The 52,698-nt window shown below is 38.5% G+C and overlaps 1 protein-coding gene and 2 long non-coding RNA genes across 5 annotated transcripts; 1 reads left to right on the top strand and 2 right to left on the bottom strand.

The window, feature by feature from the left end:
* Nucleotides 1–2,785: 2,785 nt before the first annotated feature.
* LOC131235199 (uncharacterized) lies at nt 2,786–32,614 on the bottom strand. 3 transcript variants are annotated; one of them, XR_009165979.1, is made up of 5 exons: nt 32,107–32,614; nt 31,585–31,901; nt 30,559–31,471; nt 30,423–30,461; nt 28,597–30,332 (listed from the first exon to the last, which is right to left on the bottom strand). It is a non-coding gene; the product is annotated as an uncharacterized LOC131235199 (long non-coding RNA). The 3 variants fall into 3 exon arrangements; XR_009165978.1 differs by having other exon boundaries at nt 30,559–31,901; XR_009165980.1 differs by lacking the exons at nt 28,597–30,332; nt 30,423–30,461 and adding an exon at nt 2,786–4,020 and having other exon boundaries at nt 30,559–31,901.
* On the bottom strand, nt 12,506–14,150 carry LOC131235200 (uncharacterized). Its single transcript, XR_009165981.1, has 3 exons — nt 13,893–14,150; nt 13,201–13,307; nt 12,506–12,990 (listed from the first exon to the last, which is right to left on the bottom strand). It is a non-coding gene; the product is annotated as an uncharacterized LOC131235200 (long non-coding RNA).
* Nucleotides 32,615–42,184: 9,570 nt separating the features above from the next.
* On the top strand, nt 42,185–43,730 carry LOC131235336 (uncharacterized). Its single transcript, XM_058232472.1, has 3 exons — nt 42,185–42,987; nt 43,312–43,389; nt 43,486–43,730. The coding sequence occupies exons 1-3, from the start codon at nt 42,298–42,300 to the stop codon at nt 43,489–43,491; spliced, it is 774 nt and encodes a 257-aa protein (XP_058088455.1). The 5' UTR covers nt 42,185–42,297; the 3' UTR covers nt 43,492–43,730.
* Nucleotides 43,731–52,698: the final 8,968 nt, after the last annotated feature.

Here is a 52,698-nt window from a genome sequence, read left to right as displayed (position 1 = left end):
ACGAACTTCCCTTTTGAGGGTGTGTCCAAATGGGCCTAAAATCGTGCATTATTAAAGGACATTGTAAGGGTTTTAAACCAAATTAAATCACATTTAGGTATTTTACCTATGGCAAAACTGTCCACTAAGCATGGCCCTGTCAAGGACTAGCTTTCTAGGACGACTTCTCTCCTCTCTTCCACATCTTGCAAACCACTTTCACTCTTTCAATGTGCTTTGCACTTGCTATATCTCTTACTGAAGATAATAGCTAATGATCCTGTATGAATTCTTTATACCTCATTATGGTGCCAATTCCTATGTGGGGCACAAGTGGACCCACCTAATAATCAACAAAAATTGTTTGTTAAGAGCAATCCACCTAGACTATGACCTTAAAATAACCATGATTTGATAATCAAAGCCATACAAAATTGTTGGTGAGAGTAAAATAATCTTACTATCCATTTTTGCAAGGCCTTTGAATGGCTGTAAATTGTAATAATGTTTTTGAGGTGATATAGGGGCCATGTGCAATTCATAGTGGTTCCCTTCCATCTAATGATCCACTCTAATCTTAAGTAGCCCTCTTGGGTCCACGTATAAATTCTCACAATAATAAGATATGAAGAATTCACACTGGATCATAGCTCATGAAAATAGCATGTTTTTATCTAAGTATATATGGCTGAGTGTGATGGTTCATATGCATGCAGTCAGAAGAAGTGCGCTTGGGCATGCATGGAAATCAAATTAAATGGTCCGATTATCAGCCCACTTACGGAATGTGAAAAAGAGAATTTATATTGAATTGATAGCCTGAATGGCTGATTGTTGGGCATCTAATGAACACTCACATGTTGCTAAAGAAAAAAAAAAAAAAAAAAAGAAGAAGATCAACTATCTGAATTCAATCAACAAATGTCCATTAACCAGACGCCTAGACCTTTCCAAAAGGACTAATTTGTGCTATATAAAGCCACATGTTGCTTTTTGAGTGATGGTTCAAAATGGGTTTCAAAAAGATGTGGAAGTTTCTAGGAATGGCTTTGAATTCTGTTTTCCATTTGCTGCATTTTTCACTTGGTTCTCAATGGATTCAAGAGTTTGGAGCTTTTCCATTGATATGAGTTCAGCCAAATTCTCAGTGTAGAATTGGTAAAGGATGGTGCAACTGTTTGCCTCCTTGACATTAACATGCCTCATATAACAAAAACGAGATTCCAAAAGGCAGTACTTCTAGTATATAATTCAATAATGGCCCGCCATTGGACTTACATCACGGCCCCCATAATGGTTGTTATTTATTTTTTTAGAATAAAAAATGTGAAAAAATATTAGAAATTTTCAGAAAATGAAAGGATTCCAAACATGTATTCATTTGTGATTTTAAAAATATTTATGATGCTATAAGAGGCCATTCTTTAGTAAGAATGTTGTCTCCAACTCCCTAGCCCTAATGATATTGTTAACTTGGGAAGCTTAGTTGGACTTCAAAACTCCTATATCTAATATGCTAAATATCTGATATTAATTATTCAATATAAACTTTAAAAAAAAATTAAGAATTAATATTGGATTAATTATGTTAGGCTAATTCAGGTATACTTTAATTGCAATATTCTATGGAACTCATTTCACTAATGCAATTCTGGATCATTTAACACAATCTTCTTCAAAAAATAGAAACAAAAATAGAATTAAAATTGAATGGTATCAGGCACATTTGGGACAATTTGAATGCCCCCTAAAACAGCCAAAATTAATGGAATATGGGAGGTTCATCCCACTAATGGATGTCCCTTAGCATTTAACATCATCTCTCAAGAAAACCACCACCACTACCCAAAAAACAGGTCAACGCCCAAGGCTAAAAATGTCGGCATTTACCTTCCCTGACAGCCGACGCCCACTTTTCCGATGGTATATGCAGCTGCTAGAGAGGCATTCGCCGACGGTTTTTAGCTGTCAGCGTTTCTCATTAATTTAAAAAAAAAAAAAGAAAAAATAAATTTTAATGGAAATGGATTGCCTAATCAGTGCACACATCCAAAACTAGCTTAAATACAAACTCATTTCAGAAACATGTTCTCCAAAGCCCCAAACCAACCAAACTATTTTAAAAGACGAGAAAATGAAGAAATCAAAATTGAAATCAAAATCAGATCTACCATCCAAATCCCAAACATATAAAATCTACATTTCCATCGAAAATTGATTGTATATATGATACCCAATCCCAGGTTGTCACCTGGACATATTGGATCATGACAACCCCATCTAGAAGCAATCATAGGAAGAACGTTGATACAACAATTAAATCTATGCTAACAAAAAATATTTATCCCACATCTCACAAATCATATGAGGTAAATCTTTCAAACTATAAGTTAATTCTCACTTTCTTGGTGAAGATAATGATTACATTCAAACTAACATATAAACCAAAGTTTGAATCTGCATTGTTATGCCTTGGGAAGCAACCATTGGAATGAGACTACAATTCGAACAATTAACCTATTGGTATGCCCTGGAAAGCAACCATTGGAATATGAGAAAATGGTCTCTTGAGTGCCGAAATATATTGAGCACCGCCTAATGCTGAGATTGGATAAACCTGGCAAAAAGAAATTTTGGGAAAAAAAAAATTAGTGGAGATTTTTGTTAAACTGTGAAAAATTACTTTCAAAATCAATGACAAAGTAAACTAGAGTTACTATTACCACCTTCATGAAAGTTAGTGTAGCATATAGGAGAAGGAGAAGACCTATGAAGAACTGAAGCTTACAAAGAGGCTTTTCAAAAAAAAAAATTTACAATGATATGCATTAATAGCATGCTGTCTTCACAATTGAAAAGAGAGGAAAAGAGGGAGTAAGAAATAAGTAATCAAGCAAAGCTTTGATGTTATTTTAGTTTATTTATATTTTATTTTTAGAGCTGGTTTGGACACAACTTCCGTGAAAGGGAGTTTCCAAAAAAGCAGGTCCGTAACATCAATTCGCCAAAACCAATCTGGTTGGTTTTTGGCAGGTGGTCTTTTTAGCACCTGTTTTGTCAAGAGGAGCAATCAAATGGGAGTTGAGGGCATCCAAAAACACATCTCAAAAATGGCATTGCGTCTCAAAATCCCTTTTTGAAGGTGTGTCCAGAACATGCCCTAAAGGAGCTAAACACAATAGAAAAGGCCAAAAGCTCCAATTCTCTCCTAAATCAATTGAAAGTTTGTTGTCACAATGCACAACATACCTGAACTACCGCTAATGAGATTCATACTTCCAAACAACTCATACAATTCCAAAATCTGCATTAGGTTAAAGCAAAATACTAATTGCACACACTTCTGCACATGAGTTCCCACTGCAGCACATGGCAGACAGATACAAAATCCAGACTACACTTCTAGTGGGTCACACGATATACTCGCCACAGCAGAAAATTCAGGACAATCAGATGATCGGATCGGAAGGCATGATTAGTTTACCGTGACTTGTTCATCAAGCAAAGGTCATGCATAGGGAAAAACCATCCATCATGCGACGGATTGTGTGCATGAAATCAGAAGGCAACATGCATGCTCTGCTGTTATTACAGTCTATACAATATATCCATTTTACAAATAAAAAACAAGAGATTTTTTATGATGCTTTATCAAAAGAACTGACCTATTCTGTTCAACCCGACAACGGTAAGGTGGACTCCACATTTCACCAATATAAGCCATTGATATGGTGGGCCTCATCATGGGAAGGCACGGCCCCAATATCTCCCTTATCTGATGATCCTATCCATCCTGACAAATGGTCCAAATTTAATGGAAACCGAGTTGAACAATTAGGATCATCAGATGGGGGAGAACTTCATGGTATCTCACACCCACCAGGGACGAACAATCTGGATCGCTGAAAAAGTGGACCCACGTGTACATTTAGAGGGCGCGAGCAAATGCTGGATAGAATATTGTATATTTCCTTAAAAAAAACATATAGTGATGAAGCTGACCTTGACCATTCTTGCACCAGCATTATATGCATTCAAAACCTGTATAAGCATTAAAAGAGTGGACTGAGCTCAAAAACCCAATTTACATTACAAAAGCTTAAAAAGAAGTGAAGAAGGAAAAAAATAAAATCCATCCTTCTGTTGGAGTCATCACTCCAGGGATGTACAGAACATTGCTACCATGGAAATCATCTGAGATTTCCTGATGATATAAAAGCATTAGAATTCATGAACAACCACAACCATATATCTTCAACAGCAATCTGATCAAGGGGCCTTTCCATAAATTAAGACCGATGCTTCTTGAGAAGATAGTTAATTTGTTATTTTGGTTGCTCCAAATATCATGATTAATCAGTCTAATTTGATGTAAAATATCAACATCAAATTAGACCGATCAATCATCAATGTCACAAAAGCCCTCTAGAGAGAAGATGATTCATGTTTTAATAGAATGTGAGGCCCATCACAACTACATGCCTGGGCTGGTTCCCACCGTTGGGTAACATGCATGTCAGCTAGCCAAGCCATTCATTAGGTTGTGTGCACAGAAAACAGGCCAAAACATGCCGTATACAAAAAAGTGAGGCAGTACAATAATCAATTGAGCTAGCTTGGCTACATAAAAGGGTCTCAGTTGAAGAAGGAAACACTAATCTTTGTTTGGGTGGTGTGAGGCCCCTTCACCATCTCATTCATGCATGTACCCAGTCGCAGAGCACAAGTTCTGCCTCCAGCAGGAAGTCAAGTGCACCACAACACTCTTTGAAAAGCAAGAGGAAAAGAACCAGCAAGTGATGTTTGCAATGGCAGAATCAGCTGTTATTTGACGTTAAGCAGCAATCTTGCTTGCAACTAAATCTGGCCACGAGGTCCCGCTTGCTAAAGCTGTAAATGCTATGACATAAGCATTTATTCCTACAAGAAAAGAAAATCGTAAAACCATATCAAATGTCAATTACATGCACCGATGCAATAACAGTCTCATGACGAAACTATCTTTGGCATTTTTTTGTATAGCAAGAGAAGGGGAAAAACCTGTGACACAGCTTATCAGATCGGTATGCTTTGTAACAATGTAAGCGATTCCTCTAATGAAAATGAGAGAGCATATGAAGGCAATCCATCTGTGAACAATATGATAAGGAGGCACAAATGCGAAGAGAAGTCTCCATGGAGCAAGGATTGATTGCCAGGATATTCTTGCAATCCTTAAATAGATACTGTTCATTTTCTTTGACTCAGTGCTCCAACTGCTCGAGACAGAAAGCAATTAGACCATTGGTTTCACACCATTATTGATTTTACAGGTATTTTTAGGATTTAATTTTTCTAGTTATTGATGTCTTGCATTTCACACTTGAATGTCTTCCAGAAACTATCATCAATATTTCAGGTGTCAGCAGGAAAAAATGACACATATTGCTTTAGAGAAGGTATGTTGCCTTCGGTCAGATAAGTCACTTTTACTGGTATAAACATTTATAAAGTGCATGTAATTATTTGCTTGTATAGAAGCACCTACTATGGTTACAATAGTTTCTTATTTTCTTTTTTGTTGCACTTGCTATACCCATTAGCATTTGGCACCACTATGCTAATTCGATTTGTTAATGCGATTCTGTAGTCTCTTTGTTTGTTAGATTTTTTATATGGCTTAGGGATGGATTTGAGATGGGTTTTCTGAAAATTTTCATATGAATTGAATTTGTTGTAAATGCATGCGGTGGAAGCATGCATTTACAACAAATTTGATTTAGATGAAAATCAGAAACCAGAACCTCTAATGTGTAATAGATGAAGTTTTAGGGGCACAAGCTCCTAGTAAATAAGAAATTGATTTGCCACATATAGCTTTATAAAAATGGAGAGCAAATGGACTAGTTTCACATAACATAGATGATAAATTTGGGAGGCGGCCTAAAACAACAATTTCAAGTGAACTGTAAATGTAGCACTCCCATAGAGTGCATTATTAATTTCTTGTGATGGAAATGCGTCAAAAGTAATTTAAAAGATTGCGTATCGAATTGTTCAGCACCGATACAGGGATGTGTTGCCCCTGTATCTGGCCAATATGGGCCAGTACATCAGTATCGTTTATGGACGACACTGATACAGTATCGGGCAACACATACTGGTATCGGGTGATATATTCAACTTTGTTTCAATTAAGATCAATAGATTTGCACCTCAGTCATAGTATTGATGGTAGATACCTGAGGAAAGCCATTTATCAGTATTAGTATCTGTCGATTCATAGAGATTGTCCCAGAGCTTAATCATCTCTCGATTGAGCATGCTATGCAAACCCTGCAGTAATCAAGAAACCTGAATTATTCTACTCGATCCAACTGTCATAGCGTAAAAGAAACATGATCAGGTCCAAGAGGGCAATGCAGGTCAGGATTAGAACAAAACAGGCCTGAACTAAAGATTCTGAATCACAAGAACAGATGTTCTATTATGGTTCAGCATCTTTAACCAATTTCAAATAGAAAAGCTCCGTCCCCAGCTCATATGGAAATTGTTGAAAGAAATAGAAGGGGGAAGCTAATGGTCAGCAGTATGGTTGTATGTGGGTGTTAGCTTTCTAACCAGAGCAATTTTCTGTTTTACTTTATGAATCTCTGCTCTAGGAATAGGACCTCAACTGGGTCACAAAACCAGTCCCAAAAAATTCACAGATGGCAAGTTAATCGGAAGGTCACAAAGAAAAATATCAATCATCCAAATTCAACAAATAAAAGCAGATGTTGGGATAGTCTAATTAGTGGCACTTTTGGGCCATGATCCATCCATGATGGGGCTGGGCAGTCCGATTTTTATGCATGTACGTCACACCTACAGGGAATGAGTTATGATACTGTACGAGTTATAAGATGCGAATGCCATCCAGCAGGGGAAGATGGGCCCTGACTAAATTGAACAAGAGTAGGTACCTTTTTCGTTGACGGTGCCTGTCATTCGCTTTCTGATTGAACTCTCTTGATTTATCAACAATTTTCCTTGCTATGTCCCAGGGCAGGATTCATGGGCTGTGGCCGCGAGCATGTTGTAAAGTTCAAGTGGTCTAGTATGGAAGTTCTTCATCAGACTGATGCCCATGCCTCTGTGAAAGATTTGGATTTTAGGTACATGGAAAATGTTTGTATGTGTTTGGACACTGATAGCATAGTAGTTAGAATTTACAAACCAAGTCAGTTTGCTTTGCCCCCAAACTTTGTAATGCCATTTTGTTAAATCTATCTTACAGGCGAAAACTATGAAAACGATTGTGCTGGGGCTACAATGCCAGAGCTGCAAACATGTCTCCCAACACCCAATTAAGGTTGGTTTCTCAGATTATTATTATTATTATTATTATTTATTTTTTATTTTTTATTTTTATTTTTGGTTTCAGGCAAGCATTCAACATTCCATGCTAGGCGTCACTTTAGGTGGTCCCCACATTGTAAGGATTTTATTAGACTTTTGGCGTGCAAATGGATGATTAAAAGGGCATATAGCCAACTGGAAAACATTTCGTTCCATTGCCCATACATGGTGGGATTCATTTTTTCCTTCTGTTTATTCTGTTATGAGAAATAGGGCTGGATTTTGGAGTGTGATGACTTTGATTTGTGGCCTTCACTAAATTTAATGTGATCAGTTAGACACTTTTTGGCTGGTTGATCGGATTAGATTGAAATATACAACTTCGGATATCATATGTTAATGAAGCATGCTTAGTACATTTTAAATTAAATTTCGTATTTCAAATAGATGTTGCTACGGCTGAAGGGTTTTACATACCACTGACAGTTGCATTACTGGGGTGCATACTATATCTATTTTGATAAGTTGCATTACTGGGGTGCATACTATATCTATTTTGATAAGTTGCATTACTGGGGTGTTGTAATTTTACATTTCATTTGATTTCTCATAGTTTACTGCTGGGACCATCTATAACAGGAAAGAAAAACATGGATACACAGTGGTCAATATTGACTTTTAGGCTGCATTCAAATGTTGGAGTGAATTAAGTTGTGAACATTCATGCTTTTCAAAAAAAGAACATTCAGTTTAATAAAAAAAAGTTAATGGGTGCTTCCAGGTCATTCATAATGATGAAGTTGCATTGAAATTGCAGCGTGTTGCTTTTGAGTGGGTCATGACATATGCCCAGTTGTAGGTTGATCATTTCTCTTGTCAAAATACCTTGAACTAGAAGAAAAGTACAAGTGTTAAATGCTTTACAGATTCAATGTAGTGAGAACTTGGAAGGAAATTAGTAAAATATGGGCCAGATACATAATAATTGGTAGGTATAATTTTGAACTTCTACATGCACTTGGATACTCTCGTATCTGGCTTTTTGGAAATTGGGTATTGCTGGTATTCTCAATTGGGTCTTGCATTTTGAATGTCTACATGCACTTGAACTCTCCTATATCTGGTTTTTCGGGTATTGCTGGTTTTCTCAACTGGTTGTTGCATTTTATTTTATTTTTATATCGAGTATGAATGTTCTTCTCATTATAAACAGGAGAAACGGTTTTGAATGCTTAAATGATGTATGAGTCTTCTCCTTGTGGTTTCTTTTCCTGTTTTGTCAGATATATGAACTTGTGGTAAATCCACAGGTTCTGCAAATCTTGACTATAAAACAAGTTGAGGAGATTTGAAATCTGTGGATTTCACAAATCCATGATCCAGATCCCTCACCCAAAACAGCTTAATATGCATAATCAACCTTCATATTCTTCCTTGTTTTGTTTGCAAATTAGATTAGGCTTTTAGGCCCATGACATGGAGATGCAGCTTTTGCATCCCCAGTCCATGACTTGGAGATACCAGTTTCTCCAGATGGTTAAACAGCAACAATTTGCATTCTACAACTAGAATCTTCCAATCCATGGGAACTTTTGGTTCATTGTCTAACCATGACCAGGCCCATCATATTAATGGATTGGATCACTAAACAATGGCCCCACTTGCTTAAACTAAAAACCCAAATGTGCTATATTTAAAAACCAAGTTGAAAAATTGGTGGGAACACATCACACTAAAAGTCCTTTAAAGAAGAAGAACATGCATGTTTTCCTCATTAGCGAATTAAAACTACAAAATCCACAACATGTAGGTTGTTGATGTTCTTCTTGTCACCATACATACTCTAGTTTCCCGAGCATCGATTGTAGCTCTTGGAGTGAAAATGGGCATAGTCCTGTTTGAAACATTTTACTATATAAACAGATTTGAAATCATAAAGGATTGAACTGTGCATCCTTCAACATGTTCCTTCCAGGAAGAGAAATCCTCGCAGGCTTGGCAGGTCTTCAACGTGATCAGTCACCAAGTCACGCTTATGGGCCCATCAAGAGAGGGCCCCATCAAGGTTGCATAGGAAAACAGAAGAACATAAGCCAAGGTATTAAAAAGAAGACCAGACCATGAAAATCATGTGGTCAGAAGATGAAAGGATTCCTACTTTTATACGTTGTTTTTGTATGATGACAAGGGAAATTTCCATTTTCATACCAAAGTTTCAAATATCATAACTGGGTTTTCTGGAAAATTCAGAAGGATTCAAACTTGTACAAGGGACCACAATGAAACAACTATACAAGTGATGTTTATAAACTAGAAAAAAAAAAAAAAAAAAACTCTGATATCAACCTTATAGAAGCAAAATCCTTTCAAATTTGGAAGAAATCACATGGATGACATGAAACAATCTGTTCATGATCTTAGAGAGAGAGAGAGTACCCTTCTTCCTCTATTGGGTTCTTGCAATGAGGTCATCAGAGACTCAAATGTCAAGAATATTCTTCAAATGTCTGCAAGTGGGTGATGATTATTTTATTTTAGAAACACTATTCTATTCTGCTGTATTTTTATTTTTATTTTCCTTTCATGGCTTGATCGGCAGCGTGAATTTTAAATCCAGTGGAATCCATTGGATTTTGCATATCTGTTTTGAGGTTGAATGCAAAAATTATTGATTCCCTTTGAATCCAAATCCCTTCAAAACCCTTGTTACCAAATGGCCCAAAAATGAAATCCCCACCAATACTTCCAATTTGTCAAACGACCCCAAATGTTATTTCAGTCCAATCTTTCTCATAATCATTTAGTTTGATATCAAGGAAGATTCTCTTTTATATATTAGTCTTTGATCCCTCTGGATTTGCAAACGGCGAACCTGGCTTCTTTTGTCAAATCTCAAGAGTGGGTTCCTATCTTAATTTTTCATCTTTTTGAAATGATTTTCAATCTTCTCCATTTTCATGTGATATAAGAATTACATTTTTAGTTGGAATTAAGCTTGCTTCCTTTTTTCAATGGAGACGTTGACTAGTTAGCGAATGTTAAGCAGACCAGCGCACAAGTTGCAATGGGAATGCGATTTCAAATTAAGTTCTAATGTTAAAACAAAAGGTTTTAATTGATTACAGATGATTCAGATTAGTGGTAAATTCTTTTTAGATTTATGAAAAAGTGATTCTTCAGGGGTCTTAACTTAGTTTTTGTTTGTGACTAAAGAGAAGTGGAGGCCGGACTGATGGAGTAAAAGCCGGACATTATCACAAGTGTTCATCCTCTCATGCAAAATGTTCCTTTATGGGTGCTTAAATGGCAGGGCCTTCAAAAGAAATTGGTGTTTGTCATAGTATTTTTCTTTTTTTTTCTTTTTTTTTTCTTTCTTTTTCTTTTTTTTTTTTTTTTTTGCAGCTTCCAAATGATAGAAAGTTCAATTTGCTTCAGGTTTCACAAAAACGTCAATATATGCTATTGTCCCTGATCATAGGAGGTATCAAAGAGGGCTTTGTTGGATGTCCTAGTGCCTGCTCATATTTGGGTGTTCGGCTTGCCATCATACCATCTTTTTGTCATGTAGTCCTTGTTAAGGTTGATTTTGTGATTTTGTCTGGCTAAAATCTGAAATCCTATTTACCTCTTTGGACGAGATTTTTTTAACTTTGTTTTGTTTTCAACTATTTTCTACGATATGCAGGATGAACTAAGGGGAGCTGGAGATGGACCATCAATTGCCTGCGGTTTTGTTGATGGGAGGTGGTGAGGGAATGGATCCAATTAAGAAAACTACATAGGCCAAGCAAGGAGTGGATCACATGGAAAAAAATTTACCTATTTTTCATGTATTCGGACCATTGTAAACTTATTGTTGTAAATATTATATATATTTTTATTATAAAGTTGTACAATATTTGTTTAATATTAATTTGTAATTGTACTTAATTCTGAGTTTCAAATATAAATAATAATAATAATAATACAGGTTCTAATGGGGAAAAAAATTACTGACTTTTGCTAGTGGTTGGACGATTTTTACCGGTGCTTCCTAAACAAGGGTTCAAAATCGTGCTAAAATTGATGTTTTCTAAACTTTACGGCGGTTTTCAACTGTTCCTATTTTTTAATTTGTGACGATTTTGATTCGTTCCTAATTTTCTGTTTACTAAAATTTGTGACGATTTGCAACCGTTCCTAATTTTTTGCGACGCGCTTTTAGGAATGGTTGAAAACTGTTCCTAAATGGTTCTAGAACAATTTTCAATCGTTCCTAAACAGGGATTTTGGTGTAGAGAAGTGCTTGGAAAAAGCTTTTACAGTGTCAATAATCCATTTGCAACCTAAAAATTAATTTCATCATACAATCAATGTAGTCATGAAAAAGCTATGCCTCGAAACTAAACTGAATTATAGAGAAGACGACGAGATGACATAAAAAAAATAAAGACAATAGTCGGGAGCATGCACTGCTCTTCTCAATTTTGAACAAAGCGAAAGCTACAACAAGCAAAGATGAAATAAACATCCAGCTATTCAAAATACCAACTAATATGGGTATAGCAATACCAACTGAATTTGTGGAAACAGAATAAATCAAGCATTTCAGATAAATTCAGATTTGACTCAACCTATGATTTGTCAGTTCACTTGATGGATCAAAGTTCAACAGAATTTCAACACAGATATGCAAACTTGACACTCTGATGAGGTATGAAATGCATGCACAGAGATGATTGACACATTGACCTAAGTAAAACCAAATTGCCCTATATTGTTCATCAAGCACAATAAAACACTTTTAACGGTTAAAATGGGTATCTTATTAGAACCAACAACCCATTACCTCTTGAAATGCAGCCAAAGCTTATAAGCCCAACACCTCCTCTCCTTAGTCCTTCCCTATCTCAAACCATTTACATAGTCAACAAAGGAAGAAACACGCATCCAATTACGACAAAAAAGAACATTTCCAATCAAAATCGTTAGTCAGTCCAAAAAACCTCAAAATTGATAGAAATTGGTCATGATTTTTCCATTCAAGAGAAAATTAAAAATAAAACCAGCCCATTAACCAACATTGAAGGCACATTTGGTTGCTCCAAATATCAAGAAATTTCATGATTAAACAGTCTAATTTGGTGTAAATTTTCATGATATTCTTTGCAATCAGATGTAATGTAACCAAAAAAAAAAGAAACCAAGCAACCATGAAATTGAACTGAAAATGCAGATTACTTTTATTGATTAACATTAAGGATGGGGCTAAGGTAGACGCAGCCTAACATCCAACCGAAAGCCTAACCATTTTGAGCTGTATAAAAAGTAGAGCTGTGCCCATGTTCTCTTCTGATGATTTTTGGGCACATTATCTAATCCTAACTGATTTTTTCTGTTTTGGTATGAAAGGCTTGTACAGAAATCACCCTTTGAGTTGTTGATGACTACTAGTAAATGTTCTTTTGCATATTTTTTCCACGAAGTTTCTTCTCCACAATCCTATTATAATACAAAAATCACCCTCCACAAATAGCTTTTGTTATCATGGGAAGGCAATGAATAGTTGGTGCTATTTGAATGAGTTGGTTACCTGTACTTGGTGGTTAGGTGACGGAGAAGGACCAGCATCTCCAGCTTTGCTAGCTCATTCCTTGGCCAGGAGTGGATTCCATTGCCAAATGGAATGAATGTGTTGGCCTTTGGAGCTACCTGTATGTATGTAGTTTAATTGATTAAAACCCACTATCCTATTATAATAATTATTATTAGCCATAAACACCAAAGGAAATTTTAAAAGCTAAAGAGGTTGGTTGGAATTTAGTGGTCTTTATGGGGGAAGGGAGAACTAGTGGCGTTAAACTTAAAAAATAAAAATACAAAAAAAGGAGGTGGTAGCCTATTCTAATTTTGAAACGGTACCTCAAATCTGGTGGGATCAAACTTGTCAGGATCAGTAAAGATGTTGGGGTTGTGGTGAATGTTCTTGAACAGTGGTAAAACTTTCCATCCTTTTGGGATAAGGTACCCTGAAGAAGAGAAAGAGTCATAGTCATTAAAGAATAATAAAACAGTAATAAGAACAGGCAATCAAGGTACCCTGAAGAAGAGAAAGAGTCATAGTCATTAAAGAATAATAAAACAGTAATAAGAACAGGCAATCTCTTGACAGCTATAATCCTCCCATCAGGGAGAATCCCCTGCCCATCAAATATCAAATTTTCAGTATCTCAACTCTCTGATTCGCATGACAGAAACAGGCAACCACAGAAAGGAAGAAGAACAAATATACAATTCTTGGCCCGAGTTATCGGTGTCTTCATTTGGGACATCATACCCTACAGGTGGGGCCCATCTTTCAGTAATCTAGATCATTCATCTGGTAGGCCCCACTGTGGATGGGTGATGCTACTTGGCATTCATTAATTGGCTGGCAAATAACTCTTGAAAATAAAATTTAGACAGTGGTTTACATGCAATGGGAAGTACACGAGTGTGATGGCTGGGAATGTTCAGTGGAGGAGATTTCTGTCCATCACACATCCATTGCCTGAAAGAAGTGCCCCACCTTTTTGGAATGGTAGCCCAAATGAAAAACCGTCGAAGAAGATTACCTTGTACACAGAACCAGCTCCCCCTTGGCCCAGTTTCCTCGAGGGGTCAAAGAAGTTTGTTGCTTTTTCAAGCAATTCATATTTGAAATTCAAATTAGACCTGCTAACAACAACAGAAAGTTGGCCGGGACGCTTTCATGTTAGAAAAAAATATGAAGAGGAACGTATTAGAAACATCAATAAACAAATGAGAAGTTTTAAAGAAAAGCTCTTCCACTTTGGACTTAAAAGTTTTATGCTTCTTGTTTTTTACTTTTTCTCCTCTTTGATAATCCTCCATAGCCAATAAAAACACCCAAGATAGAGAGCAAAGCTACAATGGCAACTAAAGAAGATATTGCTTCTGTGATTCCCATTCGAGGTTGTCCTGAAAAAACATGAATTAAGAAAAAAGAAAAATATAAAATCAAACATATATGAACTAACTGATTGTTTGTTCCCAAAATACAAAAGGCGCACACACCACCACCCCAAAGAAAAAAAGAAAGAGAGAAAAAAAGTATTACAGAAAAATCACTTACTAAAAAAAATCAAACCAGAAAAAAAGATGACAACTCTTCTCATGTGAAGCAGAATCCAGCCTTCTCAAAAAATATAAATAAATAAATAAATCCTAAAGAAACACAAATCCAATCCACAACATGAAAAATAGGCACAGATGAGTTTAGTTGGTGCATTAAAATAATAAAAAAACAAGATCCACACATTAATACCAAGTTGTAGAGGCCATCAGACAGATAAACACATGATTTCAAAGAATAACTTTAAAGAACTCCTTTTTTTCATTGACATGTGTAAAACTAATAATATGCCCACAAATAACATAAGAATGATAAATATAATTAAAGATCTACATGGATCAAATTATTCTTTCCATATGATCAGCGAACGGCTGAAAACAAGATGGCCACATTTTGGAGAGGATCAATAACTATTTCGGGTTGGCTATCAACAAGTTTACATTTTGTGGAGGATCAATAACTTTGAGGTTGCATTGCATGTCATCAAAATAAGTGCAATGACACACCCTGCTCGCTTAAATATTTTTGCGGCCTGCATTTGGTTTCTTTGGGAACAGGTACATGCCATCCCATCTCTTTTCAGGAAAATTATATTTAAGAACAATGTTATGTATATGAGGGTGTGTCATTGCAACTTACGTTCCATGATCATCTGAAATATGAGAGATTTTTTCCAACTTAAGCACTGAACAAAAAGTAATACACCATTCTCAACAAGAGAGTGAGAGAGAGAGGGAGAGCAATGCAATATTTGCAGCTAGAGAAACCAGCGGAAAAATGGAACGTAACAACAGAATTTAAATGAACGCTCATCTACCAATAAGTGCTAATCAAGATGCATAATACTCAAGTGTAGAAGCAATATCCACAAATGGCTATAAGATAGGAAATTACTCCTTTCTTTTGTCAGACAATATATTTAAAGAAACACAAAGGCATTTGTAAGACCCGTATCCCAACCCGTATCATTCCGTAGGCTTCCGCAATCCTCCCGGTCGAACACCTGTTGCGTGTTTTGAGGCCCAGGTGCAGGGCCCACCTGTTATGTATTTGAGGCCCGTGTGATGAAGCCCATTGTGATGTAATATGGCCCATGAGTTGAGGCCCATTGTGATATATTTCCAGCCCATTTGGTAAAGCCCATTGTAGTGTATTTAGGGCCCATGGGTTGAGGCCCATTGTGATGTATTAGGGCACATGGGTTGAGACCCATTGTGATGTATTGCGGCCCGTGAGTTGAGGCCCATTGTAATGTATTTGGAACCCGTGAGCAGAATCCACCTCATATGTTCCATCCTAACCGTCCAGGTCATATAGGGCCAGCCTCGATGTATGTTTTATTCACAACGTCCGTGGGATGTGTGACCCACTAGATGTGTCTTCTATATCCACACTAACCATCTGGTGGGGCCCATCTGTTGCATGTGAAGGGCGTACCTATTGTGCATTTGTGCGGCCCATTGATGTAACCCACTTGATGTGTGTGAGGCCCATTAGTACGGCCCATTGATGCAACTCACTTGATGTGTAGGAGGTAAATTAGTGCGGCTCATTGATGTAACCCACTTGATGTGTGTGAGGCCCATTAGTGCGACCCATTGCTATATATTGAGTTCCACGAGTCGTAGCCCATTATGGTGTATTTATGGCCAGGTGGTAAGGCCCATGCAATGTATTATGGCCCTTTACGATGTATATTAGGCCTTTGTGTGAAGCCATGGGCCCACTATATATTTGGCTTTATGTGGGCCATTCCTTGGGAGTAATGATGGTTAAATGTCCACATTGTTGAGTAGTGATGGTTAGATTCTACATTGTGACTTTTCCTTAGGCCTGATAAGGCCCATCCTCATCATTCTCTAGTGGGTTAACCCAAATGAATGGGCCCCATTGATATTGCTTGGTCCATCATCGGTCGTCCACATATGGACCCCGCCTTGCGATCGAGGCTGATTATCGTGACCGATTGTCGATTCTGAGTATCGAGGCAGATTACCGATCGATGCCGTTTATCATGACCGATTGTTGATTTCGATTGACGTGACCGATTTGCCGATTCCGATTATCGATCGATTCCGATTATCGTGGCTAATTATCGATTCCGATTGACGTGACCGATTTGCCGATTATGAATATTGATCGATTCCCATTGTCGTGGTCGATTGCCAATTCCGATTGACTTGGCCAATTTGTCAATTCCGATTGTCGAGGCCGAGTATCGAGGCCAATTCCGAATGTCCATTCCGACTGTTGAGGCCGACCTCTATTGTCGAGGTCGATTTTGATTGCCAAGACCGATTGTCGAGACCTATATGATGTACAAGCGACCCGTAGTTGAGGCCCATTGTGACATGTAATAGGCCCGTGATGCATGGCCCATGGGTAAGGCCCACTATGGTGTATTCATGGCCCATAGGTAAGGCTCATTGTGATGTATTCATGGCCTATGGGCAAGGCCCATTGTGATATGTATTAGGCCCATGAGCAGGGTCCACCTATTGTGTATATGTGGCCCTTGAGTAGGGCCTATTGTTTTGTATATTAGGCCTTTGTGTGAGGCCGTGGACTCATTATATGTTTGGCTTTATGTGGCCATTCCTTGGGGGCAATGTTGGTTAAATGTCCACATTGTCAAGGCTGATTGTTGATGCCGGTTATTGATATCGATTATGAGTATGTGACAGCATAGCATTATAATACATGCTCATACGCATCATCTGCATGTTTGTTATGAGATGTGATTGACCATTGCATGTGCCATAGGGCAGGTTGTTCATGGGGCTCCCTGATAGGCGGAGTTGCCCCACATGAAAGCACGGCATGCACAGGATTGATGCATGACTGGATTGTATGACTCACGCATCTTGCATTGTGTGTTGTGATTACTATACGCCCTAGCGACATCAGGGTCTAGCCTCCATAGGTATTTCGTGGATGGCCAGATGGGACACCGAAAATCTATTCTACATGGGGTGTTGTAGATATCCCGGGGTGAAAGTCCCTAAACCTTCTTGGTTCTAGAGGTTACTCCAACGTTTAGACCGAGTGGATGCATGAGCGCATGAGGGCCATATATCGTTAGGCCGCGTCTCCCACTGTGTCGTGGTCGGCTGGAAGGGGGTACGACCTTACCTCCCCGAGAGGAGGGGGCAATGCTAGGCTGAGTTTGACCAGCTCGAGAAATAAGTCCACTATCGACGAGCCAAGCCCGATATTGGCAGGCGGATAGTGAGTTCTCTTCCACTCACCTTGTTGCGCGCGATGAGGCGACAACCTGGTTTGGACTGTAATAGACCCCAGTGATTTCCCAGAGAGGAACCGTACTGATATGTGGACTTATTGAGTAGGAGTTGCATGCTCATTCATTCATTCATTCACTATCCACTCGGGCTGATGGTGCGCAACTAATTGTTGTATACCTTCGTTATGGCAAGGATTTCGGTTGGGCGCGCGACTAACCTGAGATCAGGAGTTTACCACATCGAGTCTGACTATCCAAATTTAGGTATGGGACTGGTTTGGATAGAAGATTCTTGTGATGGAACCCATAGCCTGCGATACTCCGTACTATCATCCCGATTTCACGCTCTAGCATGGTCATTCCATTCGCACCGCATATTGCATTACATCCGCGGCATATGGCATTTTGGGTTACTGTGTTTCTGCATTTATATGGTCTAGATATGGCTGACGCTATTCATGAACTCGTAAGGAATTGCGTACTGCATCGCATCCTCGGCATCTGATATTTGGCTCTTTATGACTCCTCATTTGCATAGCTGTTTTATAATGCGTATTCTTATATTGATTGACCCATGGGCTTGTCCATATTTTTGCTTACTCTGTTATCGTATGATTTATGATCTTGTCAATATTCTGTTTATTATGATAATTCATGCTCTTGTCAGTATCTCTGCTTATTCCGACATTATACAATTTATGGATTACCAGTACTTCCGGTATTGTATAATTATGGCATTGTATTGAATACTTGGCACTTACCTTGTGTACACACTTACACCACCCTCTAAGTTTTCTATAAGCTAATGCATGATAGATGCGTGCAGGTGATGTTAGGTTGCAACAGTGTTGAGCTTGGAGCGTGCAGCGGTCTTCTGGTGCTTGATTTTTTATTTATGTATTTCCCTTTCAGCATTGTACTCAAATGATTATATTAGTGGATATGTGATGATGATGATGTTGCCTTTGTCAATTGGGTAATCTTGTGGTTATGCTTATTACGAGTTAAATGTACAAATAAAAAATCCTCCTTGTAGGCAGTGTTTGAATTGTCGACTAGAAATCAATAATATCGGCGATATTATCGGTGTCGCTGAACCGGTGATACCGAAACCCCAAGTTTTCGTTTCTCTTCCAAATATCGATGAAATATCGGCGATATTTTCGATTTTATTGAAAAAATAGCTATCGTTCTCCTTATTATTGAAAAAAAAATGAAATAAATACAAAAAATATATACAAAAAAGATCTCTTACCTTCTTTTTCTCCCGATCTACCCGCGGAAGTGGATTTCGGCTAGATTTAGTGGCAAATCGCTGTTGATAGCTCTGAATTATCCGAGATAAGAAAACCCTTAAAAAAACCCTTTTCTTTTCTTCAAAGAAAGAGATTTGAAAGCGAACTTGATTTCACCGAGATTTACGGAGATTTCGGTTCGGATTTGAAAAAGAAAAAGATAAATTTCTGGAAAGTTTTTTACGGAAGATGAGATTGATTGCGATTTTCCGGAGAAGAGGAGAGAAAAACGAAATTTCTCTCGTGTCCGGGAGGGGATTAGCTACTGACGGGTTGACTATACTCACAGGTTGAGTCGCGAGACTAGCTACTGAAGTGACGTCGGCAAGTTCCGTGGGCCCTACCATGATGTATGTTTTGCATCCACACCTTCCATCCATTTGGAGAGATCATTTTAGGGCAATATCCAAAGAACGAGTTAAATCCAAAGATCCAGTGGACCCCAGCACAGAAAACAGTGGGTCAGTGACACCTACCGTTAAAAACTTCTAAAGGCCACAAAAGTTTTAGATCAAGCTGATATTTGTGTTTTCCCTCATTTAATGTCTTTTTTAACTTTTAAACAGGTTGGATTTCAAATAAACATTATAATGGGCCTTAGAATAGTTTCAACGGTGGGAATCACTCTCCCCGTTGTTTTCTTTGGTGGGGTCCACAACAGATTTTTATTTGATTCATTCTTTGGTTCATACCCTAAAATGATATCTAAAAATGGATGGACGGTGTGGATATAACATATACATCATAGTGGGGCCACATAACTTGGTGACGTCAGGTCAGTAGCCAACTGGCTACTCAACTTGATAGTACCCATCTAATCCGCGTCCTCTCACACCCGCTGTATAACTGCTGTATACGTAAGCAAGTTCTGTGGGTCTGATCACAAGGTATTTGTTATATCAAAATCGTCCATCAAGTTGGCGAGCTCTCTTAAGGCTTGAGACGAAAAATAAAACAGATCTAACTATCAAGTGGACCACACTGCAAAAAGTGGTGGGAGATTGAACGTCTACCATTGAAACCCTTTTTGGGGTCACAAAAGTTTTAGATCAATATGAAATTTGTTTTTATTCTTCATTCAGGTCTTTGTGCCCTTATGAACAGATTGGAAGGAAAATAAACGTTATGGTGGGCCCTACGTATTTTTTAACGGTGAAAATCATTACCTCTGCTACTATTTGTGGTGTGGTCCAAATGATCTTTGGACATGAGTCATTTTTTGGATAATGCTCTTAAATGATCTCTAAAAATAGATGAACGATGTAGATATAATAAATACATCACTGTGGGGCCCATGTAACTTTGATCTCCTTTGAACCGTTCGTACAACTTGGAGCTCTAGCAGCGTCAGTGCACGTCTTCGCACTACACGAACCTGCAGCAGCTATATAGCTGGTGTGTGGTACACCAGCCAATCTGCTTCCAATTTTAAGGGAATGGAATGTGCTTCCAATTTAATGGTGGGATTTAATAGCGGTTGTTCCCTTTGATGTGGTCCACTTGAGATTTGGAACTACCTCATTTTTTGGACCATGTACTAAAATGATATGCTGAAATAGATTAATGGAGTTGATTTCTCGCATATATCATGGTGGGCCCACGGAATACTCTCCAATAGCCACCTCGTTATTCACAGCAGCATAAAACACATGGGATACGGTGGGTACCACAAAGTCCTTACACCACCTAGAGGACTTGATTTGGCTAGTGACGTTGCCACTGTTAAGATGGCTAATGGTTGGTGCTATGTGGGCCTAATCATGATGTATTTATTTGATCCATGCTGTCCATCTATTTTTTCAGATCATTTTAGATCTTGATCCAAAACATTAGGCATGTATAACTCTCAAGTGGACCACACCACAAGAAATAGTAGCAATTGAATGTCCACCATTAAAAACCTCCCAGGGTTCAATGTAATGTTTATTTGACATCCAACTTGTTAATTAGGTTATACAAACTAGTTTGATACAAAATTTGTGGCCCTTGAGAAGTTTTTAATGGTGTGCATTCAATCAACACTGTCCTGTGATGTGGTTCACTTAAGATTTGGATCTATCTATTTTTTGGGCTTATACCATAAAATGATCTGAAAAATTGAATGGATGCGTCAATATGTCAAACAAGTGCCATATCCAAGCCATCAATCACCAAGTACACCAATATATAGATTCCATGTCCCAAAAAAGGTGTACTTTTTTAGTTCATTAACTTTTACATGTCCTAATTATTATATGTTAACTGCATTTGTATTATATGAACTCATTTTGATTACAATTGGAGCGATGTTTTATGGCAGCATATGCTTTTTGGGTCCCATTAAATAAAAACTTATTATTTAATTTATTTTTTTTGTAATTTTTTTATTCCTAAATATGCAAATATGTGTATTTAGGCATGCCCTGAAGTTTTACTAAAAAATTTCATCATTTTCTCCATTATTCGTCAATTTTTTTTCGCATTTCCGGTTATCGGCGATATTATCGGCGATAACGATAATATATCTTTATCTCTACTTAGCGAAACTTGTAGCGATACCGACAACTCGAACACTGCTTGTAGGACCCCAGGATCGGAATCTGGCGTATGGACGCTAGGAGCCGAGAATGGGGTACTACGGAGGCTGTCAGCACCGGATTCGGTAATCAAAATTCCTGTGAATCCGATTTCCGGGTTTAGGGCGTGACAGCATTATTTGGATAACTAATATTGAATACATATCTCTAAAATAAAAGCATCAGAAGACAAGACTAGGATTGTCTCAAGTTTTTTTTTATTTTAAAACTTTCTGACCTTTTTGCAGCTTCAGCCTCTAGAGTGGGAATCATAAAGGAAACCTAAGGTCAAGCCATAGGCCCATAGAGGATGATCCATTCATAGTCTTCTAGGGTGATCTAGAATGGTAATAAAGGTCAGGGAAGCAGAACTGCTTCTTCCAATGGAGAGATGAAACACATATAAAGGGAAAGATCACTGATCAAAGAAATCACAGGGTCCAAATTTCTGATAGGACGCTGTGGGGTTCACTTAGCTGATTATGTGGATGGTGGAGCCCACCACTGATTTGACAAATGTGATGTGGGCCCACTCTTAAGGTGTATCAAGCACTAATGAAAATTATCTCATGTCTTGTAAGAAACAGTAACAAATAATGTGAGACTATTTAATCAGTAGCTGATATCTAAATAACTAAGTAGAAACAAGAAACATGAACAAGTAACCAAATGCAGCTGCACCAATTAAACACCATTGCCCCAATTAACCACATATTCCACATTAGTTTTTGTAAGTGGTCCGATTGAGAATTCCAAAGTTGGTCACTCAGTTTTCATATTCTTTTTTCCTTTTCTTTTCTTTTCTTATTCTTTTTGAAAGTTTTTGAGTTTACTCGATGAATTAATAAACAACTTATATTCTAAAGCTTTACTCTGACGACAATTGAAAAAGCCTTTTTTTATGGATTCGCAGTTAGTTTCATGACTCAGAAACTAGAAATTAAGTCATCCTGGCTCAGTTCTGAGCTAATTAGTGAGATTTTTCAAAACTGATTTCATATTTAGCTCCAATCAAAATTCCAAACTTCTCTCCAAGTTGATTGATAAAGCAAGCTCCAAAGTTGATAAATCAAGCTCCAAAGTGATCTTTAAGACTAACGTCTAACTTGAAGGAACAATAGCTCTTAGATTTATCCATGAAAACAGCCTGATTTTCTGAATTATCAAGTTTCCCAACTGTTTCTGATAAGTTTGGGAGAGACCCACTTCTGAAACAAGGGGAAAGAAAAAAAAAACAGAGGAACACTTTAAAAAAAAAAAAAAAGGAGTAGAAATTGATTCCAACAGAAATAGAAAATAATCCCAGCAACAACAAAGAAGATTCCAACAACACACTACTAGCAAGTTGATCGTGAATTGCACACCAGTTGAGTCACATCGTGTAATCAGGAGATGACCTGCTTATGCAAAGCTTCTGAATTTTGCTGAAATAAGTGTTGTTTGAGGAAACTACACAATATATAAGCACAAAACAACTTTTCATGCTCACTGAGAGATGCAGTCCACTCCCAACTTCCTCTCACAAAAATCAGATTTCTTGCCAAAACCAACCCTACCAGTGCTTTTATCTCTATTGCTGAAAATCCTGATGAAAATAATGAAGGTACCCAAAAATACTGAGAAAAACCAATCCTACATGCATGAAATCGCCAATCAACTCGCCCAATCTACCTTATGTGAAAATCGCTCACTCAAGAAATCAAGCCTCTGTCTCACTCACTCGATGGAAGATTAGGGTTAGGGTCTCTTGATGGCACTGAAAGGGAGAGATATTTTTAGGGGTATTGATGCTCCCACTATCTAGGTGGCTAGTGGTAGGTGCTCCGTGGGCTCCACCATGATGTGTGTTTTATCCATGTAGTCCATCCATTTCACAATACCATTTTAGGGCTTTATCCAAAAAAATGAGTCAGATCTAAATCTCAGGTGGACTACAAGGGAAAATAGTAGGGAATGAATGTTTGTGATTTGCCAATGGCTTTTAGCCGTCGGGGAAACCTTTTTTTGGGTAGTGCACCAATATCAAGACCTCCCCAAGGTCGATAGAGATGTATGAATTCTATCTATACCGTTCATAACATAACTCCTACTGAGAAAAATGGAAAACAAAAATATTAGACATTCTAAACTTCCAACCCCACAAATATTTCAACTGTGTACGTTCAATCCTCATGTTTTTGGTCCACTTGAGTCTTGGATCTGGATCATTTTTAGCCCATGTACTAAAACAAGCTTAAAAAATGAAAGGACGGGGTGGTTTTATCAAAAACATCACGGTGGGCCCACCTAAGTTTCCAAGCGCAGCGCAGGAACTTCCTACAAAAGGCAGGAAATCCACATCCATTTATGTGGCATCTTCACAACAATAGCACCAATGCAATGATTAGGTGGGCCACATCTTCGAAAACAATCCAAAGCCACCCAAAACCTTCTACATTTCAACTGTGGGCTCATGAGTTCCTTTTCCACAATAAGGCGACCCTTCTCGACGGTTGCTATGCCATATTCACACCATATTGGACCCACCCCCACAAGCTTCCTTTACGACAAATCAACGGGCATCTAATGATGGTTTTATTCTCGGGCGGTCATTTGATACTATGGCTGCATGTGGCACTCTATACGCTAGCACTTGGATATGGTACACGTGGGACTAAATTGTGGATCCCACTCTAGATAAGTTGCTAAAAATGAAATTCTTTGCACAATCCTAAACTGTGATTAATAGGAGCTTGTTCTTCGAAACAAAACCATTGGATACTTTTCATTTTAACCGTCCAATGAATGTCCGGCATTCTAACAGTTAGATAACTGCACAACAGTGATTTTTGGCTCATAATAAATCTAGACCGTCAACAAATTTTTGGATGGTTTAGTTTAAATTACATATATACCACTTATGAAATTTCCCCCTAATTTCTAACTGCCTACGTATCATTCATCAAAGTATTTCTCTTGGTACATCCGTGTTGGATGCATTAATCTGCGTAAGCCTGAAGCTTTCCGTTTCCCTCCCGCCAAAATTCCGAAATCTCCGCCCGAGTACAAAATGTACTCTCGCGCATGTTATGTACAGCGCTTCGCGGTCCAATTTTCAAAGGACATACGTTCGAGCGATTTAGGCCATTGATCAGGTGAGGGACACTATCTGCATTCACTGACCCATGTCCCACGTTAAAAAAAACACTTATAACCTACTTGATGAATGGCCTGGATCAACTCAGATGTATGCATATGCGCGGCTACCTGACTATCAGAATCAAATGAACATTTACACACACTCCGTTTGACAGTTGCACACTTTCCCTTCCCAAGTATCCAATTTACCCTGACATCTAAGTGCAATACGATATGCGCGTTTGAAAAATAATAAGGTATGTCATATATTTGACCGTTAACGGCTTTGGTTTATCCACGAGATGGACATTGATCAGATGGATGGAAAATAAACATAACATAGATATTAAGGTAGACCCTGGTAAGCTTTTAATGGTGGGCATTCAATCACCACTGTTTCCTATGGTATGCTCCATCTGAGATTTGGATATACTTAATTTTTACCCTAATGACCTAAAATGATATGGAAAAACGGATGGATGGTGTGGATAGATAATAGATTTATCAAAGTGGGCCACACGATCAGGGACCGAACACCAAAATGTTTAGAAATAGAAACTCTCCTTATTCAAGGATTCTTGTTTAATGAGAAAAAACTCTCCGATCCTCTGTTACGGTATTACCTCATTTTCCCTCTGGTTTTCAAATTCCCTTCTTCTTCCCTTTCTCTATCAATGGTAGTTTCTGTAATTTCTGAATCTTCGAGGCCTCAAATTTCAATGGCTGTCATCCCTGAGAGGACCCGCTCTCTCCATAACTTCTCTTTTTCGAAATGGGGAATCCAAAAACACATCAAGTTCTTCAAAACTAATCCAAATGGAGACACCTCACCTCCCTTTCGATCATCTATCCCAGAATCCAACGGTCCAAATCGCTCCAGAACCTACCTCCACCCCCTCCATCAACCCCCTCCTTCCTTTTCTACCCGTCCCTCAAGCCCTAAATTACAAAACGTGTCGATCCGGAAAAAGGAAAGCGAGTTGAAGCTCGTAATCTAGTGCTGCAAGTCAAGGACAGAGAAGGAAGGAGAGTCGAAGCAGCTTCCGTCTGTCAATCGGCGGACCGAAATCTGCACTGCTGTGGAAGTGGAGAAAGAGGCGGAATTGCCAAGGAAGGAATTGCTGAGGAAGAAGCCATGGAATCTGAGACAGAAGATATCCCGTCCTGATCCACCAAATGGAATTGGGAATTCTTCTACTCTAATTCCGCCGCCAGCAAGGAATGAGCTGAAATCTAAGCGGTTGAGGGCGTTGGCCGCCAAGGCTTGCAGCAGAGAGAAGGAGAAGTTGGAGTTCTCGATCTCTCTGTCGAGGAAAGAGATAGAAGATGATTTCTTGGCGATTACAGGATTGAAGCCTCCTCGACGGCCCAAGAAGAGACCGAAGAAAATACAAAAGATATTGGACGTAAGGAATTTCCCTGTTTAAGATATTTATTTTCTTTTTAATTCTTAGGTTTTTATGGAATAAGCTATCCAATCCATTCATCGGGTGGGACCCACAAGGCGTTTTATTTTTGGACCAACCGTTTGTGTGTTGATGTTTGGATGGCTAGGATTGTACATAGGGGTAGCTTTTATGGCACTGTGAAACCAGGTGAGTGAGTCCACAAGCTGGGTGGTTTGGATTGCTTGAACAGGGACCTCAAATGGTGGTTCAAACTTGAAATTTCGATAATTTCAGGTTAAGGCATTCTAATGAAATCTGATGCATTGTATATCTTTATTTTTGGATGATTTTTGCAGGCGAATTTCCCCTGTTTATTGTTATCTGAGATAACTCCTGATTCATGGAGAATTCCTGATGTTCATGAATTGACAAAGGCAAAAAATTATCTTTGAATTTGGAATTCATTCGAATTTTCTACATTGATTTTCTGATAGTTGGATCTCTAAAAATCTCAATTTTGTGATTTTTCAGAGGTAGATTGCTATAATCTTAATATGAGTTCTAATTTCTACTGAATTTTTAGCCGGCGAACCGCTGCTGCATTGAGACCCCTTTCAATCAGAGGTATATCACACCAGGAATCTGTATATATGAGAAACAAAAAAGGAAGAACCCAAAAGAAATGACATAATGTTCGGTTTTTGGCTTTTGTTTGATGTGATCCCAGGATTAGTTACTGTAAATGTCTCACTAATATTATCAATTCCAATGATTCTTGTTTTCTTGTTTTGGAGTTTTAGTCATTGAATTGCTTTGTTTTATTTTCTTTAGAATTGAAGTCTTTTTGGTATGTGAAACCTATTGAAAATTGAAATGGTTTCTATATGCAGGGATTTGTGAATCTTTTAATCTCTAAAATATGTAATGAAGAGTTCTCAGAGGCTGATGTGAGTGAACCCACTCTTTATCACACCATAATGATGTACACCCAAGCCAACATTAAACCTAGATCAAACCCTATATGTTAGAAATTCGGATCTAACACCACCGCCAATCCGTGAGCTTTGCGAAAGCATGATAAATGAAGATAAAATAATATAATAATGCAGGATAACCAATCCAAAAGAAAATAATTCACATTACGTGGAAAACTATTACGGAAAAAAACCACATTACAAAGCAACAAAGATCCACTATAATCAAAACCTTGAGTTGTACAAAATCACCTTCTTCGATTACAGAATTGTCTAATCTCCCCTTGCGATGCACACCTCTAGGAAATCCCTAGATCCCTTGAGAAATCATTTCCAATGCCTTTACAAGTGTAATAAAGCCTCTCCCTTGGCAAACCCTACCCTCTCCAAAAAGACTAATTTGTGCAATATAAAGCCACATGTTGCTTTTTGAGTGATGGTTCAAAATGGGTTCCAAAAAGATGTGGAAGTTTCTAGGAATGGCTTTGAATTCTGTTTCCATTTGCTGCATTTTTCACTTTGTTCTCAATGGATTCAAGAGTTGGAGCTTTTCCATTGATACGAGTTCAGCCAATTCTCAGTGTAGAATCGAGATAGGATGGTGCAACTGTTTGCCTCCTTGACATTAACATGCCTCATATAATAAAAATGAGATTCCAAAAAGCAGTACTTTTAGTATATAATTCAATAATGGCAGGTGTAATGGCCTGCCATTGGACTTACATCACGGCCCCCATAATGGTTGTTATTTATTTTTTTTAGAAAAAAAAATATGTGAAAAAATATTAGAAATTTTCAAAAAATGAAAGGATTCCAAACATGTATTCGTTTGTGATTTTAAAAATATTTATGAAGCCACAAGAGGCCATTCTTTAGTACGAATGTTGTCTCCAACTCCCTAGCCCTAATGATATTATTAATTTGAGAAGCTTAGTTGGACTTCAAAACTCCTTTATCTAATATGCAAATTATCTAATATTAATTATTCAATACAAACTTAAGGAAAAAATTAAGAACTAATATTGGATTAATTGTGTTAGGCTAATTTGGGTATACTTTAATTGCAATATTCTATGGAACTCATTTCACTAATGCAATTCTGGACCATTTAACACAATCTTCTTCAAGAAATAAAAACAAAAATAGAATTAAAATTGAATGGTATCAGGCACATTTGAGACAATTTGAATGCCCCCTAAAACAGCCAAATTTAATGGAATGGGAGGTTCATCCCACTAATAGATGTCCCTTGGTATTTAACATCATCTCTCAAGAAAACCACCACCACTACCAAAAAAACAGGTCAACACCCAAGGCTAAAAATGTCGGCATTTACCTTCCCCAACAGCCGACGCCCGCTTCCCCAACGGTATGTGTGCTAGAAAGGCATTCGCCGACGGTTTTTAGCTGTCAGCGTTGCTCATTAATGACAATAATTAATGGAAATGGATTGCCTAATCAGTGCACACATCCTAAAATAGCTTAAATACAAACCCATTTCAGAAACATGTCCTCCAAAGCCCCAAACCAACCAAACTATTTGAAAAGGTAAGTCAAAACAAAAGAAAATGAAGAAATCAAAATTGAAATCAAAATCAGATCTACCATCCAAATCCCAAACATATAAAATCTGCATTTCCATTAAAAATTGATTGTATATATGATACCCAATCCCAGGTTGTCATCTGGCCATGTCGGATCATGACAACTCCATCTAAAAGCAATCTTAGGAAGAACGTTGATACAACAATTAAATCTATGCTAACAAACAATATATCCCAAATCTCACAAATCATATGAGGTAAATCTTTCAAACCTTAAGCTAATTCTAAATTTCTTGGTGAAGATAATGATTACATTCAAACTATCATATAAACCAAAGTTTGAATCTGCATTGTTATGCCTTGGGAAGCAACCATTGGAATGAGACTCTACAATTCAAACAATCAACCTATTGTTATGCCTTGGGAAGCAACCATTGGAATATGAGAAAATGTTCTCTTGAGTGCCGAAATATATTGAGCACCGCCTAATGATGAGATTGGATAAACCTGGCAGAAAGAAATTTTGGAAAAGAAAATAAAAAATCAGTGGAGATTTTGTTAAACTATGAAAAAATACTTTCAACATCAATGACAGAGTAAACTAGAGTTACTATTACCACCTTCATCAAAGTTAGTGTAGCATATAGGAGAAGGAGAAGACCTATGAAGAACTGAAGCTTACAAAGAGGCATTTCAAAAAAAAATAAAAATTACAATGATATGCATTAATAGCATGCTGTTTTCGCAATTGAAAAGAGAGGAAAAGAGGGGGTAAGAAATAAGCAGAGGGAGTAAGAAATAAGCAATCAAGTTAAGCTTTGATGTTTTATTTTATTTTATTTTTAGGTCTGGTTTGGACACAACTTCCGCTAAAGGGAGTTTCCGCAAAAGCAGGCCTGTAGCATGATTCGCCAAAACCAATCTGGTTGGTTTTTGGCAAGTGGTCTTTTTAGCACCTGTTTTGTCAAGAGGAGCAATCAAATGGGAGTTAAGGGCATCCAAACACACATCTCAAAAATGGCATTGGGTCTCAAAATCCCTTTTTGAAGGTGTGCAGAACATGCCCTAAAGGACCTAAACACAATAGAAGAGGCCGAAAGCTCCAATTCTCTCCTAAATTAATTGAAAGTTTGTTGTCACAATGCACAACATACCTGAACTACCACTAATGAGATTCGTACTGTCAAACAACTCATACAATTCCAAACTCTGCATTGGGTTAAAGCAAAATACTAATTGCACACACTTCTGCTCATGAGTTTCCACTGCAGCACATGGCAGACAGATACAAAATCCAGACTACACTTCTAGCAGTTCACACGATATACTCGCCACAGCAGAAAAATCAGGCCAAGCAGATGATCAGAAGGCATGATTAGCTTACCGTGACTTGTTCATCAAGCAAAAGTCATGCATGGGGAAAAACCATCCATCATGCGAACGGATTGTGTGCATGAAATCAGAAGGCAACATGCATGCTCTGCTGTTATTACATAGTCTATACAATATATCCATTTTACAAATAAAAAACAAGAGATCTTTTATGATGCTTTATCAAAAGAACTGACCTATTCTGTTCGACCCGACAACAGTAAGGTGGACTGCACATTTCACCAATATAAGCCATTGATATGGTGGGCCTCATCATGGGAAGGCACGGCCCCAATATCTCCCTTATCTGATGATCCTATCCATCACGACAAATGGTCCAAATTTAATGGAAGCCAAGTTGAACAATTAGGATCATCAGATGGGGGAGAACTTCATGGTATCTCACACCCGCCATGGACGAACAATCTGGATCGCTGAAAAAGTGGACCCACGTGTGCATTTAGAGGGCATGAGCAAATGCTGGATAGAATCCTTGAAAAAAACATAATAGTGATGAAGCTGACCTTGACTATTCTTGCACCAGCATTAGATGCATTCAAAACCTGTATAAGCATTAAAAGAGTGGACTGAGCTCAAAAACCCAATTTACATTGCAAAAGCTTAAAAAGAAGTGAAGAAGAAGAAAAAATCCATCCTCACTTCTGTCTGAGTCATCACTCCAGGGATGTACAGAACATTGCTACCATGGAAATCATCTGAGATTTCCTGATGATATAAAAGCATTAGAATTCATGAACACCCACAACCATATATCTTCAACAGAAATTTGATCAAGGGGGCCTTTCCATAAATTAAGATCGATGCTTCTTGAGAAGATAGTTAATTTGTTATTTTGGTTGCTCCAAATATCATGATTAATCAGTTTAATTTGATGTAAAATATCAACATCAAATTAGACCAATCAATCATCAATGTCACGAAAGCCCTCTAGAGAGAAGATTTGTGTTTTAATAGAATGTGGGGCCCATCACAACTACCATGCCTGGGCTGGTTCCCAACGTTGGGTAACATGTATGTCAGCTAGCTGAGCCATTCATTAGGTAGTGTGCACTGCAAACATGCCAAAACATGCCGTATACAAAAAAGTGAGGCAGTACAATAATCAATTGAGCTAGCTTGGCTACATAAAAGGGTCTCAGTTGAAGAACGAAACACTAATCTTCGTTTGGGTGATACTTCCATGAAAGAAAAACAACCATGAGATATAGTCATGTACATAAGATCTGCTCAAACAGTTCTCTTAGTAATGGTGATCATTCGGTTCCACTCTACAATATCAAGTCACTTAGCTCACTAAGATAACATAATTGAGTAAAAAAAAAAGCTTAGGGATCTTTAGACCAAAAGCACCTCCCAAAAGCCTAATTGTGACAAAAAATAGATTTTCAATCCCTAGTCACTACACCAAAATAGCAATTTTGGAACGGCTATTCCTTTGGTTTTGTTATTAAGTGAAGAATCTTCCCTTGCTTCCAAGAGGAGCATCTGAGATTTGACAGGAATGTCACTGTCGGACTTTCCATTTCTGGGTATCATCCGCCGGATCTTGAATCTGAAAGACACAACAATCTGTATCCCTTGTTGTGACCACACAAAGACCAAAGAAAACCCTTGAGAAGGAAATAAATCTTCCAAATGCTGACTGTGTTTGTTGAAATGTACTACCAAAAGGACTTGTTTGAGTTGGGAGTTGATCAAAAGCCTCCAAAGCCAGGCTTCTGCCCAAATAAAGAACCTGTTTCAAGGGGAAAACAAAATGACTTTTAGTCAGATGCCAAAAGAATTACTGCATGTCACACAATAAACACCTTGAAGCCAGTTCACACAGGAAAAAAAAACCATTTGACTGAATACTTTCCCTCCACATCTCGCAAACAGGCTTTTTCTAAAGAGATTGTTTCTGTAAGGCATTTCGTCAAACAGGACCATTGGACGTATCTAGAGATCATGCAATTCCATGCAACGAGATCAAATCCATCAATCTGCTTGAAGATGGAGATGTACGAATCTAGTATCAAACTTGAGAAAAGAAAAAGATCTCCACTACTTTAACAATTGTAAGAATTGCACATGAAAACCGTAGGAAGAGAAGTCACGAAAATTAGATTTTAAAAAAATGCAAACTAATCTTCCAAATCATAGGAATTGCACATGAAACAAAGATAAATTCCATAAAAATCAACAAACCTTGGAGTGTCCATTTGCATGACGAGCTTTTCATGCCCATCGAGAGATGCAGTCCACTCCCAACTTCTCTTGCTCTCACAAAAATCAGATTTCTTGCCAAAACCAACCCTACCAACGGTTTTACCTCTATTACTGAAAATCCTGATGAAAATAACGAAAGGACCCTAAAATACTGAGAGAGCAATACTACATGCATGAAATCGCCAATCAACTCGCCCAATCTACCTATGTGAAAATCGCTCACTCAAGAAATCAAGCCTTTGTCTCACTCACTCGATGGAAGATTAGGGTTAGGGTTTCTTGATGGCACAGAAAGGGAGAGGGAGAGCAAGATATTTTTAGGGCTATTGATGCTGCCACTAGCTAGGTGGCTAGTGGTCGGTGCTCCGTGGGCTCCACCATGATGTATGTGTTTTATCCACGCGGTCCATCCATTTCACAAGATCATTTTAGGGCTTTATGCAAAAAATGAGTTAGACCTAAATCTCAGGTGGACCACACCAAGAGAAAAAAAGTAGTGATCGAATGTTTGTGATTGGCCGACAGCTTTTAGCCATTGGCGGCTCCGACGACTAAGAGCCGTCGGGGAAACCACCATACAACCGTAACTTAATCATGTTTTTTGGTAGTGCACCAATATCAAGACTTCTTTTAGTTTCAACAAGTGTTGTTTTTTCTTCCTAGTTGGCACTTTGATGGACGTGTTAATATTAAGATTGGGTAGTGTAGAGCATAGAACCTAGATGTGTATTGTGTCAACGTGGTAAAGCTTCATCAGCCCTACCATGATGTGTTATATCCGCACCGTTCATCTATTTTAGCATATCATTGTGGTACATGAGTTAGAAAATGAGGCAAATCCAAAGCTCAAGTAGAGCACACCACATGAAGCAATGTGGATTGAACACCTAGTGTTGAAAACTTCTTGAGGCCGGGCCTCGGAAGTTTTGGATGAAGCTAATATTTGTGTTTTCCTTTCATCCTGACCTTATGAACAAGTTGAATGGCAAATAAAAATTTTGGTAGACCCATGTCAATCAGATTAATCCAATACTCGGTTGATCATCTTATATTCATAATGTATGATAACTACAGATTGAATCTAAGATGCCCACATTTTCATTAAACAAGTCTACTTATAACCGTTAGCACTATGATCCTACAAGACTCGTGAGCTGAGCATGATTATATGGCACACATTGTTTGAGTTGTCGGCCTACGCTAGGGTAACGAGCCTCCCCATAGTGTCCGTTGAGTAATGATAATAACAATTTGTCAGCCATGCGCGATTGATTAGGGTAATGAACCCAAAACGGATCAAGAGACGCAGGTAAAGAGCCGCTACGATCATTCCAAGCCTAATGATCTAGTTGAGACCAATGTTATAATAGAGGTACTCTAGCTTCCCCAATATGCTGAATAAACAGAACTTAATCACTAACTGACTAATCATGCATGTCAATCGCATTGCACTAGAATAGGTTGTTGCGATTTGATGTTAGAGTTGCGTAATAAGAGAGTGCTAACATTTGCGAATTAGGCATTAAAGTCGCTTGTGAAGGAGTGTTGGATTATAAAGCTCATGCATCATTTTATAATGACATTCGTGAACTTAACAAGAGTGATTAGGAAGTGTTTATTTACCTATTGTATCATTACCTATTCTAATTGAGTGGATAACATATATAACTTAGAATTAATGGAACCACTATAACTTGATCACTCACTCCCACTCTGAGATAATGTTTTAAAACACCAACCAGACCTTATCGTAGATGTAGAGGTTATCGAGGCAGACGCATTGGAGAACGCATACATGGACTTAGAGGAAGACTTCTCCTACTTCCAGCTATCATATGGGCAGTTGTAGCCAGCTCGCCACTCGGCTGTATATGGAGGATAATCTTGAGATGTATAGACTTTATCTTTGACACATTTTGGTTTTTTTTAGAACTGCATATTGGGCCCCACTTATGGACCTCATACTTTGAACATATATGCAATGTATATGTTAGTCTGTTATTTATTTTATATGCATTTAGAGCTAGGCAAACCTGACCCGATCTGCTGGATCTGACCAGGTCCGACCCGATTCGAGCTGAACCAACGGCCTGGATTGGTAAGGTTCGAGCAGAATCAGGCAGATCCGACCGTTAATTCGGTTAAGGTCGGGTCAAAGTTAAATCGGACCGCACCGAACCGAAATCTAATCCATTTGGAACCGATCCGATTCGGACTGGACCGAACCGGATCTATAATTACTATTTTACCCTTAACTATATATATATATATATATATATATAAACTTTTTTTTTTTTGACCTTTTACCCTACCCTCCTCACTCTCTACCTGAACGCCCGCTGCGCCAAACCCCAAATCATCAGATTCGGATCGGTCGAAGATTTTTGCTGAAAACAGGCTTTGTGATTTTGGAGTTTTAGGTTTTTCTTAAAGATTTGAGGAAGCTTTGAGAGATGTTTGGGAGCGATTTCGATCCGTTTCAGCTCTGTTTCTGCTGAAAATCAGAATGAGCTTTGGTCAGAGAGAGGGAAGCATCTTTCAAAAGGTGCAGGAAATTTCTATTTTTCTATTTGATTTTGATGATTTCTCTGTGCTCTTGAAGTGGGTTTTCTTTCTTTTTCCTTTGTTGTTTTCTGTTTTTTTTTTTGGTTATTTGTTTTGGGACTGCACTTTTTGAGAAGTAGGTTTGAAGAAAGGAAATGTTCTTTATTTTTTATTTTTGGTAATTTTGTTTGATTTCTGCAAATTTTTTAGGAAGTAGATTTTAAGCAAGGAAGTAGGTTTTGTTTCCTTTTTTTGCCATTTGAATTTCTCTTTTTTTTTGGTAATTTTTATTTATGCATTTTTGAGAAGTAGTTTTCATGAAAGGAATTTGGATATTTTCCTACTCCGATTTTGTGTCATTTTTTAAAATTCGATCTCATGCCACATTTTATGAGAAATGGATTTTGAGAGAGGATTTGGGTTTTGTAATATTTTTGGGTACATTAAATTCTATACTTCTTTGAATCCGTTTGCATCTGCCTATCATCATCCCTTCTCTTCAGATATCTTTTTCACTTCTATATTCAACACTAGACTGATCCGAATCTGGCATAATCCAATCCGACTCGGTTTTTCTGACCGAGTTGAACTCGGATCGGTTTATGCCAGTATGGGTTAGGATCGGATTGAGTCAGATAACTTGGACTCGGTCCTGGATCGGACCGAGTTCGGGTCAAGCCATGCAGAACTCGGACCGAGTCGAGTTGGACCCAATCTGATTCGACTAGATCCGATGCCCAGCTCTATATGCATTTATTTTAAAGTATATTTTATCGTTTAGCTTAGTTTTTTACGATTACTCGGATATTAGGTTAAATGTACAATTAATTCATGCTTCCACAAAACATAAATGACACTCAAAATATTAAGGATTGAGTTCTTGCTCGACACCTAAAATTTGGAGCATTACATAAAATGAGACCGATCCAAAAACTTAAGAGACCACACGACACAAAACAATGGAGAAGAAAATGTCCACCTTTAAGACCTTCCCAAAACCCAACATGATGTTTATGTCATCCAAACCGTTAATAAGGTTACTCCCAACCTGATAAACTAAAAATGCAAATATTAACCTTGTCCAAAACTTGTGTCCCCATGATTTCGACGGTGGACATTCAATCCCCACTGTTGTCTGGGGAATGCCCCCAATCTGCATTACATTGAGCCTTAAAGTTGAGTGGTTGGCACTTGCTAGGGGTGTACATCGAGCCGAACTGAGTTGAGCTGGCCTCAGCTTGACTGGGCTCGGCCACTAACTGACCTCAGCTCGAACTCGGCTTGACTCGATCCTCGAGCCTAATTGGCCAACTCAGCTCGGTTCGGTCAGTAGCTTTGACCAGTTCGGGCTAAGTTCGAGCCAAGATCAAGCCGAGTTTTTCTGTGCGGCATTTCCACCAACACCTGGACTGCACTTTCAAAATCCCATTGTCTATAAAATAGCAGCAAAGGTTGTTCAAGTATTTTATCAAATACCTTCCAAGCAACATAAAAATTCAAAAAAAATAATAATATTTGTTTCACGTACATACCTTCCTTGCCACCAACCACACTTCGTTGAGTCATTTCATCAAATACTTGGTGAGCAACATAAATATCAAAGTAACTAAGTCACCGAACTGGTTTGATCCAAGTTCAATTCGAACTGGGTTCGATCCGAGACGAGTCAAGATGGGCCAGCTCGAACTCACCTCGAACTCATTTTCAAGCTTAAAAAATCAACTCGACTGGGCTCGAACTCAGCTTCGAACAGAGTCGAATCAAGCTTTTTCAGGTCGAGTGGAGCGAGCTGACTGGGCTAGCTCGGTTAGGACTTGGACAGAAGACTTGTGCATCCACACACGTGACAATATGGACCACAAACCGTCTCCCTCAAGACAGCTCGATAAGGCCCTCTGCCACATCCATGCCGTACAACCTTATTGAAAGCTCAATTTAGTGCATTATCCCAAAAATGAAGCAGATTCGAATCTTAGGTGGACCACACCATAGGAATACAGTGGTAATTGAATCTCCACCATTAAAATTTTCTTGGGCTGCCGAAATATTTATTTGGCATCCAACCCCACTATGATTTACGTAGCTTACACCTACGCTCTACATCCTTTCTTAAAATCCATTTTGAAAGCTCATTTTGGGGCATTATTCCAAAAATGAAGCAGGTTCAAATATTAGGTGGACCACTACAGGAACACAATGGTAATTGAATCCCCACCATTACAAACTTCTTGGGGCCTACTGAAATGTTTATTTGGCATCCAACCCCACCATGAATTATGTAGCTTACATCCTGCTGTACATCCTTTTTGAAAGCTCATTTTATGTCACTATCCCAAAAATGAAGCAGGTTCAAATCTTAAGTGTACCACACCACGGAAACACAGTGGTAATTGAATCCCCACCGTTAAAAACTTCTTGGGGCCACCGAAATGTTTATTTGGCATCCAACCTTTAAAATAAATAAATAAATTAAAAAAAAAAAAACTGGATAAAGGGCCCACATAAATCAGCTTGATCCGAAACTTTTGTGACTCATAGTAAGTTTTTAACGGTCCATCACCACTGTTTCCTGTGTTATGGTGCAACTGAGATTTGGATAGGTGGGCCCCACAGTGAGGGATCCCAGAGGTGGATCCCCGCCCGGCCGTCATCTCTCGACAAGAATTTCAGACTCCGACTGCGCAGCATAGAATGCAGAACCGGCGTGGAACCATGTATACGTGGCAAAACTCTGTTGGTCCATCATGATGTATCTGTTATATCCACGCCGTCCATTAATTTTTAAATATCATTTTAGGGAATGATATCAAAAATTAAGAACATCCAAAAGTCAAGTGGAGCACACCATAATAATCAGTGTGGATGATCCCACTGTTGAAACCTTCGTAGAGCCCACCTACCATGATGTTAATTCTCCATCCAACTTGTTCATAAGGTCTACACAGACACAGAGAAAGGGAAAACACAAATATCAGCTTAATCCAAAATTTCTGTGGGCCCCACGAAGTTTTAAATATTAGGCGTTCAATCCCGGCTTCTTGTGGTGTGGTCCACTGCGATTTGTATCTGGCCCATTTTTGTGACTCAAATCCTAAAATAATCTGGAAAAAATGAATAGACAGCGTGGATAAGACACATACATCCTGATGAGGCGAACAAAGATTTGCCACGTGTTCACATTACCAACCTAGGTTCGGTGTTCTGCACTACGCAGTCTCCGAACTGTGATCCACCTGATGATTGGATCGTTGAGTGACTTCTGTGACGTTTCTTTTCCATGGTAAGGTCAGCCTTTTCGACGGTTGTGATGCCATATTCACACCATGGTGGGCCCCACAAGTTTCTTCAACAAAAAAATTTGAAGAACTGGCATCTCGGATGGTTATTTACAGGGAGTCATTTCATACTCTGGCTGTATATGGCACTTCATATGCAGGCACTTAGATGTGCTACATGTGGCAAATATTAACTCAAACTAAACCGACTAAATTGTGGATCCGATCGTTGATAACTTACAGTCTAAAAATGAAATTCTTTGAAGAATCATAACCTGCGATTCATGGGCACTTGTTTTTCCGAAACAAATCATTGAATATTTTTCATTTTAACTGTCCAATAAATGTCCAGTAATCTAAATAGTTAGATAACCATGTAACAGTAATTTTTTTGGTTCATGATACATCTGAACTGTCAACAAAATATGGACGGTTTTTTTTAAATTACTTATATACCACTTATGAAATTCTCCCTAATTTCTAACTGCATGCGTATCATACATCACACTCCGCCTGAGTATCAGAGTATCTGAGATATCTCTGTGTCCGAGGCTATGTGGCCCGTAGAGATGTCCGTGACAAATCCACTACATCCCATCTGTTTTGAAAGACCACAATATAGGATTCTAAAAACCGGGCAGATCCAAAACTCATGTGGGCCATATCATACGAAACAGTGGGGATTGAATGCCTGGAAGGGACAGAAGTTTTGTATCAGGATGATATTTATCTTGAAGTTTATCTGAATATTAATAATTTTATGAACGGTTTAGATGGGATATAAACGTCATAGTCAGCTCCAAGAGGCTTTCAACGAAGGTTGTTGCTTTTCCCACTGTTTTGTACGTGTAGCCCACCTTAGGTTTGAATCTGATTGATTTTTGGAATCATGTCCTTATGTGGTCCTTTAAAACAGATGGACGGAGTGGATTTATCACGGAAATATCTATGTACCCCACACAGCCCTGAGCCTAGAGATATCTCTGTGCCCGGGGTCACACACAATCCGCTCCCGTAACTTGAACCTGAAGCTACCCTTTTCCATCCCGCCAAAATTACGAAAGCTACTTTAGTACCAAATATACTGGCTCGCATGATATATACAACGCTTCGCGGTCCAATTTTCAAAATGACATACATTTTAGTGATCTAAGCCATTGATTAAGTGAGTGACACTACATGTATGATCCATCCCATTGTCAATGTAACAAAATAAAATCATATACAACCTACTTAATGAATGGCCTGGATCAACTCTATGCAACTATCAGAATCAAATGGACATTTACACCCACTCCGTTAGAGAGTTAGACCCTTCCCCTTATCTACCTCCCAAGTGTCTTTCTTTGCAGTAGTCCACAGCTGATTTGCCACTAGTAAAGATTGGTTAGATTGGTCTATCCTGACTATAAAATAAATGGACCTTTTCTTACTGCATATAAGCCATTTTGACCTTTTTCTTTTAATTGTCCCTTACATGCCACTAAATGAAGGGTTAGGATTGGTTAGACAATTTAAAAAATAAAAAAAAAAAATCATGGTCCATTTAATATTTGACTTGTAAATTGAACGGTTTGGATCTTCTGAAGCATGTTTATGTTCAGGAATTACAAGAAGCAACGGTCTCATTCATGCTCCCGGTGGGACCCTGCGTGGTGTACTACCTAGGCTTTCCTTGATGTATGCATTGTATATGTCAGGCTGTCCACTTGATTTTTTTCTAGTTCATTTGAGGGTATTGTCCCGAATACGAAGGACATTCAAATCTCGTGCGGACCATACCACATAAAATGGTTTATGGTAGACTCACAAGAGTTTAAACATGAGGTCATGCATTCGAGTGACCATTGTGGTTGACCATCAGAAACTTAGCTTGGGTTACAAAAGCTAAGATGATATTTATGGTGGGCCCTTGGTAGTATTTTATGGTTGGCGTTAAATTACCACTGTTGCCTAAGGTGTGATCCATCTGAAATTTGGATCTGTTTCATTTTTTCAGTCAAGCTCTAAAATGAGACGGATGGATGGCGTGGATATATATAATATATACATCAAAGTGGCCCCCATGGTAAGGGCATCAAGTATTGGGTGACGCCGGTCCGTACGCAAGCCTCTCCCAACGCATTCAACGTCAGGAAGAGAAGCCCCACTCTATTTGGTTTCCTGTTTTAGAAGGATTCTTGTTTAAAGAGAAAAAACTACCCGCTTGTTTAATGAGAAAAGCCTGATGCATTGGAGGAGCATGAGGTTAATATACATGCAATTCTCTTTTAACTCAAATTAAACTGTTCAAATGCTGGAAAATATTTCATAACAGTAAATCACATATACATAATATAATTAAATGTCTTGAATATCCAATAGATTGTGGTTGTGCGATTTGTAGTCATAATAATGTGAAAGTTGTTTTAACGGTTTGGGCATTACACAGTCTTTCAGAGACTTTATTATAAACTTGTCACCTATCTTTATAACCACTCAAGGCTCCCTTAATGAATTGATTACATTATGCTCGGCCACCCAATCAAGCCGCTTGAATGACCATCAATCACTTGATTGACTTCCCCAATAACTATCGGCCGCTTAAATGACTATCAATTGTATGATCAACCACCTAAATTACCATTAATTACTTAATTGGTTACTGGGTTTACTTTTAAATTTCCATCATATACTTTTATTTTATTACCTTTTTAGCTATAATTTTATAAAAGGTGATACAATTGGATTTTCCAAGAAAGGTTAAGAACTGGTCTAATATGAATAAACACAAAATATACATGCAAAATAAATACATTAAACAGTCCAAATCTATAACAAATGAATCCCTGAGAATATGCCAAAAAGATCTTTAAACGAATCACAATCTTTGTCCATGTCCAATCTACTGAAAATTTATCTAGTTTGGACTGTTTGATTGAGTAATTTGTATGTAAAATATACAAAATTTATGTGATTATATGTTTATGAGTTGCCACACTCTTCAAGGGCCTATTTGATTTTTGAAGTAAATGATAATTACCTGTAAATAAGTAATAATTACTTATCAGATAATTACTCCATCTTTTTCTACGCCTATGTTAACGGCTTAGCTTTTTGGTGTTAAAATCGTAAATGGCTGCCAAATGAATATAAGGCTCACTGTGATGTACGTGATGTATCAACACCGTTCTCCTGTACGTCAGCCTCATTTAGGCCATGAACCCAAAAATAAGGCGGATCCAAAGCTCCGGTGGACCACACCACAGGAAACAGTGAAAATTGAATGTTTGCCGTATAAAAATTTTTATGGCCCTTAAAAGCTTTGGCTGAAGTTGATATTTGTCTTTACCCCTTATCAATATTTTTATGATTTCATGAATAAGTTAGATGACAAATAAACATTAATGTGGGCCCAATAAACAAAATAATTTTTAATGGTGGACGTTTAAGGCCATTGTTTCTTGTGATATGGGTCACTTGAGCATTGCATTTGTCTCAATTTTAGACTTAGGCCTTAAAATCTTCGGATAAAATAGATGGACGGTGTGGATATGTCATGCACATCACAGTGGAGTCTACACATGCAAGTCAGCCTTTTTGGACCAATTTTCAAGGTAAAAATGCATTTGAAATTTCAAAATAGGGAAAAGGTAATAATAACTTTTTTCAAGGGTATTCCCCTATTCCCTCAAAATCAAACAGCCCCAAGTGTATTTAATAATTCTTGTCTTTTATTTAGAAATGGTTGGGTACTCACCCTGCTACCGGCCAGTGTTCGATGCTACGTGGGTCCAATATGATGTATGTGTCTCATTCAAGCTGTCCATCCATTTTTTTTGGGATAATTTTATAGTATGAACTCAAAAATGAGGAGATCAAAATCTTAAGTGGGCTAAACAATGTTGACCGAACTCTTTACATTAAAAACTTATTGGGACGGTAAGTTTTGTATCAAGATGATATTTGTTATTTACCTTCATCCAGGTCTACATGACCTAATCTACAGGTATGTGGACCCAATCTAGAAGTTGGATGTCAAATAAACATCACAGTGGGCCTAGGAGGTTTATAATGGTAGACATTCCGTCACTACTATATTTCCCATGGTGTGGTCCACCTGAGATTTTGATCTGACTCATTTACCGGTATAGAGTATTAAAATGATGTATAAAAATGGATAGACGGTGTGGATAATACACATAAATCATGATGGCCCCCACAGAGCAACGACCACTAGCCAAACCGCGTCGCTGTATTTTACATATGAGAGGATGAGAGCGAGGGAGAGAAAGCGAGAGAGAGCGAGAGAGAAATCCCACCATTGTTCTTTCCAGAAACCCTTGGTCTCTTCTTTCTGATTCAAACTTCAATGGCTGCCATCCCTGAGAGGACTCGCTCCCTCCACAACTTCTCTTTCCCCAAATGGGGAATCCAAAAAAACCTCAGGCTCAGGTGCATCAAAACCAATCCAAACGGAGACATCTCATCTCCCTTTCGATCATCAATCCCAGAATCCGACGGTCCAAACCGCTCCAGAACCTACCTCCAGCCCCTCCTTCAATCCCCTCCTCCTTCTTCTACCCCTCCCTCAAGCCCGAAATTACAAAACGCGCCATCGGTCCGGAGAAAGGACGGCGACTTGAAGCTCCGGATCTATTGCCGCAAGTCAAGGACAGAGAAGGAAGGAGAGTCGAATCAGCTTCCGTCCGTTGATCGGCGGACCGAAATCTGCGCTGCCGTGGAAGTGGAGAAAGAGGCAGAACTGCCGAGGAAGAAGCCGTGGAATCTGAGAGAGAAGATATCCTGTCCCAATGCGCGGAATAGGATTGGGAATTTTTCTGCTCTGATTCCGCCGCCAGCAGGGAATAAGTTGAAATCTCAGCGGTTGAGGGCGTTGGCTGCCGCAGCCTGCAGCGGAGAGAATGGCAAGAAGGAGAAGTTGGAGTTCTCGATCTCTCTGTCGAGGAAAGAGATAGAAGAGGATTTCATGGCGATTACAGGATCGAAGCCTCCTCGGCGGCCGAAGAAGAGACCAAAGAATATACAGAAGATATTGGATGTAAGGAATTTCTCCGCTTATGATATTCATTTTCATTGTGGTTCCTAGGTTTTTATGGAGTGAGTGATCCAGTCCATTCATCTCGTGGGCTCCACTTTGTGCAGGCAATAGATTAGAGATCTCTTGGATCAAATATGTGCAACCATCTGATTTGTGGGAATTTTTGCCCATGTTGGATATGGCCCATGGGGCCCACTTGTGGATAATTGGATGAGTTCCAATGGATAATTGGATGATTTGGACTTCATTTTGAATGTGGAATTTAAACATGGAGGGATGAAATCTGATGCATTATATTTCTTTGTTTTTGGATGATTTTTGCAGGCGAATTTCCCTGGTTTATTGTTATCTGAGATTACTCCTGATTCATACGGAATTCCTGATGTTCATATATCTACAAAGGTAAATTATCTTTAGTTTTTGCAATTCATTCGAATTTTCTGCATTGATTTTCTGATAGTTGAATCTCTAAAAATCTTGATCTTGTAATTTTTGCAGAGGTAGATAGATACAATCCTAACAGGAGTTTTAATCTCTACTGATTTTTTAGCCAGCGAATCGCTGCTGCATTGAGGCCCCTTCAATCCAAGGTATATCTCACCAGGAATCTGTATATATGAGAAACAAAAAGAATGAAAAAAATGACATTATGTTCAGTTTTTGGCTTTTGTTTGATGTGATCCCAGTATTAGTTACTATAAATATCTCACTAATATTATCAATTCAAATGATTCTTGTTTTCATGTTTTGGAGTTGATCTAGTCATGGAATTGCTTTGTTTTATTTTGTTTAGAATTTAAGTCTTTTTCGTATGTAAAACCTATTGAGAATTGAAATGGTTTCTATATGTAGAGATATGTGGACCTTTAAACTCTACTATACGTAATGAGAGTTTTAGGGGCATAAATTTTCATGCAATTGCTGAGGAGCTGTTTGGACATGCTTCCTAAAAATGGGGTTTCAAGCTAGCCTTTTCGACTCAACAAAAACCAATTGGAGTGGTTTTACCCGAGTTGGCGCTTTAGTGCCTGTTTTGTCGAGCGGGAGGTGAGATGGGGGTTTCCAAAGTGCATCCAAATGCCCTCTTTTATTCAAAATGGTGTTTATAGGCAACAAACCTTCCTATGAAGAGTGTGTCCAAATGGGCCCTAAAACTCATATTCAAAGGACATTGGAAGGGTTTTAAACCAAAATAAATCACATTTGGGTAACTTGGAAGATGAAACTGTCTACTAAGTGGGGCTATCCAGCAAGGATTGGCTTTTTATGATCTCTCCTCTCAACCATGTCTTGCAAACCACTTTCACTCTTTCCGTGTCCATTGCACGTGCTATATCTACTACTAAAATAATTGCTATGATTTGGCATGAATTCTTTGTACCTGATTATGGTGCAAATTCCTATGTGCGGCCTACGTGGGCCCACCTATGATAAACGAAGACTGCTGAATAAGAGGAATCAACTCAGACTATGACCTGAAAATAACCATGATTGGATAATCAAATCCATACGAAGTTGTTGGTGAGAGTAGTAGTCTTACTATCCATTTTGCAGGGCCGTTGAATGGCTGTAAATTGTAATAATGTGATCGTGATGATATAAGGGCTATGTGTGATCGATAGTGGTTCCTTCCCATCCATTGATCCTGTGTGATCTTAAGTTCTCACCGTAATAAGGTATGAAGAATTCACACTGCATCATAACTGAAAATAACATGTTTTTCATCCAAGTATATATTTGGTAGAGTGTGATGGCTCATATGCATGCCGTCAGAAGTGCAGTCAGGCATGCATGGAAATTAAATTAAATATTCCAATTATCAGCCCACTTATACTGAGCTGATGGCCTGAATGGCTGATTGCTGGCCGTGTAAAGAACAAGTGAAAAAGGGGGGGAAAAAGGCCATCTATCTGAACTCAACCAACAAATGCCATTAACCAGAGGCCTAAGGTCATTCAATTAAATACCTTTCCAAAAAGACTAATTTGTGCTATATAAAGCCTCATGTTGCTTTTTGAGTCCATGTGTTTGAACCATCACTAATTTGTGCTATATAAAGCCTCGTGTTTGAACTATCACACTCTGCCAGAGTCTCAAATAACTCCAAGGTATAGCATTATTTCCAAATGAAAGATTCAGCTTTTACTATAGGAAAGTTTTATAAAATTGGGTTGTTAATGCTTTCATGTTTGATTACAAAGGCTGCTATTACCACTGGTAAGACTTCCTATGTACCAGATTGTCTTTATCTATAGAACAAGAAGCGAAGGTGCACAACTATAATTACAAAAAGATGTGGAAGTTTCTGGGAATGGCTTTGAATTCTGTTTTCATTTGCTGCATTTTTCACTTGGTTCTCAATGGATTCAAGAGTTTGGAACTTTTCTGTTGATGTGAGTTCAACCAAATTCTCAATGTAGAATGGGGTTGGAATTAGTAAGAAAATATTATTTGTCTAAAGAACCTTAGATTCATCTAGTGTTGCATTTGGGTGCACCATTGAATTGAATTACCATTGTGAATCTAACAAAGTTGAAACAACAACCTTGTAAATCCATTCTGCTGCTTCCATATCGATGGTCTGGGCTCGGATTCAAGTTGTCGAGGATACCAGGAAATATCCTTTACTTTTTGCCATGTCTTCTTGTTTAAACTGTGTTTGCAATTCATCTCATTCGCTGAATCCAAGCAGAGCCTCAGCAAGAAGGTAAGCTAAGCATGCATCACTCACTAGTCACCCCATTCACACAATGGCAGTGATCGACATTCCGGTCTCTATATGCCAAAAAATTGAAACGATATATGCTGACTTCTTGTGGGGAGAGGAAGATCACAAGAAAAAAGGTTATTGGATTAGCTGGGGAAGGTTATGCTACCCAAAGAAGGAAGGTGGGCTGGGAATTAGGAGAATCCAAGAGGTGATGGCAAGCTTTAAAGTGAAAATGCGTCTCTCCATCAAATTGTAGGCCCACCCAGCTAGTTGTTAGGCCTAACAACAGAAGCCGATGTTTTGTTGCATCAAACATCATCGACTTACCTCTAATCATATCATTTTCAACAAAAATCAAACTAGCTGCAAAAAATAATTAAATAAAGGAAAAACACCCACCTTTCCGGACTCATTAGTTTCTTCCAACTGGAGAAAGTCGCTTGAGAGAAATTGTAAAAAATGCATCAATTTCATACTAAGGGCCCGTTTGGATACCACCAAATAAGTTACTTTTTCTACTTACCGCGGTAGATAAGTGGCTTATTTCAGATAAGTAAGTTTGGTTTATTATTAGTTTTAAGTAAAATTTTTACTTAAAAGTACTTAATCACTTCAGTTTATTTTATTTTTTTAGCTTTTCTACTTTTCATAAGTTGCTGAATAGAGGTAGTATGAGAGGTGAAAGAGAGGAGAAGCTGATAAGTATGTTGTTTACCAAAAATACTTATCTTCTTAATAAGTAGAAACTAAGATAAGCTACTTGTGGAATAAGTAGCTTATCTTAAGCAACTTATGATCCAAACACCCCCTAAAAATCAAGAAACAGAATCAAGCATGCTTTTCTTTTTTTTTTCGCACAACCAGCAACAGCAGAGGCGGGGTGCACTATTTCAATGGTGATCGTACTGTTCATCCAGTAGGCCACATCACGGATGGACCCCATAGCTGTCATCCCCTCTATCAGATTGATGATCTTGACTGTCCTACAGATGAATGGTTTCTGCAATGGACAGTAATACACCAACCGTGCTGCAAGGATTTTCCGTCGAGGGAGATTCTAAAGACACTGCCCGTCCACTAATTCGATGATCAGGCCCAACAATGAACCATCCCAAACGCTAGATTGCAGGCCCCACTAGTAAATTTGCAATCCAAGAAAGCAGAAAAAGAATACAAAGAAAATGAGAATTGCTTTTATTTATTGAGAATGGAAGTTGGTATTTTAATCAAGAAACTCGATGTAGGAAAAGCTCCTAAAATCAGCTACTTTTGGATTGATTTATCTGCTGTTGATTTAATTCTTTGAATTGGTGTGTAGTAAGGTATTCTGTAACTGTAATGGTGGTCATCATGGCCCACTGTTACCTTTATCATTCCAGGTGTAACCGCTGTTACAGCCTCATAGCAGCTGTTCTAGCCTCTTAAAAAAAACTGAAAAACCTGTATCAGTTTTGTAAGGAACTGATACCAGACAATTAGAGTCTTTATGAGGATGTGACAGACTGTTATAGGAGTTGTAACGGTCTTTACAAGTCATTTCTACTGTAACAGCCTTTACAATTCCACCAGTAGTCGATAATTCTAAGTACTCTTTCCCCTCCACAATATTATGGGCGTGTTTGGATGGCAAGTCTAATTATAATTTTGTTTAGCACCCAAACACCATCGAAGTCATTTCAAGTCCAACTGAAAAAGTAGGATAGAATACAAAAGCCTTGTGCATTCTTTACTTCTGTTTTTACAGTGGTGTCTATGTAGTTGGTTCTGTTTTGAATATTCTGTGTCACTAGAATCAATACATTTCAATGCACTCAGCTCGCTCTTAGTTTCTTGTGTAAGGGGATGAGAAAATACAGATTGGTTAAAAGTAAAATGAGGCAGATCCAAATCTCAAGTGGACTACTCTGCAGGAAACGGTGGTTTTTGAACGCGCACCATTGAAAAATTTCTTAGGGCTATTGTAATGTTTATTTGCCATCCAATCTGGATGAAAGGAAAATACAAATATCAATTTTGATATATAAAAAAAATTGTGCCCCTAAGAAGCTTTTAATGGTGGGCATTCAATTCCCATTGTGGGTCTACTTGAGATTTGGATTGTTACCGTCAAAATTTGGATGAGCAGACATAATTGGTTGTAAAAGCGAGTCAATGGACTTGCAAAGATAAGATGAAGTAGACAATAGGAGTGCCCATAATGGCTATGGACCCTCCAATGCCTAAGTCAAGGATATAGACTTGGGTTAAAAAGGCTTGAGCTTGGGTTTTTGTTAGGTGGAATCATATGGCGGGATGTTCTCTGAGATCCTCACTCTACCTTGATGGCAGTCGACCTGCTCAGCTTAGGAAATGGCTTTGGCTTTGGCAACGGAGCTCGATCTTCAAGAAGCTCATCTCGGAGCCAGTTGAGGGTCAATCTCTCTGTCAAGAAGGTCATTAACCACATCCTCCGAGCTCCGTGCTTTATTAGTTCGGGAAGCTTGTTCTGGTATTCATCCTGCGGTTGATTACACTTTCCATGCTAGTAGACTAGTTCGATTTTCCCCACAACATAAATCTGTTTCAATTTTTTAGACCGTGCCTTAAAATATGCTGGGAAAATTGATGGACGGCGTGAATATGTTACACAAGCATCAAGGTGGGCTAACGGCCAGGGGCTCTCACCCACTAAGCTGTTACCCGGGCCTTACGTAATCCGCTCCGATGTCATTCATTTCATTTTCGTGTTCTCTAAGCTATGAAAAAAAAAAAGGACTCTTGTTTCTATTTTATAAACGTAAAGAAAAGAAAGAGTCCGCCTCATTTACAAGTATTGTAGGATAAGTTAGTTTACAAGGCCTGCGAGTGGGGCCCACGAGCGTGTGTTTGGCATCCTATCTGTCTAAAATTAGGCTGTTCTAACAATCATGTGGGCAACGCGTGAGGTTTTCGGATGTCGTTCAATTTTTTCTGGGCCGGATTGGTTGGTGACCAGCTAGCTGGTGGAAAAGCTGTGTGGCCCCACCATGATGTATGTATTTTATCCAATCCGTCTATCCATTTTACCAGCTCGTTTCAGGGCATGAACCTAAAAATGAGGAAGATCCAAAGCTCAAGTGGACCACACAACAGGAAACAGTGAGGATTGAACGTCTACCATTGAAAAGTTCTCAGGGCCCACAGAAGTTTTGGATCAAGCTGATATTTCTGTGTTTCCTTCATCCAGGGTTAGATGACTTTTTTTTTTTAAACACGCACACACCCCCACACACTCACGCGGTAGTGGGCTTTCACCACCTATGGATACTCAAACCCTTGACCGGGTGTTGAAACTCCCTAGAGTCTACCACCCGAGCAAGATCCAAGATCCAGGGTTAGATGACTTTATGAACTGGTTGGATGGCAAATAAACATTGCGGTGGGTCCCAATAAGTTTTCAACGGTAGCTGTTCAATCCCCACTATTTCTTGGTATGTGGTCCACTTCAGATTTGGACCATCTTCATTTTTAGACTGATAAGCTGACAAAATGGATGGACAGCATGGATAAGATACATACATCATTGTGGGCCCACAGAGCTTTTCCACCAACCAGCTGGCAGATGTAGGGGTCACCAGCCAATCCGTCCTTTATTTTTTCTATGGCGTGGCCCACCTATGATTGAATTAGCGTGAACTTTAGAAAACAATTCAGGATGGTTGGATAGGGTACGGCTGGTTTTTGGGAGTCCAACATGCGGAAAACACCCAGTCTCTTTGGGCCCACCATTGTCGTATATGTAAAATCGAATCCGTCCATCTGGTGAGAAACCTTATCTTCACCGTACAAACAAAAGATCAGCGGACGAAAAGCTCGAATGGCCTACACCAATGGGAACCATTTAAAATTGCGGTTAAACCTCAGAGCTCACACGGTATGGTCCGACTGATTTTTAGACCAGATGTACGTATTTCCCCTTCATCCTGATGGCTCACATCCGATGAACGGTTTTGATGAATCCTACGCACCATGGTAACCCCACAAATAAACCTATGGTTGGCATTAGTTCCCATTATTCCTGGTGTTGTGTCCCATTCAGGGTTGGATCTGGTTGATTTTTTGGCCCCAGAGCTTTATCATCGTTTATCTATCCCAATAATTTAAGCATTAAATTTTGAGTTTTCCACTCTGTTATGCTTTTGACCCTTCGTCAGTGAAGAGGTACCTACCCGATGAACGGCCCAGATACTTCAGACTTTTGCCAGTTTACTAGTTTAGAATGTGTTGCTAGCAGGAGATTGCGGATGCGCGTCTGCCGTCCCTTTTTGAAAGAGTGGGGGTTCAATTGTACGGAAGGGTACGCAGGGGAAACGGATTGGCTACTCCCCCTGATAACAGCCAATGGCTGGTTGTCGGTGCTCTGTGGGCCCCAACATGATTTCTGTGTTTCATCCATGCTGTCCATCTATTTTTAGAGATCATTTTACAATACAAGAACAAAAATGAGGTAAATCCCAGTCTCAAATGGACCACATTATAGGAAACTGTGTTGAATGAGCGTTGACCAGTAAAAACATTTTGGGGGCCATAAAAGCTTTGGATAAAGCTGATTTTTGTTTTTTCCATTCATCTGGGCCTGTATGACCTAATCAACATATTGGATATTAAATAAAAAGTAAAGTGGGCCGTAGGAGGATTTTAATGGTGGATATCCAATTACTATTGTTTTCATGTGGTGTGGATCACCTGAGATTCTAGTTGACGTCATCAGGCCCTAAAATGATCTTTAAAAATGGATGAACGGAATGGATGAAACACATACATCATGGTGGGGCCCACAGAGCACCGACCATCAGCCATAAATGGCCGGTGTCAGGGGGAGTAGCCAATCCGTTTCCGTACGTAGGGGAAGTATTAGGACACGGATATTGCTGTGCCCCTGTTGTCGGAAGCTGTGTGGAGCCCACAGATTTTTCCGTGAGAAATCTATTCCGTCCATCAGGTATTTAAGGCGACAATAGGACAGAAATATAAAAATCAGATTTACCCAAAACCTATATGGGCCACACCAAACGAGACAGTGGGAACGGAAACGTCCACCGTTGAAACTTTCCTGGAGCTGACCATGATGTTTATATGCCATCCAAACCGTTCATATGGTTATTTCCACTCAGATAAAATCTAGGTATAAATATTATCTTGATAAAAAATTCTCTGGCCCCCCAAAAATTTTCCAATTGTAGGCGTTCAATCCATGCTGCTTCGTGTGGTATGGCACACATGAATTCTGGACCTTCCTGATTGAATCCTGTTATATCGTGGTCTTCAAAACTGGTGGACGGAGTGGATTTGTCACGCCCATCTCTTTGACCCCCCACACAGCTTCCAACAAGTCACAGGCAATCCGGTTCCGAAGAATCAGCGGCTTGTAAACGGAGACTTATTTGATACTCTGATAGGAGGGTTTATTCGATACTCTGGTTGGTCTTGTTTCTAAAATTGTACAAGTGCCACACATGAATTCAAGATAAATAGTAAGAACTGTGGGGCCAGCTTTATATTTATTATACTTGTGTAACCACTGATTAATGGCCATTTTCTTGTTGAATTAAGGCCATTGACTATTCTCCATTTTGATCGTCTCTTATATATCCATCAATCAGAAAGTTGAAAAGTCAAATCCGTCTCCCATCACGTTTAAACTCTATCTAAACTGGAACCCACGATTTAGACCGTTTAACTCAAGTCTTCTGTATGCCATGTGTGCAACTCCATAGAGCCTGCGTAGCATCCATCACGCTCTGCCAGAGTATCAAAGTTTTCTCCTTGATTTGTCCGTCCCAGGATGCTGCCGATCGCAGCTGTTGTATTAGCCGTCAGATGATGGATCTGGTGGCTGTATGCGTTCGCGATCGTCATGTCATGGGCAGAGTGGCTTCATCCAGGAATGAAATCTATTCAACGGCTTTGATTGCATGGTAAAGTAGTCGATCAGGCCCTATCAAGAGGATCGCTTTTCACATGAAAGCTCCAACCACTCTCCCTTACCAAGTTTGCATGAGTCAATATAAATACATCTTATATCACTTATAATTTAATATGAACTTATCTGAAGTTTGATCTACGCCATCTAAACTTTAAAATATAGATTGGTCATTTCGTGGCAATGAAAATCCCTATTACTAAAGTGACAGTGGAAATTAAATTTTCACTAATATATTTTCTCTATAAAAAGTTATTAAGTATATTTATAACTAATAATCATTTGGTTAAACATATAAGTATTTGGTCAAATATTAATGGTAGATGGCATAAAATAGTGGAAATTAGAATTGTGCTTTTAATGATGACCCAATTATAACATAATTATTTCATTAGTTTTGGGAATTTCCTTTCATTTCCTCCTATTATAAGTTATTTTTAATCTTTATTATAAAGAGAATTTTACAAAATAATACCTCATTAATATGAAATTTACATCCCAATACTTTTTTAATTAAGCTTTCATTAAGCTAACTCATTAATTAAGTTGTTGTCAAATGAGTACCTTCCATTAGTTTTCTATAACCTTTGCTAATTTAAAAAATGAGTTTTTCTAAAATGACGAAAATACCCCTAATTAAGAGGTTGCTTAACTATAAGAATTAAATAGGTACATAGCTTATTAATGAAGTGTCATTATTAAAAAATTTCTTAAACAATGGAAAAACATCTACAACACTTGATTACATAGTAATAGACACGTGCCTACTGGTCTGTGCTCTATGAGACCCACCATGACATGTCCACATCGTCCATCCATTTTACCTGATCATTTTAGGACATAAGATAAAAAATGAGGCGGAGCCAAATCTCAAGTGGACCACACCATAGGCAGCAGTGATGATTGAATGACACCATTAAAAACTTCCTAGGGCACACCTTAATGCCCACCATAATGTTTATTTTCCATCCAACTTAGTTGATTAGGTCACACAGATGAAAAGAGGTAAAATATCAACTTGATTCAAAAATTTTGACGCCCACAAGAAGTTTTTAATTGT

The sequence above is a fragment of the Magnolia sinica genome, chromosome 19 (genome assembly GCF_029962835.1).
Source record: "Magnolia sinica isolate HGM2019 chromosome 19, MsV1, whole genome shotgun sequence".
NCBI classification, from domain to species: Eukaryota; Viridiplantae; Streptophyta; class Magnoliopsida; order Magnoliales; family Magnoliaceae; genus Magnolia; species Magnolia sinica.
The sequence above is the reverse complement of the archived record's forward strand: the minus strand, read 5'-3'. Positions and strand labels throughout refer to the sequence as shown.

Excerpts from the sequence above, each read along its gene's own strand:
- LOC131235336 (XM_058232472.1), top strand. The coding sequence starts at position 42,298 with ATGGCTGCCATCCCTGAGAGGACTCGCTCCCTCCACAACTTCTCTTTC. Across the intron at positions 42,988-43,311 it reads ATATACAGAAGATATTGGAT|GCGAATTTCCCTGGTTTATT; the intron begins GTAAGGAATTTC and ends TGATTTTTGCAG.